This window comes from Limanda limanda, chromosome 4, assembly GCF_963576545.1.
Source record: "Limanda limanda chromosome 4, fLimLim1.1, whole genome shotgun sequence".
In the NCBI taxonomy this organism is placed as follows: Eukaryota; Metazoa; Chordata; class Actinopteri; order Pleuronectiformes; family Pleuronectidae; genus Limanda; species Limanda limanda.
The window spans coordinates 25,087,213-25,158,915 of NC_083639.1; the positions used below are offsets into that span (position 1 = coordinate 25,087,213).

The 71,703-nt window shown below is 41.4% G+C and overlaps 2 protein-coding genes across 4 annotated transcripts; one reads left to right on the forward strand and one right to left on the reverse strand.

The window, feature by feature from the left end:
- Positions 1-9,820: 9,820 nt before the first annotated feature.
- On the forward strand, positions 9,821-12,960 carry nmur3 (neuromedin U receptor 3). Its single transcript, XM_061070528.1, has 2 exons — positions 9,821-10,715; positions 12,530-12,960. Exons 1-2 carry the CDS (start codon positions 9,869-9,871, stop codon positions 12,958-12,960), a joined length of 1,278 nt encoding a protein of 425 aa, XP_060926511.1. The 5' UTR covers positions 9,821-9,868.
- A 2,783-nt stretch (positions 12,961-15,743) lies between these two features.
- lactbl1b (lactamase, beta-like 1b) lies at positions 15,744-27,763 on the reverse strand. Of its 3 annotated transcripts, none has more exons than XM_061070636.1 (7): positions 27,710-27,763; positions 24,571-24,748; positions 23,171-23,277; positions 21,630-21,787; positions 18,927-19,174; positions 17,431-17,536; positions 15,744-16,722 (listed from the first exon to the last, which is right to left on the reverse strand). In XM_061070636.1, the coding sequence occupies exons 1-7, from the start codon at positions 27,761-27,763 to the stop codon at positions 15,744-15,746; spliced, it is 1,830 nt and encodes a 609-aa protein (XP_060926619.1). The 3 variants fall into 3 exon arrangements, with proteins under 3 accessions (XP_060926619.1, XP_060926618.1, XP_060926620.1); XM_061070635.1 differs by having other exon boundaries at positions 27,704-27,763; XM_061070637.1 differs by lacking the exon at positions 27,710-27,763 and having other exon boundaries at positions 23,171-23,258; positions 24,567-24,676.
- Positions 27,764-71,703: the final 43,940 nt, after the last annotated feature.

Here is a 71,703-nt window from a genome sequence, read left to right on the forward strand (position 1 = left end):
GTCTGCTTCTTGTGGCGCATTCGGGCCCGTCATCATGTGTGAATGTAAATGTATATAACTTACCGGTGCTTCTGAATCCGAATCCATTGCTTTGGTAAACAAAAACTCACGTGCGTGCGCGGAGGCAGTAGGTTGTAAGTCTGCTTGTAAATAAAGTTTCTTCAAAAAACACAGCGGATGGGAACGAGGGGGTGGGGCATTGGAGGAAGGCGGGATGATTTGAATGTGCTGTAATTCTCAAATGCAACAAAGGTAAGAGTCCCTTTAAACTAACATCTGCCCAGACAGTTTAAGCCTCTTACTGTGACCGTGGTTTCGTGGGGTGCGTGCGCGTTCCGCGCGGATATCCCGGAAGTCCATTGAATAGCTCGTCGTCTCTTAGGCGAGCTCCTGCTGTTCCGCCTGGAGCAGCGGGCGTCGCGCAGGGCTGAAGAGGAGCGGATTTTCTCGTGCTGCCTTGACGGGATGACGTCGTCCTTCTTCTTCAGGGATGTGCGGCTGCGTGGAGCCGGTTGAAGATCGTGTGGGAGAAAGAAAGTCTCTGGAAAGTGCCGGAGTCCGTCCCGCGGGTGCACTTTCCTGTTTGGTCTTTTCAAGGTAAAACAGCGAAAGTGTCCTTTCAAAATAAAACTTCGACTGAGATAACAGAATAAAGGAAATGAAATGAATAAAACAAACGTCTTATCTTCTCCATTAGATTGCTGGGTTAATTAGGAAGACCCCCGGGGGGGGGGTCTAGTACAACGTCAGCATCGGAGTAGAAGAGAAAGATTTCTGTGAGTTCAGCACCTTTTGTACCTTCTCAAAGAGTACCGGCCCCCTGGAGGAGGGGTCAAGGGTCAGTGTGGCCCTCGGCCAATTGAAAGGTCAGAAGTCAAGTCTCAGGGAGCGGCTTACAGTGGGGTCCTTCGAAGGATCCAGGAAGTGATTTGCTTCCACATGGAGATAAGATCTCCATGCTGGAATTTTATGTGAGGGGTTACCCGAGGCTGGTCTCAAGCTTTATGACCCATTGTCTGATGGTCAGCACACTGGGAGTCTCCCCCAACACTAGGGTTGCAAAATTCCGGTAATATTCAAAGTTGGAAACTTTCCATGGTAATTAACGGGAATTAACGGGAATATACCGGAATTAACGGGAATAAACTAGAAATTTTGTGGATAATTTATACTAACTGTATTTACCTTGTCATATACAGACATAAATATAAACATTTTGTTGTGTCATAGGCTGATTTGAGCCCTGAGGAAACTTTGGGCACTTGTCTATATGCTTCTGCATCGCGGTGTCATTCTTTACATAGGTGTTTGCACAGTATTTGCAAATGTATACGGCCTTTCCTTCTACATTGGATGGGGTGAAATGTCTCCACACATGAGATAGTGCATGTGGCATTGTTCTGTAGAATAAGATGAGAAAAAAGTTTGTAAAAAAACACTAATGCAATGCCAGAGATATAAATAGTTAGCCAAACAATTGGAATCGTCTGTGAAAATATTTTACAATTGATGGATAAATGAATGCGAGCCTGGTAAACCTCCCGGGGAATCCTGATGTCTCTTTTTGACCTGAAAGGAGCAGCGCCTCCTCTTAGAGCTCCCTTCACATGTCCAAACTCCTCACCTCAGCCATTTATACCCACAGCCTCATTATTTCAGCGCTCATGACATTTGTAGATTGATCGGTAAAGTTAATGAGTTTCAGCTGAGCTCCCTTTTCACCACAACAGCCTGGTACAAAGCCGTTACTGCTGAGGCTGCACTGATCCACCTGTCCATCACCGGCTCCATTTCCACATCACTTGTCTGACATACTGAAAATCCTCTTGGAGAAGCAATGCAAATCTGGAGAGAGTGATTTGTGTGATCTTTATGAGAAGCCAATGTGAAGAACATAGGAAGGATGGATGAAGATCAGAGTGTTTTATTCACTTTGCTGGAATCTGCGGGCATGCAAATGAAAAGAGATATCGGGAGAGCTTCAAAAACTTTGAGGCTTACATGTGAATCATTAAACAAATATATATTTTTATGACACCAGATCAGGATATAAATTCCTTGGCTACGATCAAGTATTATTCATTAAGGTGTGTCAGGCCTGTGTCAACTCAACATGACAACACCCATTAGTTTGTTGTTTTGAAAACTCACGTTTGACATTGTGAGACCACAAATAACCATATTTGGAGAAATGGGGTGGAGCCTGATGGAGTGCGAGTACACGCCCACCTACACATGCTCCCACTGGACGGTATAGCTGTCAATCATATGCATACACATACCGAGCTTTATCGTCTATTTTACTCTGAATGGGACCATGATTTACCAAATGAAGTATGAAAGTGTTTAGAAATAAATCAAGTCAGAACTCTGTCATTCATAGACTTCTCTAGAAATGTTGAGTCTAGTAGAGTCTCCCTCTGCTGGCCATTTGACAGAATACAGGTTTCAGGTGCTCCTGCTTTGGCCTCACTTTCGGGACCTGGAGTCTACTTAAAAAACAATTTATACGTTCTATTATATCATCAATTTTAGTCTATACACAGCATAGACACACACACTTTGACATCCTCCTCCACTCTTCTGGGATTTGCTTTCATTCAAGACAAAGAAGCATTAACGGGGTCAGCCACGGATGATGAGAGGTGATGAGGGTTCGCGTCCTGGTGGGCGTTTCGTCCCGTCTCCAACATGATGGATGGGGTTGAGGGTCAAAGCTCTGTGCGGCCCAGTCAAGTGGCTCCACATCAAACTGGGAGACTCTTTTCTTCATGAACCTCACATGCAGGTTCATGAAGTCGTTACTATTAATGTGTGAGCCAAAAAAAACAAATCCTATGCTGTGCAAGAAGCCACGAGAGGGCAACTCAACTAGCGTGTTAGCAAGCAGATGCCATTAAGGTCCACGGCGACATTAGCATTCATTAAGAGTCATGTTTGTGCCCAACAATCAATACAAGTCCAACATATTCACTCCTTCAGTTCTGTTCTCTCCCCACTGACTCCTGAGGGAATGACCAATCTCTTAAGCTGCTAAATGCTCGGCTGTATTCAGCAGCTAGAGGCTGTGTCCTGCTGCTGCTGCTCGGTAGAGGAGATTTATTTAAGCTTTTAGCTGAAACACCTGCTGCTGCTGGTGGAGAGCGACACAAACCAGAAAACCAAAAGTTAGGAGTTTAAATAGTTGCTGACGGTTTCTGGAGCAGGAGAGTTGTGTGATAATCTCCAGGACTTCATCACTGCAGACAAGTCCTCATACAAATATGCAATATTTCCTCCATCTATCAATCTCTTTTCATCCATTTCTCTCTCACCGTCTACCAAAGAGAAACATGTGTATGTATATACATTATTATCTCAGTTGATGCTTACTAACACTACCTTGAACTGATGCTTTATCAACACAATGTTACAAACTGAACTGACTGCGCCCCCTGCTGGCAGGGGCAGCATGTGGTAAGAAAACCTGCTGCAGTTGTGTGTGTGTGTGTGTGTGTCTGTGTGTGTGTGTGTGTGTGTGTGTGTGTGTGTGTGTGTGAGTGAGCTGGAGCCTTTAGCTTTGAGACAAAGAGGAGAAACAGCCTGATTTCAATGAAGGAAATTAAGGTTCAGTGGTGGAGAGTTTATGAAACAAGAGTTTGTTAATATCTTTTTACTAAGCTGAAAAACATGTCTCCAGTTTGTACAGAGTTAAAGGAAATGATGTGACTGAACAAGAAGGGCTGTGTCTTTTCACATGTCTTTAGATGATGTTTGAGTTTAGAGCAAAACTTTTCAGCTCAACACAAAACCAGCAGTGACTCAGGGGGTTTATCAGGTGGAAAGTGACTAACTCTCGTCTTTTGTTTTGTCATTTATCTTGTTATCGGTTTGCCCTTTGCTTCCTGTGTGCAGAAGATGAACGCTGTTTTCACCCCGGTCTGAGTGTGTGTGTCTGAGCGTATGTGTCTGAGTGTGTGTGTCTGAGTGTGTGTGTGTTCACCATATTTTGAAGGACTGTTATTTTGGAGGGAGCTGATTGGTCAAGGTCGAACAGAAAAGCACATTTTCCACCACATCTCTGCAAATAACTGGAGAACAGAGACAAGGTCTTACATTGCAAGAAAATGATTCCACACTAAATGATATATGGTAAATGACGTCGCCAAGGTAAAAGACAAAGTCACAGCCTAGATCCTCTCAAGATACCGAATAGTATTTCTTATTTATTTAAAGTTTTTATTGATAAATGATTGTCGGTTCCTCTTCCTGTGTGATAAGCAGCTGCCATTAAATGAAGATTATCAGTGGAACGATAACTCAGCTTTAATAAGTTCCTGGTATCTTGAGAGTTGTGTATAATTCTTGCTATGAGCATTGGACTATTTGTCGTTCTCAGATCACAGGGTGACGACCTTGGCTCGTTCATGCAGGTTCATCCTGTATCACTGGACCTCAGTGTGTGTGTTTGGTGATCTCTCATGTTTCCCTCAGGAGTTAACAGAGAAAAACGACTGTATGAATTGGATCATTAAATATAAGGATGTTTAAGTTTGTCATGTTCTTAAATTGAATTCTATGTCTTCTCCTTTCTTTCCCTGTTTGTTTTAAATGTAATTTTAACATGTTCTAACGTTTGTCTTTTATCTGTTCTCTTTTTTTTTAATTACGTTATGCCATATTTTGATTTGTCCCTATATTACATGAAAAGCACTTTGAGCTGCATTTTCTTACATTTCTTGAAATAAAGATAATTCTATGATAATTCTATTCTAATAATTCTCTGTATTTTCTTTTGCATTTTTATGCCAGGAAAGTGTTTTTCTGCTCAATGGAAATATACTGTATAGAAAAGGTTCACAACATAGATTTTATAAAAAGATGGACGAGATGACTTAATTGCCCCCTGGTGGTCGGCTGGAGTATAGGTTATAAACCCAGTCTCCTCCATGTTAGTGGATGGGAAGTGGAGCAAACTAAAAAGACAAAATATGACTTAAATACATGATCAAGGATGCTTTCTTTCACATTAGATAGTTCTTACCACACCGATGTTCAACTGTAAAGTTTTCTGATAAGTTTGGCTTTTGTTAGTTATTTGATGTTATGAAAACAAGGCGAAGCATCACGACTGACAGCTGAGACCGACCCACCTTTGGTCAAACTCGTGCTTCAGAAGGACCTTGATACGGCGGCGCCACTGTACGGTCACTGCTCCGAATTTCATCAGACGCACAAGACTGCAGCGTCCGTGTCTGGAATAGTTTTTTACACGACGGGAGAAAGTAGAGCTGCATGGTCAATATTCATCTTCAGTCTGATGTCAATCATCATTTGATTTGATTGTGTCAATGAAATGTAATCATGTATTCTGACGTTCAGCGCGAGTCGATGGGAGCATCTGCCCTAATACACCATTAATATAATTTGGCATTTCCTCCTACTCCCATATATACATTTCCAATCAGGATTATGGATTATTTATGGCTTATCCAGCAACTGACACACAATACATGCTGCTTATATTTTCCTTTCTATTAAGTAGGTTTAAAGGGACCATAGAATAAAATATACCACGTGGAGACACACATTAAATTAAATCTATAAGAAGACAAATTTCCTCGAGTGAGTTTTCTGACAGCAACGAAACCAATTAATAAAAATGCAGCGCAGGGGTAAGGATCAGAAATAAAACAAAGTCAAGCATTTTTAATGGGGTGCACTCTGAGAAACGTAGAGTGAAATGGGGAAAGGCCAAGCAGCAGTGAATACCAATGAGACTCAAATCTCTGTGGGTATCACTAAGTCTTCTTGGAGAGATTGGATGTGAAGGATCTAATCAGGCCACTCGCTCTTCAGTGGTGCTGAATGAATCATCACGCCCCTACTTCTGTACTTTGTCTTTTTTTTATTAAATAGATGATAAAATGTTCTCTTAAATGAGAACATATTAATGATGAGATTCTGCTTTTGTAATGTGTTCTGATTTGCCGTTCTAGTTTGAACGACCATGGAAGGAAGTGTCTCAGCCGCCTGTTGAGGCCAGAAGGTCAAATCCAGGTCATCCATACTGTGAATATACGGCATCATACTGTGCTTTGAATTTCCCAAAAATAAATTAGCTTTATGTATTCTTAACAATAGCAATTAATATTAGTTTTCTTCCACTAACGCAGCTTTGTAGATATATTTACAAGATGTGTGCTGCATATTTGCTTTTTCTGACCTTAAAACACCAAATTATATTCAATGCAATCATCAGAAGATACTCACTGTTACACTTGGAGCAGGTGGGGACCCAGATGGAGACTTAACCCGACGAAAGACCCAGGAAATGATCTTCAGATTCAAAGTTTCGTAGCACGGAAAGGCAAAGGTATCAGAAATGCAAAAGTTAAAAGCGTAAACTTATAAGAGCTAACAGGAGGAAAATGCTGACTGGGAAACTGACTACGAGGGAAACACAGGGATTGGATACACAGACACAGGTGAAAGTAACCATGGGGGGTCGGGGGGTGTAAGCAATCTTCAGGGGGCGGGGACAACAGTCACAATGGCAGGAAATTAAGTGCTCTGAAAAAAGAAACACAGGTAAGTGTAAAATAAAACAGGAAGTAATAAATACAAAACACAAAGGCTGAAGTCGATAGAAACACACAAAGTTCACAAAACTTTTTTATGTATTATGAAGCTAAATACACATGGATTCTCCACGGAGAGACAACAAAAAGACGAACCTGGATTGATCTGTCCAAAAATCCAAGAGGATTCTCCCTACCCTGTCTAGTGCCCTTGAGCAAGGCACCTTACTCCCCAGGTGCCGTACAGAGCCACTGCTCTGTGTGTCCTGCACCAGATGGGTTAAAAGCAGAGGTTAAATTTCCCTCCTTGTATGCTTGTGCATGTCTGTGCATGTGGGACAAATAAATGTATCTCAATCTTAATCTTAATCTTAAATACAAGTTTTAACTGGCCTCTATAGGCTGGCTGGATTGGGAATAATAACCGTGGGGGGAGCTGGAGTGAGGTGAGGGCAGGGGACACCAGTGAATCACCAACAAACCATTTACACCCTCAGTCAGGTTGGAATCTCCAGTTAACAAACAAACCTAACTTTGGACTGTGGGAGGAAGCAAATGTATAACCGTTCCATGATACCCAACGAATTATTTAACTTCCTGACAAATTGTGTCTTTCCACTTTTGATATTGAGTTGTTAATGAAGTGATATTTTATAAAGTGAATCATACAACTGCTCAGCTAGCTGCAGCCTCTCATGTGTGTAACGTGATGATTGTATATATTCTTTTTACAGTGTATGAAAGCTCCTGCACGCTGCCCTACATAAAGAAAGCAAGTGTTGGTCTCGTGGGCCCCTCCTCCCTCTGTCTCTGCCTCTCTCTCTCTCTCTCTCTTTTTCTCCTTCTCTCTCTCTCTCACCCCTCTTTCTCTCTCATGCTTCTCTCTCTTTCTTTTTTCTCTCTTTCTCTCTCTGTCTCTCTTTCACTCCACTCTCTCATGCCTCTCTCTCCCTCTTTCATGTCTCTCTCCGACTAATCCCTCTCTCTCTCTTCCTCTCTCATGTCTCTTTCTCATGTCTATATCTCTCTCTCTTGCCTCTCTCTCTCACCCCTCTCTCTCATGTCTCTCTCTCTCTCATGTCTATATCTCTCTATTGCCTCTCTCTCTCACCCCTCTCTCTCTCTGCATCTCTTTCTCCCTCTCTCATTCCTCTCGCTCTCTCCCTCTCTCGTGTCTCTCTCTTGCCTCTCTCTCCCTCTCTCGCTCTCCCTCTCTCGTGTCTCTCTCTTGCCTCTCTCTCTCACCCCTCTCTCTCGTGTCTCTCTCTCATGTCTATATATCTCTCTCTTGCCTCTCTCTCTCACCCCTCTCTCTCTCTCCCTCTCTCTTGCCTCTCTCCCCCTATCTCTCTTGCCTCTCTCTCATGTCTCTCTCTCTCATGTCTATATCTCTCTCTCTTGCCTCTCTCTCACCCCTCTCTCTCTCTGCATCTCTCTCTCCCTCTCTCATCCCTCTTTCTCTCTCCCTCTTTTGTGTCTCTCTCTTGCCTCTCTCTCCCTCTCTCATCCCTCTCTCTCTCTCCCTCTCTCGTGTCTCTCTCTTGCCTTTCTCTCCCTCTCTCATCCCTCTCGCTCTCCCTCTCTCGTGTCTCTCTCTTGCCTCTCTCTCCCTCTCTCTCCTTTGCATCTCACCCTTTAAGTAGCAGTGGGAACTGGACGTGGCTGTAACGCGCCTCCTCCTCTGCTTCCTCCATCTGCTTCCTCTCCTCTTGTTCATTAACTTTTGTCCAATCTACAGCCTCATCCCATCTTCATGTTCTAGTTGACCTTATTCTCGCGTGGGGGGGTAGGAATCGGCTGCAGCATCAAGGTGAGGATTTAAATTCTATTTAATTACATTTGCCTGTGATTAGTTACTTTCGTTTTATGAAGATGAAGAGGTTTTTTCTTTCTTTCTGACTGGTGCGTGTAAGTGTGTGGAGAAGCCAAACTGAACAGAAGCCGTCATTTCTGAAATAAATACAAAGAAAGTACAATTTCCTTTGACCAAATTGGACTAAGAGCTCAATCCCCAGTCTCACTGCCATCAGGTGTCACTGTTAGATAACTCTTATTAAGCAGCATCTCTCTCATACTTTCTATTATGCGCATAACCTTGGATGTGCAGCGTGACGCACGAGATTTACCAAAACAATTGACCTTCTCAGCGAAGTGGCCAAGCTTCCAGCGGTGCAGTGTGATGACAATTATCCACAGGTCGCTGAGAGAGAGAAAGAGAGAGAGAGAGAGTGTGTGTGTGTGTGTGTGTGTGTTGGTGAGAAATGACCTGAACCACAACAGTCCCTCAACCCGCTGACACAATCAGACCATTCCAGGGCGAGACAAATTACTTTGGAATTGTTTCTTAAACAGCCATGAAAATATGTTGTCCCCATGAGTCACTGGTGATCTGGAGCATAATAATGTGAACAGCAGGTTTTTTCCTTATTGCTGAGCTATACATGTGGAAACTGCAGATTTTAATCACAAGCAGTAGCTAGGTTTTTAAATACAGACAAGTACAAATTATGTATCTCCTCCTACATAAAGATGCGGATGAATAAATGCACACAGGGTGAACACAGCACCTGAGTGTTGTTTGATTGTTTGGAGTGATGCATTCTGCACCAGGTGGTTCCGATGTTATCTGGATAATATGATTTTGCTGTAAAAAAAATTGTTTGGCTTTGTGTTCTGCCTGCAGGTGATTATTCTTCCGAAAAAATTGTTGTTGTTTGAAATGGTTCTCCACAAAGTGGTTTCATGGATTAGTAAGTAAACCGCCCACTGGTCCAGTGTTCCCATAATCATTTTTATTTTACAACGTTTCCCATTTGAGCAGCTTCTTAATAGTGAGGATTTGCTGGTTTTCTGAGTCGTATGTGATTTTAAATTTAAAAAACAGTTTGTTTCTACCTGTGTCAGTTAAAACACAGCATTTGAAAATGTCCAATTTTTAAAACTGCTAGCCTTCAATTTTTATGTGAGTCATTTTTGGCTCATAACATCTTCAGAATGTCGCACTTCAAATCAATTACCTTTTTGCTGTCCTTGCCAATTTATCTCTTTGTTCAAAACACCTGAAACTGAAAATAATGTTTGTAAAGATTCTCCTTGAACTATGCAAATGCCTGAGTTCCAGTTGAAAGAGATTTTATAACAAAAAGAAATTGTTGAACTGAATTTTGCCCCCCAGTAGGAGGTGGAATTCGTCTAATCCTCTCCTGATGGTATTTTGTTTCTCGCAGGTCCCTGGTGTTGCGTGAACCTTCACATCTGCACAGGATGCGCTGACGTCTCCCGTTGATTCTCCAGCTCTCTTCTCTGAAATGGAGATCTTTCTGCAGGGCTTCGCTTCAAACCTTTCCAAAACTCTCCTCAACACCAGCATGCCACTCAATGGAACTGGGAACTACACCAACGACCAGTTCACAGACATCAACCTCCTGGAGATCCTGGGTCCGAAACGATCCCCCTTCTTTCTGCAGGTGACCAGCGTTTACCTCCTCATCTTCCTCACGGGCCTGTCTGGAAACCTGCTCACGTGTGTGGTGATAGCCAAGCACAAGAAGATGCGTAACCCCACCAACCTGTACCTGGTGAGCCTGGCCATGTCCGACCTGCTGGTGCTGCTGTTCGGGATGCCCCTGGAGATCTACGACCTGTGGCAGAACTACCCGTTCCCCTTTGGCGAGGGCGGCTGCTACTTCAAGACCTTCCTGTTCGAGACGGTCTGCTTCGCCTCGGTCCTCAACGTGACGGCGCTGAGCGTGGAGCGCTACATCGCCGTGGTGCATCCCCTGAAAACCCGGTACCTGTCGACGAATCAGCACGCCAAGCAGGTCATCACCGCGGTGTGGGCGGCGTCAATGACCTGCGCCATCCCCAACACCTCACTGCACGGCATCTTCTACCTGCCGGAGAGAAGGGAGGAGTCGGCCATCTGCACCGTGCTGAAGCCCCTGTGGATCTACAACATGGTCATGCAGATCACCACCGTGTGCTTCTACTTCGTGCCCATGATGGTGATCAGCATCCTGTACCTGGTGATGGGCCTGCACCTGGGCAAAGAGACGCGGCAGCCCTGCGGCAGCCTGGGGAAGAACTGCAGCAGCAGCACCCGGAGGCAGATCAGCGCCGAGGGCAGCCGCAGGAGACAGGTCATCAAGATGCTCTGTGAGTGTTTTCTCATTCCTTCCTCCTGCAGGAAACATGACAGGTGACATGACAAGCTGTGATTCCAGAGCAGATCCTCCCTTAATCTGCGTTGTCAGTGCCAAGACATGTTCCAGAGACAGAAGCTGAGCTAAACACACAGTGTGGAAAGAGAGAGGCTTTCCTGTAAGGAGGATTTGTATTCTGAAGGGGCCTCTACCGTCATATCACACATCCGCTGAGCTCTGGAGCTCGATGAGATTTAGTGAGCAGTGTTAGTATAGTTCTTACACTCGACAGTGCATCATACAAACAGTGTAAAGCCTCCACCATTGTACACACAACACTTTTACGACAGGGAAGAAAATGCCTGAGAGGGAATTCTGGTCGTATCCGTCCAAAGGCCGAGTTTTCTTAACAATGTTTTCACTGATTGAAACCAACATGAAAACAATGTAATCTTCCGAAGGTAGAAATGATCCATTCCTCCCTCCGTGCTCCTCTCTCTGCTCCTCTCACTAGTTTGAAGTGGGCAGCGTTCTGTTGAGAGTTAAAAAAACACATGTGAGGAGAATAATGAATTTGAAAAATAGGATTAGATTCTGATGACGGGAAAACCACAGTTTTTTGCTCACATGTTTGGTGCTGTTGATCCTGATGAAACTCGATTTTGAGGTAATGAGGTTTCAACTATGATAAAATAACTATAATATAATGTTATTCTAAGGACTTACTGACTTTTGGTCGCTTTCATAACTTATAAAGTTGATATGGTGACTATACAGACGTTTTTTCAGACATGAATTCGGAGAATGGCCTCAAATTCAGCAGGCAGAGTTAAGATTTGACATATTAATTCCACTGCGGAGATCACATATTGTTTTTTAAATAATACATCGACACTGGCGTCAGCTCTTATCACCAAAAACTCTCTTATCATATTTGTCAGTGTCACTTTTTCCTCCAGTGAATTGTTTTATTTTTATTTTTTCACATCTGTGTGAATTCTGCAGAAGATCAGTGTTCTCACTTCGGCTCCTTGCAGACTTTTCATTAGTCTGCAGTTAGTGCCCCTCTGGAGAATGTTAATTTGCATTCAATTACTCTAAAAACACTTAATATAAAGTTAGTTAATTTTAGTGGTTCCCAGCTCAGCAGTTATGCCCTTTTAAAGAGTGAGATGATAAGTCTATTGGGTTATGATATGGTTAATTGTGTGGAGGAGAAGTCTTCAGATGAGGTTCATCTATATTCCATGTTCGCACGTTGTCTGCCTGGGTTTCCTCTGAGCACTCTGGTTTCCTCCAACAGTCCAAGGTTAGGTTAATTGGAGACGCTAATTATACAATAGGTGTGAGCGGATGTTTGTCTTTGTCATTGAATGTTATCGCCCAATGTCAGCCGGGATTTTCTCCAAGCTGTCAGAAAAAACTAATGAATAAATTGACCTTTTTCCAGCCTCCAAGAGTAATTAAACCTACAATTTCTGTGGCAAAATCTCCAAAAGGATTGGTAACTACTGATTTAATCTTTAACATATATTCAACAAGCTTAACCTGACATGTAAGTACAGCTTTGAGATAAATGTAGTAAAAAGAAACACATAAAAATGCACTAAGCCTTCAATCCCTGGATCGTCATGTATCCTGTCCTGTTTTTTTTATAGCATGTTAAGCCTTCTCCTTTCATGTGAAGAACTTTTCTAACTCTGTCTCATTTAATTAAAGGGAAAATGTCATCGAAAGTACATCGTATTAATAAATAACATTAAAAAAGAGCGGTGAGAAAGAAAATCTATGAATCTGTAACAGCCTGTTTTCTCTCTCCTCCTCCAGCCATCGTGGTGGCTGTGTTCGGAGTGTGCTGGGCGCCCTTTCACATCGAGCGGCTCCTGTGGAGCTCCATCAGCCAGTGGACCGACTTGATGCACAACATTTATCAGTACGTCCACATCCTGTCGGGCGTCCTCTTCTACCTCAGCTCCGCGGTCAATCCCATCATCTACAGCCTGCTCTCCACGCGCTTCAGGGAGAGTTTCCGAGAGCTGGTGTGCTCCCAGACGGAAGACAACAGCTCCGTCAGAGACTCGCCGCCATTCCCCAAAATCCTCCTGGGTCCCCCCGTCTCAGGCTCCAGAGCTCAGGCGAAGGCTAATGACTCGAACGGTTTTATCCCCCTGATGTCGCCCAACATGACGCTGAGCATGGACACCGCCATCCTCACGTGTGCATGCAAAGAGATAACCTGCCAGACCTCTGTGTTCTAACTGAGATTTAGATTTGAATAAACTAACGAACAACTCAACCACTTAAAAAGACATTTGGGGAAATTAGCTTGTTTAGTTTCTTGCTGAGAGTTCGATGAGCAGATGGATTCTAAGTTAGTTTGAAGCTAGAAGCTGCAGCTTGGTTTAGCAGAGAGACGTATTAAGACTGGAAGGAAAAGCTGGCCTAGCTCTGTTGAGACATCAAAATGTTCACTAATTTATTTGTTATTGTGTATTTAATTTGTAAAAAACTCAAAATGTCCAGCAACTAACCCTCAAAACTGCAACTTTATGTTTCTACAGGTATTTATGTACATTTTTATGCATTAACCTTATTATACATTAATGCAACCTGCTCTTGATGATATTTACTTGGATGCCGCAAAGACTCACCTGCTAATAATCATCTATTTCTCGCTGACTTTCCCTATACAGAGATATTCAGAAGTAAAAAGTCAGGGATGACTAAAGGTTTTCAAAAATGAAGAAACATCCTTTGTAAAAGGCAAATCTCGAGAGAGTCTCCTGGCCTTTTCCATCTCCTGATACGGAAAACCTGACAGAGAAACAGACAGAATCAGTTCACAGGGACGTCCCACTTGTCTGTTACTGTTGGGAATGTAAAGTCTGACTTTTTTAATGAAAGGAAAAATAAAAAGGTTGAAAATGTTCCTGGCAAAAAAAAAAAAAAAACCCCAATTGAGATCTTCAATAATGTAACAATGAACAATACTTGTTTTTGTTGTCGTCAATGTGTTTATGTTAATGTTTGATGAATCTATTGTGATATATGTTGTTCACCATGGTGACAGGTCGCCACAGTATCACCGATCCAACATGTAACATTCACACCTAAGGACATTGTAGATTCTCCAACCAGCCTTATCTGCGTGTCTCTGGACTGTGGGAGGAAACCCACGCAGACACATTGAGAACATGAAGCCATGGCCCCCCCGCTGTCCTCCAGCGTCCTTGCCACCAACTCAGTTTTAAACTTTTAAAGTTTGTTGCCCTGTTTTCTGCTCACGGACAGAGCCTGGCCACATGTGTCCCCTGGATTCCAGTCTTAAAACCTTTAATCTTACTGTGTGTCATGGCGAAGCTTGTACGTAAACTTTGGTTTGGTTTCTTTGTCGGACTTGGGACACTGTGGTCCTCGCACCCCCCCCCCCCGTCACTGCACGACATACAACGCACAACGAGGCTGAAATTCGGACACAAAATCAACTCGCACAGTGAACTACCGGATTGACCACGGATGCTCTCGTTGAGCAGTGCCACATTCCACCTGCTGTCTAATACCATAACTGCTGTTTGCCTTATAGGACGCTGTGATATCTGACCTGAATCGTAATGTTGTACTTGAATCATCCCGTCTTTATTCTTTTGGAACATTGATGTTGTGTTGCTAGGCAGCGAAAAACAGGTCATATCATTGTGTGTGTCAAACAACCAAATGAATGTAATTCTTTATCGTGGGCTCCTGTTGTGGTTTTGTCTCTTGAAAGACTGGTAAGCTCTTGTACACCGTGATTGCAAAAATGAAAAGTGATTATGGCTATTGTGCAGTGCCTAATGTGAAAAGCTTCACAATAAATGTCTCCGCTATCCACATATGGCTGTTTTTTTTCCCTTTCACTTCTGCTAATGCCTGTTTTCCTACGATGTTCCGAGAGTGGAGGGGGTAATTTTTGCAGTTTTGTTGAATACTGCATGAGCCAAGTGGTTGTTTTCCTTCCCGATATTAATCAGAACAAGCTTCATTCTGCTGGCCGTGGATTGCACAGCAGAGTAGTTCACACAGAGTCGGTTAAATGGACACAACACATTTATTTTTAAAATATTTTTTCTAGGCATTCACATTTCCTCGATTCCGCTCGTTTCCACCTGATGCTGTAGCACGAAGCAACATTTTCAATCTCTGCTTCAATCACATCCCCAGACAGTCAATCAATCACAGGGGATCAGCTTCTGCCTTGTGTGCAGCGTTTTCTTTTGTCCACTTGAATCTGTCATCCAGCAGCAGCCGCAGCCAGGGCAGTGTATTATTCATACTGGTGCGAGAGGTCAGGATGAATCAGGACTCCATTTTCAGGGATTAAGAAGGAAAGTATCACACAGGCAACCGAAAGCCTCTCTATCCTCAATCACTGCTATTTTGGGAGCCAAAATATTTTGCATTCATTCGCATCTAAGTGCATGATTGTCGACATAAAATCCGCAGCTCACAATTTTGTTAAAACACATTTGTCACGAACATTTTCCAATTTTACCCGCCACAGAAACAGCACCACAGAGAGAAATGTAATCGGTCTGTTTCTCACCATAGATGGAAGATAAACATGTATGAGACCATGATTTTTGTTCAGCTGCAAATATGGTCCCAAGAATGAAGAGTGAAATGTCGGTAGATAAATGTGCAAATTAGACAAATGCTGCAAGTCCGTTCACACTCGTGAAAACTTAAGGACGGCGGGCGACTAATAGCAGTTTGAACAAAGGCAGGAAAAGCACGAGCACTGTATCACCATCATGTTCAATCAGGAGACATTATGAAGGACAAAGAACAGTCACATAACACATCATTCAAAAGAGAAATCCACTCATTTTCTCTGTGCGACATTAGAGAGCAGGGGTTATGCAAATCTATTCCCGTTTGCACTCTGGATATCATAAGCTCACTCCTTCCGCTGACCGCCCACATTTTATTTTGTTCTCTCAAGTTTCACAGACCTCACACAGTGTCAGTCCCTTTGTCTTTAGACCACAGCCGTTGCAGCAGTTCAGCTTGAGAAAGACGGCTTTCGGGCTATTCTGACCACATTATACGTATTCAGTCCCGGAGCGTCGAAACCAGTGGAAAGACCACTCTTGTCAAACGTGTAGAAGTTAAATAATTGACCGTCCTGGGCTTCCAGGGACACCGAGGCCGAGCCGACCTGCAGAACACAAGGGTACTCTTTCTCAAACACCACTCTGAAGACCCGGTCCACCAGGTAGTTGAGCTTTATTGTCCGGAACTTTTCAGGGATCAGCTCTTCGATCTGAGGCCCAAACTGCTGCATGATGAGGACTCCGTCCGACCCTACTTTAATTTCGTAGAAGGTGATGTTGCCGTAGGTGAAGAAGCCGATGTAAGGGTCTGGGTTTGGCGGAGCATAGAGAATCTTCTTTGCCTCCCTGAAGGCTTTTTCTATGGCTGGGATGATGTGGCTGTAGGCTTTGGTGACCACATCCTGGTTCTGAGACCTGCCGCCAGCCATGAGCACCACGAGACCCAGCTTCAGCCTGGGAACCAGAGAGAAGGTGGCAGAGTACCCGTCCAGATCGCCATCTTTCCGCACCATCTCGTAGCCCATCAGCTCGTTCACCTCCCACGGCGTTCCGGTGCGGTTGGCGAAGTAGTCCTTATCGCACCTGAGGAGCGGCATCAACATGATCTTCAGAGAGTCTGGCTCCAGCAGCTTGCGGTGATACGCGCCCAGCAGCATCATGGCAAGTTTGGCCAAGTCCGCCGCCGTGGAGAACATCTGACCCGAAGGCCGGTACCAGCCCAGGTCGTAGAGCGGCGCCGGCTTCCCGTTGGTGTACACGCCTACAGCCATTTGACCCTGCAGCCCGGGGGTGATGTCGAAGCCGGTGTCCTCCATTCCCAGCCGGTCCAGGATGTTGTCTGTGATCCAGCGCTGGTAGTCAACGCCGGCCACCCGCTCGGCCATCACGTGAGCCAGCAGAGAGAAGGCGAGGTTGCTGTAGTGACATCTAGGTGGAAGAAGGATATGGAAATGAAGAAAATGTAATGTGCCTCAGTTAGAACACTTAAAAAACAGTGAGCATTCAGTTAGCTTAGCACAAGAATGGAGGAGTCCAAATGTAACTAAATATTTTTCCAACACCTCTTCAAAGCGTGAAAAACAAGTTAGGAATTTACACGTCAGACTTTTTTGATCATCAATTTGGTAATTTCTGAGTAAAATCACAGGATTTTGATCATGATTGAAATAAAAGTGAGTTTGGGTCTGTGTCATCAGAGTAATGCAGTGAAAAGAACATTAAGATTTAAAGCCTTTGAACCTGAGGATGTTTTTATTGTGTGGTTCATTTTTTAATCTGTATCAAGTCAAAGCAAACTTTCACAAAAAGTGCTGGAATTTCAATGAACAATATTGCAGCCCTTTATTTTTATGGTCAATTTTTCCAAGGTTTCGCTTTCGACGAAGAAGAAGAACTTCCTCCTCTATCCACTCTGGAATAAAGTCTATTTTGTCTTCAAAAGGATAAGACGTAGTCTCAAAAATAACCATAAAAGTCTTAAAAGAGTCAAATAAGAGTAAAATCCCAAGAGTTGTGCTGTTTGTCTGATTTTGGTTAAGAGGTTGAATGAACTTGGGGAAGAAACTGTCTGTGAATGTGTTGGTTTGAGTTTTCAGTGAAGTGCTGTATATCCTAATGAAGTGGAAGGACTCTCACTTGGTGCCTGGGTCTGCAACGAGCACATCGTCTTGCAGCAGATTGATTGCAGATTGTGTTTTTCCTTTCCAAAGCAGATTTGTTGCCCGGAGTCTCCTGGGCAGACCTGGATCAGCCCGGGGTAAAAAGGAACAACAACAGAAAACAGTTAAACATTATTTATTAAAAACGAAGAATTATACATGAAAACAACACAAACAAAGCAGACATTTCCTCTCAGCTTCTTATTTCAGTCTGAATATTTTTTGGAAATTGTGAAAAGAAATTATTGGTACGTGAAGGATTCAGAATTCTCCAGACTTGATTGATGACCCGATACCTCAATGATAACCTGAGACAGGGAGGATCCGTCAAAGATTTATGATTCTTCGTCTCTCAGGAATCTCTTTCATCTTTCATTTGAATTCTTTACACATAGTACAAAGTATTACACATTCAACTCTTCTGTTGAGCGGATCATATAGACGCAGCTGCTGAAAAGCAAATGTGACGGCAGGAATCTAAAGTGTTCAGTGTCTCTACTGCAGGTATGTCTGTAATCTTCTTAATACAGGACTAGAATATTAATTTTTCATTTTTATAGTCTACTTTGTTTTTATCAGTCTTTCGGAACAATTTATATATACATATATTTACCCTTTAATGACAATAAACATGTTTGAGAAATATATGTTTTTATGTCTGTGAATTTAAATGGCAGAAAAGAGGGAAGTAAACCAAACTAAGTGAACTAACTAAAATCTATTCTGTTCATTGTAGTTTCCTGAGACCAAGTTCTCTTTTGATCTGATGAACAGCAAAACTAAAACTATAGATTGTACAATGAAATCAGCCGTGACATGTAATGTGATTTAGGACAATCATATAACATGGAGGAGGCTAGGTTTAATACCTTTTCTACAGCCAACCACCAGGGGGTGATCAAGACGATTTGGCTTCACTTTAAGGAAACTATCATGTCACCCATCTTTGTGTGAAGACTATGGATTAGGTTGTGCATTCATAAGGATTTGCAATGATCAGAAAATGTAGTTCCTAACAATAAAATACACGTAAACGTTGCCTCCAAACATCAAGATGGTAACAATTTTAGGGCATGAATTGAAGAGTTACTGACGTCAGAACATAAAAACCCATTAAGATAATTTTACAACCAGCTATAAGTTGAAATTGTGACTGAAATTGTTCAATACTTTTGTCACTAACATGTCTTACAACAGTTTATATCCAATACAGAAGTTTTTATGATTAACATATTTGTCTGTCACTTGTGATCGATTTTCTTTCTTCTTCATTATCGTGTAAATTTTGGAACGAGCTGTAAAGATGTTGTTAAAACGCTGTAAACTCGTATTTACACATTTTGTTTAAATTGTGCGTTTTTTTTATCCTCCAAGAATCAGAATAAGCTTCATTTGTCGTCCATGGGTTCCCACACTCGGACTGGAGTTTGGTAAAATTCACTTAGTTCGTTGTAACCCATTGTGTGTCAGTACCTGAGAGCTGGCTGGCCATCCTGCGCAGGGTCACGGAGGACGAGCGGATCTGAACCTCTCCACTGTCCAGAAATATCAGACCATCTGTCACATATTTCAGCTCCGAGTCGCGTGACTTCCCCAGAGGGTTCTTGATGGTGAAGTTCTCCACGTACTTCTCCAGGGGGTCATCGAGGGAGGCGATCTTCCCGTCCTCCCACAGTTTGTACAGCATCAGCGTCGGGAAGATTTTGGATAAGCTGGCAATTCTGAAAGACGGATAAAGGAGCAATGGGATTGTTTTTTTATTTCTTTATCTGACAACAACAGCAACAAAAAAACACCTTCAAGAGAATCTTTGTGTTTCCACTGATGCAGTGTTTATTAAAGCATCTTCTCACATTTGCACCTTGACTTTTTCTTTATTTGCTTTTTTGTTTCTTTCCATCAGTTCCCCACTCAAAGCTCTTCTGTGCATTCTGTCTATATTTGTGCACTTCTTCTCAAAATTACAGATATAGACAAAATGGTGCAGTTCCACTGGAAATCACAGGGGGCAGTGTGGCTGATAGTCCAAGCGAGACAACCATGGGAAATTAGGAAGAAACTCGATAATGTCTAAATTTTCTTTCAAGAAAGACTTCACAATGTGGGTTCTTTTGTTTCTTTCTTAAGTGGCACATTGTCACAACCTCTATTACTGCCATGTTTGTTGTTGACAAATAAACGGTGCTGCCCTCTAGTGGATGTATTGCTGAACAACCAACACATGGAAGGATGACGCAGAGACAGTTACGTCAATGGAAGCATATAAAGTGAGGTCAGGGTTTGTGACCTGAATGCTGCCACTGAGAGAAGAATGACAAAGAACACTGAAAGTTTCTATTCGTGGATGATGTGTTTTCACTCTTTTCACTTTGACAGCCGTGATGAACGAGTCGAGCAGATGGCTCTTTCGCTCACCTGCCAAATGTGGCTTCAACGCGCTCACACTTTCAACATGGTTTCAAATAGAGCCTTCACAGATGGTTCTGTGTAACAAGCAGTCTGCTGCGTCCGGATGCAATCAGGTTAAACCAAACCAAACAAGGTCAAGACATCTTCTTTTTCCTGGGCGAGTGGGATATTTATTTTTGAGACACAACTCTTTTTATCTGTGAAGTTTGTGATTTGGTGGGAAATGTATTTTCACATCAATACACACGGCAGCAGTTACAATCAGGCATAGGCCGTGTATGAAGATGGATGACAAACTATTTTCACCCTGATTTTATAGCATCCAATAACTGCTTAAAGTAAAACATACCAGAAAAATTAATATTCACATGTATTTTGACTTTTTAGTTTTACCCATGTCCTTTCCACAAACAGGAAGGAGGTGTGTTTCATGACCTATACTGCAGCCAGCCACCAGGAGGCGATCAAGACACCTTGGCTTTACTTCTGTGGAGCTGTCTAAACACAGACTGGTCCGATATGGAAACAGTGCTGAAGCCATGTAGATATCACAAAGGCTGTTTTCTACATATAAAGCAAAGCAAAACAATCTTTAATAAAATTTGAAACTACTCATATCCATCTAAGAACATGTGAAAAAAATTATTACATTCAATATCAGCCGTGAAAAAACGACATAGATAAACAAAATCCCACTTCTCAGAGATGAGTGGCAGCCAAACAAATATGAGCAGGAGTGAGTGCAGTGAGTACATCGTAAGATAAATATAAATATATACAATTGTGGAAAATTGACTTCAATGGAACATGAACACTTTCAGGAGCAGCTGCTATTATGTCAGAGAACATTTCGAAGAATTCAATCTACTGAGTAATTGGAGCAATTTACTGCCAAGGCTGGTACCTCAACGTGTATGTCTCGTCAAATAATGTGAGACAAACAACTGCTGGAATATTGGAAAAACAGCTCACAAATGACTGATGTAACCATCAAGCGTAGAAGAGGCATTTCACCGAATTTCACACATGAACAACACAGACTGAGTTGTAGGCTCTGTCTCAGCCTATTAACATGGCTGCCCCATGTTTCCTGTTGCTATGGCGAAGCCTCATTAAGTCATCGCTCAGAAAGCTCACATCGTCACATCATCACATCATTATCGCCGTAAACCAAACGCGAAGAAACTCAAAATCGACTTTTTGTAAATCTTTACTTTGGCTTCCCCTATTTCTGTCATTTTATTCAACGGCAATTTATGAACTTAAAAATCTGTCCCTGCCGTAAATGACTTCAACTGCGAATTTCCGTTTTTATGTAGCTTGCTTTTCCCTGCAGAGACACATCGAGCAGATTCTTTGCATCTTTATCGTTGTCACGAGCAACGGCATTGTCATCACAAAGCATCAATTACACAATAGAGTCGGGAGCCAACACGTAGACGTGCAGCGGTGGAATCGCCTTTGTTCCCATTAGACGGAATCTTAATGATATAAAAATTCTCATCTCAGAACAAAACACTTTCCCTCTAGCATAGCAACCAGTGGGTTTCATCTGGCTGATTGCCGCCACAAAATCAGCAGAGCAACAACCGGTGAGAGAGAATGAGGATGAACACCGAGGATGAAAGTTATATCTGGTGCCTCTGCAGGTCTAGAAAGAGTTTCTAGTTTGATAAGAGTCCTGAGGTCCTCTCTTGTCGAGGAGGTTTGTGATGGTTAAAAGGGAATTAACTGGGGTTGTGATGTGGGCTGTGGTCCAGCTCTCACCTGTAGATGGTGTACTCATTGGGGGAACCTGAGTGAGGGTCGCTGCTGTTCCTCTTGCCGAAGTTGCCGGTCCATAAAACGGTGTCGTTTAAAACCACAATGGCCGACAGAGCGGGAAGGCTGACGGGGTTGACAGTCTGCCGAAGCAAAGCGTCCACCTGGAAAGAGACGGAGCAGGAAGTGAGGGGTTAACAATGAAATGCCTCTTGTGTCCCTGTACCATTCGTCAAGCTAAGCTAACAGGCTGCTGGGCTATGGAGCCGCTTGTGGAATAAAAGTGGTAAAAAAACTTTATTTAAGCTGTGTTGTGTCGTTTCTTATGACATTATTAGATGTTATTGCTGATGTTCATGCATCAATCCATGAGCATCATATTGACGTATGATTGACAAGGAAATCCCAGTGGCTCTGTGGTGAGCATTAACGTAACACTGAACCATCCGACAGTAGCCAACATGACTTTTGCGGTTGTGGTAAACATTTCCATGGTAACGGCATCGTGGATAAAACCCATTTTTATTAAAACCCAGTAGATGGATAAGGACATAAGGAGCATATATCCCTACCTCGGATGGTAAAAATATATTGGCTGATGATTCAAATCTGTATACAGCCCTTTTTTACCCCAGGAACCACACTATTTACAGCCATTGGTTTATTAATATGAGCAACCCAACTCAAATATATCTACACAATATTTTTTCCCTTATTAAACGGCAACATGAAATCCCAGAGAAGTAACTTTGAAGTCCCTCTCTCCCGACGACATTCATTTAATGAGAACAGTCTGTTTTTATATTGGGAGGAGCTGTGGCCTTTTGTTTTTCCAAAGGATTCTCTCCAGGTAAAACAACATCACTCTTCAAATTAAATTGAAAAAAGTTTTAATTTGATTTCAAGTTGCGCACAAACCTTTTCACTTTAATGAACATCAAACAGTTCGTGTATTTGATTTTCATTATTTCTCTGGTTTCAAGTGTTAAGGTCACTGCTCCGATGAAAGGTTCGCAAACACAAAATAAACTGGCTCCAATAATGAAATTTCTACGCTGATATTCATCTTCTTTTTATTTATTTAAATGTCATTGACCATGTGGGACCACTGCTGCTCCCAGTGCACAGAGAAAATGAGTTTTAGACATGAACTCCAGAAAGATGAGGAGAATTGGGTCCGAACTTTCTCTGGACTTTCTCTGGACTTTGCCTTTCACACGTGAACAACCCAGCACGAGATTCTTCACTCAATCTGCAGACACAGCACCAGACTGGCTGGAGAAACTCCGTGGAAAGTCCGGAAGCTCTCAGTCAGACATTTGCGTTCACACGTGCAGCCCCTCCGGAGAATGTCTGGATCTCCGGAGTCGAGCGCAGATCTGAGAGCAGCTAAACACAAACCCCCTTTCCTCAGACACTTTTTCATCCACTGTATCTTTTAATCTCCTTCTGTCGACTGCAGCGGCTTTAGGTGTGAAGGATTACAGCACGGACAGCCTGTACATTTGTGTTTTAGATCAGCGGCTCGATGGGTCGACTTCTCTCACCTTTTCCAGGGCCTCTTTCAGACTGGGGAGGGGATGCTCCAGCGGGAGGGGCTCCGGGAAGCGAGGACATATCATCTCTGCCTTGGCGCTGCGACCCATCCCCTCGTCTGGAAAGAAAATGAGAAAAGAGACAGAAAAGGAGGGGAAATTAAAGGGAGTACAAAGAGGGGACACGGGCATTGTAATTCTCAATCCGTATTGCATAGAAGAATGCCTCAATGGCACAAAAGTAATGTGGTGTAATATAATTGGCTGGCTGGGGGCTTCATTAGTTCTCCCTGCTGGCTGATGAACCCTGTTGATCATACAGGAGAGCAATCTGATAGGACGGTTTACAAGCCGCTGATCAAAAGAGACGCGGCCCAGCTCCCATTGTGAACTCCAGATGATATTACAATATGTTTCACTGCAGCTTCAGGCCATGATCTGCATTTTCCATTCTAAAGGACGGCCATACATGAAGAAATTAGTTTTTCGGAATATAAAAAGATGCATTAGTGCTTATAGGGATTTATGAATCAGAGCCTGCAGGGGGCTGCTGCTTCCCCCCCAGGAATGATATCACCTGATGTCCCCGTGAAGGACACTCACACAGAGTCGAGACCTGGACATGAAGTTGTGTGTGTGCTGTGTTTGAAGACAAATCAGATGTCAAGGGCGGCAAAGAGCCTCATTTGTACAGATTGAGGGATGACGCAACAACACTGATTTTACCACGACTGAAAACAATTCACATGTCTAATATGAATGTTGCCTTTAATGATTCGATTTTAAGAATTAAAATGATCAACCTCCTGCCGTGTTCTGATTGTTAACTCAGTTTCTAATCAGCGCTGCCTTAATTAGATCTCAATGCGGCCAATTACAAACCCTCAGCCATCACAACACCTGCCGGCTGATGTACTGTCAAGTTAGGACTCCACCTTATCATTACAGGATAAAAGATGCACAATTAGGATCTGTATCTTTTAATAGGGGAAAACGTGAGGTGGTGATTATCAGTAGAGACGCTGGTTGTGGAGTTGTTGTTGCAGAGAGACAAGCAGCATCCAGAGTTTTAGCTTGAAGCTATGTCTCAATGTTAAGTGTAATAAATAAAGACGAACCTGAAATAGGCTTCATGGAAAGAACCTTTCAGACATTTTGCTGACTTTCTTCTTTCAAGACTCAAGAAACGGGAAATATTCAGGCAGTCAAATCTTAAATAAGGCGAATAAATCGCTGAGTTGTTTGCAGATTTCATGTTTCACTGATGTGGAGAATGTGGCCTGAGCTGTTTAGCATACAGCTCCTGTTAGCTTCCAGGCATTGTTCACCAGACAGCAACAATATGTGTGAGTGAATCTCATCCCATGCTACATGATGCATCACCTGTTGTGAGAAAGTGAGCTGGTACTCACCCTGCAGGACCTTGGGCAGCTGGTACTGCCAGAAGAAGCATCCGGTCATCACCAGGGACAGGACGAGGAAGAAGACCAACCCCAGCTGGCTCCACTTCACCTTCATCCTGCTGCTTTTTGTGAGTCCCTCAAACTTAACGGTGGCAGCAGGAGCAGCCGCAGCAGCAGCAGGAGGCGTCTTAAATAACAGACACACACACAGCACCTACTAGGTTAGCACTGAACGTGTAGAGCCGATTCCTCTCCATGATCTCCCACACGTTATCTGTGGACTCCGGCCGCGAGAGAAGAAATCCCTGTCACCTTGTTCACTATACAAGTGATCTCTGCTGCACTTAGCCGGACTCACCACTTGATGCTTCACAGGCCCGAGCAGGGCGGATTACCAGTGACACAGAAAGCCTCTTATCACTCAATCAACATCCCAGACATTTACTCAGAGTTGGTTCTGCTGTGTAAGTGACTCCTACGCCCTGAAGGCCGAGTGTGGTTTCCCAGGGAGGTTTCCCTGAGCAGGAGAAAGGCACAGACATGGACTCCCAGCTTCAATTTCACATTGACTCTGCTGTAATTTGGGCCATCGGCGCTGCCGTCTCTCACAATTCAATTTCCTCTCCGGCAGCCACAGGCTGTTGACATCATAATCCCCCAGATTTACTCCAACAGAGCGGCCTGGGGAAATCTTAATCCTTAATCCCAGTGAATCAATTCACTTCAGTCCAGCTTCGCCTTGTGGAGGCCAGCGCCGAGCCGCACAAGCCGACAAAGATGGAACCCACTCAGCCAAAACCAATTGGGATGGGGGGGATAGGGTGGGCCTTTTGGGGAGCAGAGCTTGAGCGTGAGCTGCAAAATACAAAGACGTGCACTGAATTGCTATCAACTCTCTGACCACTGCCGGCTGACATACAGACACAGCCTCAATCCCACTGGGTTCTTCTGGACACCACAAATATCTAACAGTTTCAAGAATCATGTAATAACACGTCCATCAATCGATCTTTTTATCAAATATTAACATACAAGATTAACTGGATTAACACTCAGAACGCCAAAAGGGCCCAGGCAGCAGGCTCCTCATGCAACCAAATTTAAATTCACCATATAGATTCTGATTTGTATTTGGATCATGCACCAAATTACTCACACTCATACAGATCAGTCCACTAAACATCAAGATCCACTTCATTAGGGCCCGATCAGTTAAAGAGCCTTGACCCTTTTGGAATTGCATTGATTATTCTTCTTTTATGTATTTGCATTTAGAGTCTATTCTTGATCAATTGATGAAAAATCCATAAACCAGTGAAATTTACCCGTTAAATAAATGATAATCTTCTCTGTATTTTGTGTTGAATAATGATGTCTGCGGCTGCTAAGCCTGCTCATCTTATCTTCTTAACCAGAAGTGGACGGTAGGTTTGGATGATATGATGATGATAATGATGGTGATACCATGAGATGATGAGATTTACGGTTTATACCAAAGTGTTTATCCTTCAGCACCGGTCATTCCAGGAATTTAATTTGGTGGAGCAGTACTTGTACCATGTAGTATCATAGTACTGCTGTGTTTCAAAAGTACAACTCCTGTTTGCAAGATGAGTCTTGAGTCCAAAAATATGAGATTTACTGACTAATATGATATCTTCTTACTTATGACGATATTTACAATGATTATAACTCAGAGAATATGCAAAATGGAAATTCAAAGGTGATCATTTGGGTGATGTTGGAAGATGATATGTTAAAGTGTGACAATGCTACTGGTGAGAGAATGAAACAATGGGAGTTGATTGAACTATTCTATTAATAACCCCAACTATGTCATTGATAGCAGAATTGAATGAGTGCTGCTGTGCTGTGGATCTTCTCGGCTGCAGCTCAGACCAGGACTCTCCATGATTTAGAAGTTGATTCTTGGTTTTATTTCAATAACGTGTGAGTGTTTTAAGCCATTTTTCAGACATGTCCTGCAAAGGATTTCTGCAGGATTGGGTCCAGCGCAGCGGGAGCTTCACAACAGCGACAAATCCTCTGTATTACTGAGATGAGCAGTGGAGCAGCCGGGTGCAGCAGACAGAGACAGGAAGTGACGTAACATCAGCTCTCATCACCACAAACTCTCTTGACTTCTTCGTCGGTGTTAGAAGAGTCATCAACCCCCCCCTCTCATCGCTGTGAATCCAGCAGTGAACCTCCTGCTGTGTTATCTCACTGGATTCTACAGATTTTCTGCAGATAATCAGGCTCTCACTCCGAGATTTGCGTTCGCACATGCACCCCCCTACGGAGAAAGTGCATTGATCTCAGGAGTTCAATGCATGTCTGAAAGCAGCTTCTATTGCATATTGGACCCAACTTGATAAACCCAGATACAAGATGAGCATAAAGAAACTCTTTGAGGAGTTATCGGATTTACCAGAAGAAGTGCTGCAGATGATCTGGTGCTCGCCAAGCTGAAAAACTCTTCGAGGTCTTTGATTGCAAAACAGGTTGTTAATATCTGGAGGTGTCCCACAAAGGGCCGACCTTCCTTCTCCGGTGAACCTTTCCCAGGATTCACTGCGTGCAGGCGACTTAATGTTTTTCAAAGAGATAATAGCGGCTGAAAGTGACAAGACCGAAACTTCTGATGCGGACACAGCATCCTGCTTCACTTCCACCAAACTGTTTTTTAGTTTCAGTCTTTCTTGCAATTAAAGAAAGAAATTTGATCAATCTATTTCTAGTGGGTGGCTTATGAATATAGAAATACACTCTAAATATAATTTCTTCCCCGAGAACATCCAGTGACCATCTCTCCTTCAGCTGAATCAGATATAAATGGTTTGTCCAAAGCTCACTGATGTGTTTGCATGATTATAGATACGATGATGATGCTGCAGGATGTGGGAATGTGTGAAAGCAAGCTGCTTCTGATCCTGGTTACGTAACCTGTGGCTGCAGAGCACAGCAGCAGCTGGCCAGGGCACACACTGACACGTTGTTTAGCTTAATACACCTTTGCTTCTATCTGTACCGGCTCTATTCCTGCATGTGTTGAGTTTGTACTTGTGCAGGAAGGAGTTTGTACAGCTTGTGTGTGTGTCTGTGTGTTGTGTGTGTTTGTGTGTGTGAGGGCTGCATTTACCGGCGCTTGCACCCCGTCCACAGGCGTCTCCCTCGGGACTTTACTCCCCGCCTTGCCCATGGCTCCACTTCACCAGCTGCTACAAGGAAAAAACAACAAGTCAGTTGTGGCTTCCGCAGGAAAGTGGTCGTCCTAACTTTTCTTTTTCACACTGTATAATGGAATGTTTTAAATAGAAATAATGAGACTGGAATGACAATGCATTCCCTGTGCACATAAAATCCACAGATATTGAATCAGAGTACTTGGAGGCGAGAGCAGGCGAGAACACTTCTACCGGCAATTTACTTATCACTCTAACAAATGGCGACATTATAGACAACCAGGCAGTGAATGACTCATAATGATTAAGAAGAAGAAAGTGCTCTCCCCTTTCCCAGTAAATTAAAGGCACCGGGCCTGATGGAGAGCTGCTCTCTACTTGACCATCAACAGCTGCAGCAGGAGCACTTCAAAGCAAAGCGACGACAAAGCAAACGTTGGTCAGACAGTGGTCAGTTTCAGGAAATAGAAAGGTCAGAAGCAGCTGCCGGCTGCGACTGGAAAGCCAGTTATATAATATTTAAATGTAAAAGCCAAGACTCATCAACACCTTCAGTCGACTCTTTGATTGATTCTGATTCTGTCGCCCAGCAAGTATTAGCACGTTAGCATGCTATCATGAGAAACTAAGACTTTTAACATCTAAATGTTAGCGTAGTCACTAGAGCGTATTAGCATCCTGATGCAATGACTGCTAATAAAGATGGACGACATATCAACCCCCCTAAAGTGAACCAACCAGACCATTTAATGAAGTTTGTTCAAGTGTTCATTTGTTTTCATTTAGTTAATTGACTCCTGATTGGTCGGGGACGACAACACAGACTCTGATTCTAAATGAAAACAAAAGTGCAAGATGGAGTCCCACTTGTCTACGTGTTGCATGCTGCTGTCAAAAGATATTTAGTTTGTCCAGTCTGGGCTACTGTAAACAACATGGCGGCCTCCGTAGAGAGGACCTGCTCCTGATGTCAATATAAAGTATTTAAATATAAAGGGACCATTTTAGGGCAATTACACAACAATTTGTTAAATTTAGACGAAACACACGAGTGAAAACATCACTATAAAATCAGGTCAGTCATAAAATAATGAAATAAAAACACTTGGTTTATGTCTTGTATTCTCGTCTAATCCAGGCATCAGCTGATAATTGAGCCAATTAGAAAGAACATGCATCACTTAGATTTTTGAAATTAAGACTCATGAAAAACAAAATTTTTCATGTTTAAAACAGTAAAAATTGTCAAACCGGATTATGCATGTTCATCTTTAATCCTTATACAAGAGGCGGAATATAAAAAAACAAGTCTGACCTACATTTCTTTGCTTCCAAACCAATTAAAAGTCCATCAGATATTCGGCATCAAGCTAAAACCTGACCTGGCATTTTAGCCCCTACTCTTACTGAGCACATCCACAGTGTGCTGACTCAGCTGCATCCTTTCGTCAATGTCATTAGCTCGTGGTTGGAAGCGATGGTCGTGCGGCTGTGTTTTCAGATACACGAGTTTATATGGAAGTCTGACATCAAGTTCATTCACTGCCTGCAGGGAGATGTGACGCTGTTTCCATGCACTGCTGCGCTTTGAGCTAAATGTTTACACCAGTGCAACATGTTAAAATGAAGATAGATAGATATAATGTTAATCATGTTCAGCGCCTTATTTTAGCAAAATAATTAAGTCCGATGAGACTTTCCTTACGTTATTAATTTGGTCGTAAACTCAAGGTTCAGATAACAACACAAGTTGAAAATAAGAGGATCGGCAGGTTAATAGTTTTATATTTATCACACCAATAGGCCCATCATGTTGTTTTTGATTGATTCATTACATTGATTATTCTCAGGCACTTGCTTATTAGTTTATTCATTCATCTGTCTGCCGCTGCAATGACCCAATGTTTAGTAATTATCATTTCATCGATCAGTGTAAGATTATTATATCCACAGCTGCTCTAACTGTCGTCATATTTATAATAAAAATACATTTCTCATATTGTGTCAAAACAGGCGTGACCTTCATCCCATGAGGGTAAAACGCTGGAGCCTAATGATAAAACCTGTCTTCTGTTAAGAATTAATGACGGTTATAATATCAGCTGTCATGCGACTTAATGGTGAGGATTTTAATTTCACGATCTATAGAATTGTGCACGGCCTGATTTGCAGTGGAAGATAAACATTCACACTTCAAACTATACATGAGATGATCATAAAAACAGATCCTTTTCTGCGCAGGTTGGAATAAATACAGAGTAAAACTAACACCAACTGAGAGCAAGAGCTTTAAAACAAATCCCCTGATTAGTTCATCACCTCAAATAACCTCCTATCAATTAGAGTTCATTCTAAATACAAGGAAACTTTTTAGTAAAATGATTCACATGCTGATATACACAAAGCAGTGACAGGTATATATTAAAATTCTGCCTAATTGTAGCTGTCAGATCCATTTATATATAATATATTTGTTGTATCCATGACAATAAGCATCAACACCAAACTGCTGTCGTAGTAACAAAAGCTTTTTTTCTTATTGATTCAACTTTTGAAAAATGCAGAGCAGTTGTAAATAAAGCGATGCGTCACACGCACCGAGCATCGAGAACCAGACTGTGTGGGGGGGGAAAAAACATGTTACATAAGTTGTAATGAATCGTCTCTCGTCCGGGGAAACGTTCTTCGTTGATTAATTCCTGGTACACTTACCTCAGGTTATGAATCTATTAACCGCCTTTCTCCTCTTCTCTATCAAGATGCTGAGACAAAAACATTCCGCTTTTGTTTTTCCCGTGTGGGTTCGGGAGCTCAGGACGGGATCCTGACAGATGTTAGTATCATGGTTATGGCTAAATCCTGCTTGTAGAGAACCCAGCGTTCTGGATTAACTAATACAGCCAATGGCCACATCTGCCACAGCACAAAAATGGATTCCTATTCGTTGTGTGTCTGTGTGTGTGTGTGTGTGTGTGTCTATTTGTGATTTCTTTTTCTTTTTTTGCTTTGCATAGCCTTTGGATTTTGAAGGACAAGGTCATTCAATTGAGCAAAGAGCCAAAAAAGCCATTGGTGCTTTTCCCTGGGCTGAATTTGTTTTTTTCCCCTACAGATGGGAAAAGATTACATAGTTTAGATGTTATTAGTTTTATATAGAGAACATCCTCTCATAGAGAAGTGAGTAAAGTTTAACCCTAAAGCACTTTAAAGCTGCGCAAAGTGCTGTGAAAAAAGGACGTTGTAATATTCGCAAGTGAGTCAAGAGAAGCATAACGAAAAAAACAAGGGACAAACACACAGTTATCTGACAACAGATTGAAAGATTAGTGAGTCAAAAAGGCCAGTGGATAGAAAAAACATGTCCCCAGACCAGATTTAGAGACAGAGATGGAGGGAGCACATCGGATCCGTGCAGACACCTTTCAGAATAATATATGATAGAAATAAAAACCTCCCTTTTCCAGTCATGTCGGGGGGGGGGGGGGGGGGGTGTTTTGCAGCCAAGCAAGTTCATCACATCCTTGCTGAGAGCCGTATTGTTGGCACACACAAAGAAGCACTTTCCTTCGCCTCATGATGTTTCTTGGAACCAAACAGAAAACCAGCAGGCGGACGCCGAGAATCTAAAGACGTCCAAACTCCTTCCCCTGCCACCGGTTCGAGTTTTTTATTTTGGGATCTATAGATGACGCCTGACCTGATTATCCCCAATGTTCTCGTTTCACGTTGAGTAGGAACATGAAGGGGGTTGGATGGGGGTCAGATGCATTTTAATACAACCTGATGATCTCAGATAAGGGCTGAGACCGGGCCCTGTCGTCCCTAACAACAACAGGGAGGATGGGTGACACGCTGTAACGTCGGCTGCACAGTTTGTCTCTTCCTGCCTGTGAGCATGAGGGAGACTGACACTTTGGATTTCAAAAAAAATAAAAACATATGCAGGCAGCTCTCATTTAGTGCACGTAGTTTATTGCATGGAGTTGCAGGCGTGTTGCTGCGTCCACTTTGATTCTGCGTCACAATCACTGGTAATATGAGAGAGAGGCTGCTGTGATGCATGTTCACTGCAGGATGAGTGTTAATCAAACCGCTCCCCACAGGCCTGGAGGAAATTATAGAAATTATAGGTATTGAACAAACCACGGGAGAGTCCTATTTGATGGAGTGTGTCTTAATGTGTTTTTTGCACATTTTGAGCTCTTACATTTTAAAAGCAAGCTATGTGGGAATCGCTAACAGGCTCGGGAAAACACAATTTGCTTGTGTTCCCGAGCAACATCTTCGATATTAATATTAATGTATATACACACACAGTCGATATACGGATGCAATAATAGAGACATTCACCATTTTGACCTTTTTATCACGATAAATTCTCGCATTTGAATAAAATGTAAAAATCCAGTCTTATCCTCTTGGCAAGTGTATCTGTCTCTGATCTCCACTCCATTTAATTACTTCTACATTCATTATATTCAGAGGTATGATGTGTGATTACCATCCGTCGTTAGCGAGGCTGACATCAGTAATCCTCAGACTTCTGCATTTACAGAAATGGAAAATTACAATCCTTTGTTTTTCATCACTAATCAGAGACAGTGCTTGTGTGCATTAGTGAAATGATTCATTTGTCGGTTTTTCGAGCCGTAAACTAGAATAGAACAACTTCTTTAATTCAATTTACAGTTTCATTATAACACAAAAGGTTTCAGTTTAAAGTCTTTGAAAATGTTGGCGGCATTTTTTAAAATTCTTGTTCACATAATGGATTTTGAGATAAAAACAGGATTACGTGAATTCACTGTACAATCAGCACGGAGGAAAAATGACGATTGTGTTAAACCTGCCACGACTTTATTGGTTTGTAGTTTTGGTGAATAGTTGCACGGTGTGTGAACAAGGTGACAGTTGTTTTACTGTCACAATTGCAAAATATACAATAATACATTCTCTATATTTAACGTGCATAGATTGTTTAAGCAGTTTTAAAACTGAAAATGTTAATATTGATGCCTCTTTATCTCCTACAACAGCAAATGAGACAATCAGGGTATGAATGACTCTTAACGTCTGTGGTGGGGACGGGTTTAGGATTGGTAGAGAGCAGAATGTCTGTGTCACTCTTTGAGTTTGTGGAAGAACTAGAGTTAGAGTTTAAGAAAGCAGATGAAGAGACTTTACCTGAGCAGCAGGAAAGTCCCCGGACAATAAGAGATGAAGTGAGAAAGCAGAGAAGGGAGCTAAGAGGCTATTTCCCACAAAATGAGGCCGGGTGATGGAGGATGATTGTGACACGTTAGAGCAGCTGCAGACAAACCCGGGAGCAGGGAAATCAGACCAAAGCCAGGAAGTACAATAAAACCGACATACAAGGGCAAACACTTTCAGAGTAAAACAGGAAATAATGAACTTAAAGTGACACGTGAGATGTGAATACCAAACGCAAGGAAACCAACAAGGCCAGAGTCTGTGAAACTGAAAATAAAAATTTGACATAAGGAAGTTTCCGTGAAATAAATAAAAAGTCCACAAGGTCCTTCACAGTCTCATTAAAAGTTCTCCACGGGAGCAGAGTGATGACGCCTGCACACATTTCACATTAAGTGTTCGGGGGAAATCAAAATTAGATTCTGTTGCTATGACTCTGCTTCAAGTTGCTGTTTGAGGTTGTGATGAACTGAAACCAGGCTATTTATTATTTTAATGAACATTGTAAATCAACTGTTCCACCAGAGAAAGTGGATGTGATGTATTTCACTGTTTCCCTCTGACTATTTTAAATACCTCCACCAAGGAGATTATGTTTTTTTCTTTTTTAAATGTGGTTTAAATGTGTGTTTGTTTCTGAGCAGGATTACACAAAATCTAGTGGACAGATTTACATGAAACTCAGTGGTGGGGGGGCGGAACATGGGCCAAGAAAGAACCCATTAAACGTTTGTATCTGGTCAAAAGGGGCCGATCCAGGATTTTCACTTTTTATGACATTTTCAATGATTTCCAAGGAAATAACTCAAGGATCTTGAATAAGAAGAAGAAGAAATAACTTAACTTTTAATTAATTTGTTGTGTTTCTGGTGTTTCCAACATGTTACTACTGCCTATAACTAACTATATCACAGCTCAGTTCTTAGATTTCAACCTGTATCAGATGTGTATTTAAGCCCCTTCACAGCTTTGCACCTACAAACACATTCATGGCTGAAGTTTATTAGAATGATGGATGTGAAAGAGAACGAATGTTTCCAGGATCAACAGATTAGTTCAGACCACATTGAATAGGTTGTAGCGGCCTCTAGTGGTTAATGTGTGTTAATGTGTGTGGTATAGTTGAAGCTCAGGATTTGAGTCTGAAATATCAACAACAGCATCATCTGATAATTTAATTTCCTTCCTAAAAGGTGAGAAAAACGATGTGAGGACGCTTTGAAAAGGAAATAACTCATGGATCTTGAATAAGAAGAAGAAGAAGAAATAACTTAACTTTTAATTAATTTGTTGTGTTTCTGGTGTTTCCAACATAAAACAACTGCCTATAACTAACTATATCACAGCTCAGTTCTTAGATTTCAACCTGTATCAGATGTGTATTTAAGTCCCTTCACAGCTTTGCACCAACAAACACATTCAGGACTAAAGTTTATTAGAATTATGGAAGTGAAAGAGAACGAATGTTTCCAGGATCAACAGATTAGTTCAGACTGCATTGAATAGGTTATAGCGGCCTCTAGTGGTTAATGTGTGTTAATGTGTGTGGTATAGTTGTATCCCATGATTTGAGTCTAAAATATCAACAACATCATCTAATATTTTAATTTCCTTTTTCCTTAAAGGTGAGAAAAGACACTTTGATGTCCCTGTGGCGACTTCAAAGCTAAAGTCCCAGTGACAGTGAATCTGTTTGGAAGCTGATTGGCTTCTGCACGCCCTCTCTTTTTGTCTTTGAGGTCTGTGGACTCCAGCTGAGCTTTGGAATGAAGTAAACAAATTCAAATCTTAGACACAAGGTCATTTGTGGGGTTCAGTGAAAACTGGATATGATTTAATTATTGAATTGAACAGTTTTAGCAAATATCCATGTTGTGATTGCTGAGCAGGTGGATGCTCCTGTCTCGTTTCTGCACTGGGAGTTTTCTGTTCAATCATCACAAGAATGGAAATGTAATCAGTAAATGTTGGACAGTTGGTTCAGACCAGTGGTTAATGACGCGTTTATCAGGCTGAATCACAAGAATCCCATTTGAAAATGTGAATGAAATAAAATCAAATTCTTTAATTTCCACTGGGTGATGAAACAGGTTAAAATGAACACATGAGAAAGACGGTTTATTCAGTTCGTAAAACAAAAAGGAGAAATACAGATGAGTGCAATAGAATCAGGATTAGACATTTGAGATAAAATAGATTAAATATTAACACCTCATAGAAATAAACATAATTTCTCTGCTGTGGCGAACCTGACATCATCTTTTTCAAATTCATCTAAAAGAAGGTGAAGATTCACCCAATATACATGTTTTCAATTCAGTAATAAATACTAATACTTCTTAGTTATGCTTTCAGGTTTTCAGAGGTTTTATAATCTTGGTCAAATCAGTTCAAGGTCATCATCATCATCATCATCACCATCATCATCATCACCCACACAGTTGTGTAAGATGAGCGGCAGATGACTGACATGTTTTGACACACGCAGATGTTGTTAAATGTAATGAGAGCTGACATCAAAAAGCCACCCGGTTGCCCGCGGCAACGGCAGCAAGACCCGGAGGAAAGCAGATGTGTAAACACTTTAATTAATAATGGTGGAATTACCTTTAGCTGCTTCAGCTCTGTGGTCTATTTGATCTTTTTTGATATCTAAACACATCAAAACCTTTATTTCACAACTTAGCTTTACAAATATATTCTGCCTCTGTCAAGGAAGTTTTGTTTTCACCCCTGAACAGAATTCAACAGAGAGAGAGAGAGAGAGAGAGAGAGAGAGAGAGAGAGAGAGAGAGAGAGACAGAGAGAGAGGCAAGAGAGAGATATATAGACATGAGAGAGAGACATGAGAGAGAGGGGTGAGAGAGAGAGGCAAGAGAGAGACACAAAAGAGGGAGAGAGAGAGAGGGAGAGAGAGGCAAGAGAGAGAGGGGTGAGAGAGAGAGGAATGAGAGAGGGAGAGAAAGATGCAGAGAGAGAGAGGGGTGAGAGAGAGAGGCAAGAGAGAGACAATAGAGAGGGAGAGAGAGAGAGGAATGAGGGAGGGAGAGAAAGATGCAGAGAGAGAGAGGGGTGAGAGAGAGAGGCAAGAGAGAGAGACATAGACATTAGAGAGAGAGGGGTGACAGAGAGGGGTGAGAGAGAGAGGCAAGAGAGAGATAGATATAGACATGAGACAGAGACATGAGAGAGGAAGAGAAAGAAAGGGATGAGTTAGAGAAAAAGAGAGAGATGCAGAAAGAGTGACAAATGCAGAGAGAGAGGGGATGAGAGAGAGAGACATGAAAGAGGGAGAGAGAGGCATGAGAGAGTGGAGAGAGAGAGAGAGAGAGAGAGAGAGAGAGAGAGAGAGAGAGAGAGAGGCATGAGAGAGTGGAGAAAGTGGAGTGAAAGAGAGACAGAGGGAAAGAGAACCACTTCATGAATGAAAAACTCAAGTGTAGTGGCATATCCTCACCACTAGAGGCCGCTCAAGCTCCACTAAAGGTTTTAAAAAAATGACCCCTCGGCTGAAGCACAGATCACATGTGAAGATTCCTGAGTGACCACAGACCTTGAAGGTCACGACCTTATACAACAAAACCCTGTGCGGCAGAATAACTCATCAACACACAGCTGAACTCCCATAGTTCCCAGTTAGCCTCCGTGTGGGTTCCAGCACAGAGGAGAAGTGTAACTGCAGTGCAGAGCAGCAGTGGCTTGTGTTGCCTCTTGGCCTCCCACCCTGCTCCCACCCTGCTCTTTTATTGGACGTCTGTGTGCCAGGCAGTGGTGTATAAAGTACTTGAAAGCCATACTTGAGTAAAAGTACAGATATCTTACCTGAAAGTGACTTCGGTAAAAGTGAAAGTCACCCGTCAGAAAATGACTTGAGTAAAAGTCTTAAAGTAGCTCATATTAAAAGTACTTAAGTATCAAAAGTATCTGGTGTTGAAATGTACTTAAGTATCAAAAGTAAAAGTACAAGTACCAAAATTAAAAATGCAAAGTGCTTTTTATAGTAGTCCTATACAGACACAAAACAACCCAAAATGTTTCTCGTCAAGATTTATCTCAACTGACTGAAAAATTATAACAACAATATGAATATAATGTAGGTCATGTATAATTTTACAAATTTTGAACCCTAGATGAGAGAGAGGGAGAGAGAGAGAGAGAGAGAGAGAGAGAGAGAGAGAGAGGTGCGCCGTGCTCCGCTGCTCAGGTAACGAGCCAGTTTGAGAATGTAAGAAGTAGAAAGTACAGATATTTTTGTTCAAATGTAACAAGTAAAAGTAAAAAGTCGTCAGGAAAATAAATACTCAAGTAAAGTACAGATTAGTGAAAAATCTACTTAAATACAGTAACGAAGTATTTCTACTTCGTAACTTCCCACCACTGGTGCCAGGTCTCTGCAGCTCCTGCCAACAGTTTGCCACCAACTCACAGAAAAACCCACAGGACTTTTCCAATGCCTGATTGAAAAATTGCAATCAAGTCGAGTCAGGTCCACGGGGGGAAGAAAGTTTGGGGTTGTCGTGTTTGCGATGTTGTGATGTTGTGTTGTGAGGTCTCGGTGCAGCCGGCTGCCAGTCAGCCATGTCGAGCCTGGGAGCTTTAAGAGAGGAGGGTGGTGGGTGGGCTGGGGTGGGGTGGGGTGGGGGGGGGGGAGTGGAAAATTAACCGGTACCAATTGCCAGAGCGATCACGTGACGGCGGCTCATGGGAGAAGTGGTGAGCACGGTATTGGATTAGGAACATTCCAGCTAATGCACCAACATGTGACACTCAATTACACTATCACACAGATCCCCAGTGTGTTCCTCCAGCTTCATTCTGGAGCAGCACCAGCTCCGAGAGCATCCACCCACCGCACTGAAGGTCAAGATCATCATTCAGGAAATTACAGGGAGGACTTTTTATTAAAAGTGTGTGGAGGGGGGGAAAAGTCCCCGATCTGTTATTTAGAAAGCTCCTCTTCCTTCTAAAGAATTTCTTCTGACGAACAAAGAGCAGACGGAGAGAAATCCACTAAAATGAGTCAAATAGAAGCAATTATAATAAGAGAGGAGCAACTGGACCAAAAGGAAGCTGAGTGGATCCCCTACCCCCCCCCCCCTGCTATCTTCTTCTTTCCATCCTCTCACTTTTTAACGTCACTTTTTCCGCTTACTCTCACAAACAAGCTCCAGGAAGAACAGTGCAACCACAGATTACTTGTGAACTGTCACTATTATTATTTCAACTAATTAAAGGAGAGAACTAGAATGTTCCTTTAAATCCAATCAAGCTGCAGCGAATGTCACGAATGTCGCCGGATTTCTTTCATCAAGATCCATCAATCACTCCCCTGGAAAATGTTAAGAATGTTGAAATCGCCCTGATGTTACAGAAAGTGAAAGAAGAAAATCACAAAATTAACGGATTCATTCTTCGTTCTACATCCTTCCACCAAGTTTCGGGAAAATCCGTTTCGTCGTTAGGAGCAAATCAACAAACAAACAGGGTATGACTGTTGTTGTTGTTGTTATTATTATTATTATTATTATTATTATTATTATTATTATTATTATTATTATTATTATTATTATTATTATTACTATACTCCTTGGGGGAGGTGATAAATTAAAACCAAACCAAAATTATTGAAGCCAGGTAAAGTTGTAAAGCTGGGTCAGACAAGTTGAACTGAATCGGCCTGAAAGTTTCATTCTTTCATGACGTCCATATTAAGCCCACTACTGTATAATGTTAATCAAAGGAGTGAAAACTCAACACTATCACAATATTTTACAAAACAATCACTTATTTTGGGGTTGTTTTTTTAAACCTGTGGCTAATCAGCATCATATTTGTTGAGCTTCAGGCTACAACAAATGAAACTCATTCAATTCTGGTTTGACTGTAGCCCAAATCGTCTGGATCGCCCCCTGGTGGCTGGGTGTGGTACATATCATAAACTAGAATGTTCCTTTAAATCCAAGTTCCTCACCAACCTCGCTGGGCCTGATTTCTGATATGCTACGTTAGAGAAAGTGAAAAAAGAAAATCCTCAAATGTATGGATTCATTCTTCTTTCTACATCCTTCCACCAAGTTTCATGAAAATCAGTTTCGTGATTTTATTCTCGCAATCTTGCTTAGGAACAAACCAACAGGCTATTATTGTTGTTGTTATTATTATTATTATCAATCAATCAATCAATCAATCAATCAATCAATCAATCAATCAATCAATCAATCAATCAATCAATCAATCTATCAATCAATTATTATTGTTATTTTTATTAAAATCTCCTTGGTTAAGGTGATAAATTAAACCAAACCAAAATTAGAGGAACTAGATAAAGTTGTGATCAGTCGGGCCAGGTGAAGTGAATCTGCCTGAAAGTTTCATTCTGTCTAATGTTAATCAATGCTGGTTTGGCTGAAGCAAAGATAGTCTGGATTGCCCCCTGGTGGCTGGGTGTGGTACATGTCATAAACCCCGCCTCCTCCACACTGGCAGATATGAAACATGGTCCAAATTAGTCAAAGTAGAACTTTATTTACAGTCGATGAGTTTTGTATAGAATTGGCAGAAAATACATTGTTAGTTTTCAGAATGAAGGGATGCATTGTGTTTTAACCACCAGGCCATCGCACCTTTAAATGATCCACAACTGAATTACTAAGAATATTTCTGAGCCTCACTGACACACTCACACACACACACACACTCACACACACACACACATGCACACAGACACACACACACACAGGTTCACGCTTGTGGTGTCTGTTGTGTGCGTCCAGACGAGCCGATCCTTCTGCAAACACGACACAAACAAGCATCCGAGGCTTAGTGTTCTCGTCCCTGCTGCACATGACGTGTGATCGTGTGCTCGTTCTCCTCGTTCTCCGGTTTTTCCTCCTGACCTCTGACCTCTGACCTCTTTCCACTCCAGAACAGAGAACAGGGCATCTGGACGCCGCGTTCCCCGTGCGAGCCACACAAACGCCGCGCTCTATGTAGGTCAGCGGATGGCCCTCAGTGTCACTTGCAAACCATAAACAGATCAAGAATGCACGACTGTGTGCGTGTGTGTGCTTGTTTGTGAGTGTGTGTGTGAGTGTGAGTGTGAGTGTGTGCGTGTTTGTGAGTGTGTGTGTGAGTGTGCGTGTTTGTGAGTGTGCAGCCAACTAATTGCAGGGTTGATGTGCATTTCACAGGACGACACTGCACTGGGGGAAAAGTCCATCTGTTGCCAATGATTCTTTATGCTTCACGCTTGTTCAGCCGTTGGTGTGGTTTGCATGATGAAACGTTTGTAACATGCATTTCATGACATTCATTATTACATTTAACTGCTTAAAATCCTTCACAAAGAACACAAAACAAACTCCACACAACAAATTGTACACACACATCACTGCTGGATGTTAAACAATTTTACATTTCAAGCAGAAATCATGGGCAAGAAAAGAAAATCCCCTGTTCTCTCCACGTGTTGGTCAGAGTTCAGCTTTGATTTAATCCTTCAGCTCTTGAGAGAATTATCACATCTCCTCCCGTCATCTGACATTTCACACTGAATAAAACCAGCGTGTGTGAAGCAGTCATTTCTCAGTGTCACTGTAGGTGATAAGAACTCCTTCTTCATAACTGGAAATCATTTCATTTAGAGTAAGTATCTAAATAAACCGCCTGAAACTAAGGATTATAAGAAAAAGGTCATTCCACATACGTATTAATGCCTTTTGCCGCCACATCTGACGCTGTAGTTCCACCGACTCTGTCACTTGTCATTTACACCGCTCGATAACCATGGGCGGCCCATTGATCCGGCTCCACCAACACAGGCCAGCAGCCGAGCTCTCTGATGGTTATTTGCGGTGCAGAGGAGATGTATCGGGTTCATGTAGTTTGACACAGATTTGGCGGGCAGCCGAGCCTCCAGGGGCATCGATGCTTCCATGCTCCAGCTCACATCCCAGGGTTCATGGAAGCAAACTCCCGGTGACCCCAGCGTGACACTCCTGATCCCAGCCAGCGAGAGGCTTATGGTGAAGCTCGAAGCCGAGGAAGGATGAGCACTCTGCCTCGTAGCCTCTCTCACACACACACACACACACACACACACACACACACACACACACACACACACACACACACACACACACACACACAATTACTGCAATTCTTATAAACAGCTATATTTCTCAGTTATATAAAAACAACAGCAATAATAACTATGTTTACTGAAGTTGTTTGAATTTTTTATTTCTACATCCTACAGGGATTTTTAATACAAACCAATGCAACAGCTAAAAAATGTATTTAATTAATTTAACGTTAAAAATACACGTATGAATGTCGAAAGTACCCTATAAATATAATAACTTCTATCTACTTTCAAATACATTTTGAAAAATGATGATTAATATGATAAGGAGAGGAGGAGAGAGCAAGAAAGCGAAAAAGAGCTAAAATCCTCATATTATTCTCTTCCCATGTCAAATTAAATTATGAGGAAATTCCTTCAGTATAAGAAGAAGTCTAACACAGTTAAATCACATTAGCAATTTTAAAGGTGTTCAAACCTATCACACCTGCAGCTTTACAAAGGTCAAGGATCCCATGAGCCCTTGAACCAGCTGTGAAGTCACATCAGGAAACACCTGAGACTGGGAAGTGACACGTTAGTGCATGAAAACCTGCACTGAGCCCCCCCCCCTCCAGTCCTCTCCGGCCCACCAGGGACACGTGTCCTCGTCGGCAGATCCTTCACACCACCCGGCCATCAATGTCCCTCGTGGCATCGGGAGTGGCAGCGTGTTGACAGCGATCGATTTTCACGTCAGCAGCTTCACGGCCTCCTCCTGAGGAAGGAGAAGACATCGTTGGTGGAGAGTCATCGACTGACGAAGCACTTAGTCACGACAGAGGAGGGCTGGAAGGCACATGGTGACACAGGGCCGTTCAAGAGACTCTGTGGCGTCGTTATCAGGGAAGATATCAGAGATCGAGCTGGTCAGTATTAACGCTGTTAGGAAGATATTGATTAAGAAATATAAGTAAGGGTAATGAGGCACGCTGGAGGCCAGTCAGAGATGGGCTGCGGAGAGAAAGTTGAAATAATGACACTGTATTAAATGTAGCGTCAATTAAAGTGGTCAACAACATTTTACACCACAACAGACAAGAAACCACATTTTCATATTCAGCTGTAGTTCACACAGACGTTACGCAGAACCCGACCTGCATCATGTTCTGATTAAATGCATCAAAATAAGCAAAATGTTCTAAAAGTGGAATCAAACATTACATAACATGCTGCTATGCTACTCTAGAAAATGCAATTATAAGTCTTTTACCTTGCAGTTACACCCCTGACCAGTAGGGGATGCTGCAGCCCCAGCAGTACCCGTTCTTCTAGCATCATGGAATGTGATTGATTTTTGTATTTGAGTTTTATCTGATTTATTAAATTAAACTACAAAGACAAAATATGAATAAAATCAATTTGCTAACCCCCATTTCTGTGCTTGTGCTAAAAGTCACTTGTTTTATTTCCAGCTGATTCTTCTCGAAAAGGCTCTTGAATTCACGTGAGTGCTCCGTAAATAAATATAAATAATAACTGGTAAATTCCCAAAGACGACAATTAAAGCTCCATGTTCAAGACAAAAAGAAAAGTAGGCCTATTGTATTATAGATCATCCTTTTATTTTCATATTCTAAAACTTTATACTTTGCTTTTAAGGTAAAAGGGAACCAGATTAAGTAAAGAACATGTTGAGCCGAACCCTGTTAGACGGACATCTTGTTGCCACAGTGTGGAAGGTCCAGTGCTGAGCTAGTTTGTTCCAGCCTGAGCCGTAACCTCTCTTTCCTCAGTGAAACTCAGCTTCGTCTGCAAAGATCTACTGGAGAACGTCAGGAACAGTTTCAGGAACATGGAGAGGAAATCGACAAAGAGTCCCTTGGATTTGGTGGTAAGTCCAATCCAACCTGCAGGAAGCAATGTAAATAAAATGCCTTAAATATAAATAGATATAAAATATATGCATTGTGACAAAGCAGCATTGAAAAATGCAGAATTCAGAGTAACAGTGTAAGAAAAGAGTAAGTATTTGATTTGATAAAAGGCTGTGGTCTTCAGCATCGATTTAAAAGTAATGAAGTTACTGCAGGTTCTGATCTTAAAGGATCCGATTCCACGGGAACCTCCAGAGTCTGTGCAGAGGCCGAGCCTGGATCGATTCTGGAGACACGTAGGGGAGAGTATAGGTTTTAGTGTTGTGTCCGATGTGAGTTTACTTGTGTATCCGAGCCTGGTATTGTGTTACAGCACATCTCGTCTCTGAACAACACGTCAACATGCTCCCTGGCTGTGTTCTGAGAGCTGTTCCTCTCAATAATACATGGCTCTGACTGCAGCAAAAACAGATGATGCCTCAGGTTTTTCATCCCACTTCAGTGCAATGGGAACAGTGTGAACCTCCCAGTGTTACCTGACCCCCCCCCCCCATCACTGACCCCATGTGACTGCTGAGCCTCCGCCTGTGACTCGCTGCTCCTGGAAGTCTAAACGTTTCTCTGCTGAGTGAAATGACTCAGGAGTGATTTTGTCACTTCACACATGAAGAACATGAACATGCTCGTCTGCCTCAGGTCTTTATCTCCATCTGCTGACTTTGTGTTTACAAGGAAAACTTTAGCGTGAATGAAATCTCTGTCACAGTCATGGTAGATTACAGATCAGCTGCATGACAGATGGATGGGTGGATGGGAGAATAGATAGATAGATAGATAGATAGATAGATAGATAGATAGATAGATAGATAGATAGATAGATAGATAGATAGATAGATGGATGGATGGATGGATGGATGGATGGATGGATGGATGGATGGATGGATGGATGGATGGATGGATGGATGGATGGATGGATAGATAGATAGATAGATAGATAGATAGATAGATAGATAGATAGATAGATAGATAGATAGATAGATAGATAGATAGATAGATAGATAGATAGATAGATAGATAGATAGATAGACAGACAGACAGATAGACGAACAGATGGATAGATAGAAAGATAGATAGATAGATAGATAGATAGATAGATAGATAGATAGATAGATAGATAGATAGATAGATAGATAGATAGATAGATAGATAGATAGATAGATAGATAGATAGATAGATAGATAGATAGATAGATAGATAGATAGATAGATAGATAGATGGATAGATAGATAGGATCTAAAGTTTGTGAAGCACATTGTAAACTTGTTTTTGAAAAGTGCTATATGAATAAAGTTTTATTATTTATAGCTAGATAGATGAATCGATAGATATAAATAGATATAGATAGATTAGTGCAGTTGATGTCATCTTTTGATCTTTGTTTGTTTTACTGCTCTTATTTGTATTTATTTGTTTTTATTGTCTTCTTGTTTTTACTGCTCCTATTCTTCATATTTGTATTTACTGACTTTTAGGTGATACCATCCTCGTATTGCTTTTATATATTAATTATCTGTATTAGTGTAGATGCATTTTGTCGACCCCATTTTTAAATGTACTACAAACATCAAGTTATTATTATCATTAGAGCAATTTATTAAACTTGATAAAAGTAACTGTTAATAGATAAACATCCAAGTTTTTAAATGAGTCAGAATGTTAAAAATAGAAAATCACTCACTTTTTTTCGGAGCTGATTTTATTTCTGTGAGCGGGAAACAGCCTCAGGTGTTTTCATAACACTGATAACATTCCATTCACATGCAGCAGTTCCAGCGATGGAGGAGAGGAGCTTCAGGATCATCAATGTGATCAGCTGCTCATGTTTCTCAAATCAAACATGTCTGCCTCCACTCAGCGCTTCCCAGCATCGTAGCTTCTTCCACTTTCACTCTGGGAACTTTCCTCTAAAACTTGTTTTCAGTCGAACAGTAACAGAAGCTCAGAGGAGTCTCTCTCTCTCTCTCTCTCTCTCTCTCTCTCTCTCTCTCTCTCTCTCTCTCTCTCTCTCTCTCTCTCTCATAGCTGCCACGTTGCAGCGCTTTCCCGTGAAACCATGGATCCGAGGTATTTTATGAACTCGACACTGGATCCAGTTCATAAAACCCGGTGCCCGTCCGCTGCAGTGAAAGCTGCTCACCCAGCACATCCAGGAATCCATCCATGAGCGGAAGGCGAAGCAAGATGGTTTCACGCTGGCAAGAAGAAAACATTTATTTTCCCTGCTCAGTGAGGAGACCTATTGAAAACTTGGCATGTTTACTGCGTCTTCACTGCTTTTTCATTGTTGCTGGTCGAAAAAAAAAACTATTCAAATAAAGTTGAATGCTTTTAAATGTCAGGGGATTCATAGTCTGAGTACAATGAATGTCGGAGGCTGCAGAAACAAAAGTATCGGGGCAGATTGTCAACAATTCTTTCAAATATTTCTTTCAGTTTTGAAAGGTCCCTTCCAACAGGAGGCTAGCAGACTGGTTCCCAGGCACAGAACCAGATTTATTGAAGGTAGCAGTCGTACTTCATCCCTTGAGCAGCCCCGGAGGAGAGTTGCTGTACGGCATTAACTACTCATTGGTTTGCCCTTTCGCCTTTTCTCTCCCTCCTTCTTCCCAGATCACTGTCTATATCCGGGCCAGCATCCGGAGTGGAGTGCGCTCTCCTGTTCCAGATATTAAATTACTCATAAAATATTTGCTTGGCCTCCAGGCTCTGCTCCGAAAACCTCCACTTAGCCCCTGAAACGTCTCCAAGTGCAGGCTTGTGTCACCTCTCCGCAGGAAGGTCAATTTTTCCAATTTAGAAACCAGGCATTAGAGGCCATTTCAGATTGCATTAGCGTCACCGTTCGGCTCTTGTCACCTTTTTCCTCCTCTGTGCCGTCACATACCTCTTTCCTGCGTTCAGGTGGGGAGGAGCTCAGTCCCAAAAACAAGCAGTCTGAGAGGTTGAACATGGCATGATTCAGTAACGAGCTGAGGTCCGGGTGCAGTTGACTGGACCAGAAAGTTCCATCAAGCTCAGTGAACTTTGAAGACATTTTAAAGATTCAGCCGCAGAGTTCAGAAGGGCAGCGTGGGAGCTGGGAACTGTCTAGACGGATGTGTTATGACCGAGCCTGATGGCTCCTGGGCATTCCACATCATCCTAGGTTTTATGTTATGTTTTAAACTAGAAAATAATTAAACAAAATTTCAAAAGATTGACAACAATTGTGACAGAAAGATAAACCATTTTCATGGAAGCAGGTTTATCTGGATTTAATCAATAAATCAAGTTTGAATTTTGAAAATATGTAAGAATATTTATATACAATTTAAAGAGTGAGTTAGTGAAAAGAACACAGATTTTCCACTGGAGCTGAACATTTGGAACATAGCCTACTTTTAAAATAATAATATCATATGATATATTTGAAGACTTTAAAATGTCTGTAGATGGAGTTTAAATATTTCAAATCTCTGTTTCTGAAACAGTGTGATTGAGAAATTACCATAATTCCATTTAAAACGACTTTTAAATGGGAAAATCGTTTTTGAGGACACCATGTAGTACATCTGAATAGTCACTCGTCATTTAATAAAATATATTCAAACTAGATACACAGAATATCCTCCAAATGAAAAAGGACTGGAGTGTAAGAGAGTTTGACGATAAAGACAACGAGACAGTTCGGTTGCTTTGGTTTTTTTCCTCTGTGCAGACTGGGCGGTGTGCAGAGTTATTCTTGTGTAGGCAGATGTCAACACTGGTGAAGATCCTGGCTTCAAAGAAAGAGCGAGTCCGTGTCTGCAGGGGAGGCAGTGCACGGTTTGCATGATGCATCATGTGCAGGCGCCAACACTGCAGAGAATCAAGGGATGATGGGTTTAATTCTGCATAAAATGATTATCCACCAAGTACACTGAAGTACTTCTAAAATATTCCATTTAAAACGTCACTTATATTTTACTGCATCACATTTTCTGTTGCATGTGAAATATTTTGCCTCGAGAAAAGAAAAAGATTAAATTCAAATGAGGGAATTTTTTGCTCCACACTGTAGTAATATTAATTAACACCTGCAAATACTTTTCTCACATATTTCAAGATGTGTAAAATTACAAGCATTAACATGTTGTCTCACCATTTAAAAGCTTATTCTCTCACAATATGTAACGTCTTCTTAATCCCAACAGCTTCGATAAGACACATTCCCTTTTTGTTTTTAAATAGCCGTAGCAATCCTCCCTGATACAATCTGTTATTTCTTTGACTTGGAAGCGAACGCGAAGCAGATAAAGCGATGAAAAGCAGATGTGAGATTCCTCTGGCTTCAGACCTCAAGCATCCACATATGGCTCCGAAGGGCCCGACAAGTGTAGCTGCCCTCTCTCTTATAGATCCCAGCGAAAAAAGGTGAGAATCCAGTCACCCGTGATTATTACCAGCTCACTCATGAAATTGCCAACCACGGGGCAGTGATGGAGCAAGGAGCGGGCGTCAGAGATCAGGCCGAGGCTGAACCCGTACGCACACGCTGCTCTGCTTAGCTCATCTGACACACACCAGGAGAGAAAAAATATATATATTTTCATTGTCCACAGTTTGAAAAGAAAATATGCCAAGCAGTCATCCACAGCCCAATACTGTCTTAATTTAAATTCACACACATGAAATATTTATACTCTGGCCGAGAAGCTTTTCTTTCCATTTCCTGCAGCGCTGTGGTTATTACATCCAGATTAGATTCAGGGTTTGTATCAGCACAACAAAGCTGAATCAGGAGTATTTGTGAGAGTTGCACATTTAGGTGAAAAAGGAATCCTCTCGCAGCCACGCCTGCAGAAAATGAATGTCTTCCCATATACAAATCAAACTTTTATTAATGCATAAGTGAGTGTTAAGAATTTAGAGGATCCAGACCATGAAGCTGACTTGACTTAAATATGATTTAACAGCTCTCTGAACCTCAGAAAGTAGGAGTTTGCATTAAGCTTCCACTTTGCAGTATCTGGAAACCCTTAACCAAAGTCACATAAAACTCGAAGGCCCCTCTGAGGCTGGCTAGCCGCACTATACTCCAATACTCCAGAAACATGGCGTATAAATCATTCAAATCATATCTGTGTTTCTGCCGCATGGCCGCCGGCTCCGAGTCTCACATCCTGGATAGAGTGCTTCCCCGAGTGTTTCGCACTGATGACTCTGTGTGAGGTTGGATTTATCAAGTTACATCTCGAGACGCTCGGTACGGACACAGGTCGATTTCTTTTTAAGATGTCAAAAAATATATTTTTTCACTAAAGAGCCAGATAAAACACACACACATAACCCTAATACTTAACATATGAGGAGAATCCTTCAACCCTAATGTTGTGTTTGGGCTCCTGGAGACACAGGATCCTCTTTAACAGCTTGATATCTGATAACTGATTTCATAAGAATGGCTCATAAAGCTGAGTTTGAACTGAAGACGTGTTTATAAGTCTAGGACAATAAATTAGATATTATCTTATGTCTCAGGTCTTAAACACTCCAGCTGTAACACAGGTGTAAATAATAATTGAGAATTCTTATATTACTCAGCACTATCCTCCAAAATCTCAATCAGATTTCTGTTATTATTTTATATATCTATACACTTTAATACATTTTTTATTCTATTCATTTTAAACAAGTAGTTCATTAGTGAATTAAGAAGTAGTGAGATTTCCCTGGTGTCTAATGGACTCCAAAGATATTGTGAGTTATATCCATATATGGATAATATACTGTATGAACCATTTCTGTTTATAACTACAGTTCTTTATGATAACTTCTGTGTTTTTTCACCTACGCATGTTGATATATTAGCTATACACAATCAAATATGTAAAATATTGAATGAAAAAGGGTACAAATTGCAGTTATTATATATATATATAATTATTTCCACATACAACAGGTGGATCTAAGGACCCTGAACAATGAGCCAATGTTAAGACAATACAAAAAAAATTCTTAACTATACTGGAATCTAGATTTAGGGTAAAGAATTAGAGTAAAAACTCATATACATTGTTTTTATAACTGTAATATGATTCAGAAGTGAAATAATTAAAATATATATGTGATAAAATTTACATAACTGTTAAAGAGATTTAACTATGGAGAAAATATGAAAATGCCCCGATTAGAGAAAATGAGGTGAGTCATGTTTGTAATTTGAACATATACAGTGCACAGGATTAATTTCAACCCTCAAATCTTCATAATGGTGCTTTAATACTCAGCAGGATATCACTCGCCCCTGAACTACTCTAGTTCTCCACCTATAGACACAACATGAATGTGTTGACATATACGTTTAATAGGTCAGTTCATCATGTTACCATAAACACGGCCATTATCCTACAGTTGAGGCGAACGCCGAGATAAGCCGCGGTGTAAACCAGCTTTCCAGTATAATTTATGACCCACAAGTCAAGCCAGATTAGGCCTGATTGGATCGCTGGTGCCATATGTGACCTACAATCTGTGCTCCGCTTGTCCTGCGGGGCGGGGGCGGGGGTGGGGGCGGGGGGGGTCAGCGATCTCCTTGGGCAAAGGTTGCCATGGGAACGACCTCTGGATGCTCCACTCTGCTCTTTGCGCTCCTCGCACATCTCAGGGCAGAATTATCCAGGATTTTCTTTATGTCAGGCCCTGATTCTTCTGCTCTATTTCCTCACTCTCTTTTGAAACAGTTCCAGCCCTTTCCCTCTGTTTCCTCTCTGCACACACAGACGTTTACAGGCAGTGGCATTTGGACACTCGCATGCATGCTGACACATACATGTGTATGCATAGCCGCAAACACCCCCCCCCCACACCCCCGCGACGCACACATATACTCTTTAAACGCACACACAGGCATGCATCAGTCTTTGCACGCATGTTCCTTCTTGATCAAACCAGGATGTTTCAGCCGAAGGACATTCTTATATCTTTTCATGCTGTTTGAGATTTTCTCTATAACCATATGTAATTTCTAACACGTTCTGGCGAGTCCTCTCAAGCTGAGCGTCATCTGAAGATCTTTAAGCCTCCAGACAAACTCTGGTCAGTGCTGACAAATTTGTGCTCGCCAGCAAAGAGAGAAAAGCTCTCGCCACAAGCTCTCGGCCTTGGAAAGTTACCAGGTCTGCTCGTGACGTCACGGCGGGAGTCAGCGTTATCCTCGATTTACAGGGAAATGTATACGTCTCTGAATTTTAACTTGTACCAGGCAAACATTTAATACACAGCAGCCAATTGTTCCAATGTGGCTTTGAGTTAAGTGCGATGATTCAGCTACAGACTTGAGGAAAGTACTTCTTGGTCTTTTATATTGTTCATTAGGGTGAAAATGAGAGATGGTCGCAGGATAAGAAATATCGAGGTCAGGTAAGGGCGCCTTAAGATAAATAAGTTCTCTTAATAAGTCTATTGAGATAAAATCTGTAGGAAAAAAAGAAACTCCGAGAGCAGAGAGAGGTCTTGTTGCAAAGTCATTATAGTGCAGTGAACACGGGAGAAAGTATAATTGAATCCCCCTGGAGATCTCCAATTCCTCTCCCTCTTCCTCTCGGGTTTGAGGTTAAATACAAAGGAAATACAATAAAGAGGTAATATCCCTCAGTGCAGCCACCACGTTAAATTAACCATTTTTTATTCTTTCCTACAGTGAAAGGTATCTACATCGAGATCCCGTGAAGTCTACAGGGTTTTTATTGGATCTTTACTGAACTGTGCAAGTGTGAAATGCCTTCACAGTAGTTTGTACCTGTAAAAGCCAGCTCTTGTATAAATTACCTGCGTAATACGGCTTGAAAAATACAGACAAAAACACACATCAGTTAACACAGGACTATCAGAGAACCTTAATTATTGCTCATAAACCTCACAATTACACAGGAAATCATGGTGGATGATTTACTAAGTAAATAGACAAAAATGTAGTAGAGCTTTTATACTTCAGTAAAAGTAAGTACTTGCTTTTAAATGATACATTATTACCACAGCTCAGTTGCTGTATGCAATTTTTTTTTAGATTACATAAAGGTTTAAGTAGTTTTACACTATGGGCGGGTGAGGGTGAAGGAGTGCAGGGGGGGGGGTCGATCAGTGCAGCCGATTCCTGTTGGCTAATCCCTGGCCTGTTTAAAGTTGCAGCATTGCAGAAGAAGACAGAAGATACATCAGCTGTTCTCAGAAAGCGCACTACACTCCAGATAATCTCCTGGAATTATCCAGAGCTCTGGCCGTATGTGGGAACACAAACGTTCGAGTCACTTGCTCGGAAAAAAACAAAACAGACAGAAAGAAAAATAGTGTCTCAAGAGGAAAAAAGAGTAGTCAAGCAAAATGTCAACTTGGAAAGATGATGAGATTCAAGAGCTTTTGGTGATGAAGGCCGATGTCGGTGTCGATGCGCTGTAAACAAAAACCTGGGATTTCTGCGGTGGAATTTAAAAGCCGAGTCCTGCCTCCCGCGGCTCTGCCCAGACGCCACCTGAACGCTCCACATAGTTCTCTGTGTTAGAGAACATGTCGGACCCAGACAATCTCCTGCTGCGTTCTGCCTTCCTGAAAATGTCCGGACCCCAATTGTCCTGACATTTTCAGAAGTTCACGTCTAAAAAACAGCTCAAAAGACGCACAACTCCTGACACAACCACGACAACATATTACAACCCACATCAAATCAAACCCCTTTAAACATACGATTGAAAATTATGCTGGTCGTGACTTTAACGTCAAGATCAATAAGAATGTGATGTATGTTTGCATGAAGTATGTCAACCTGAGTCTTTCAATAAAGTTTATTATGTCTCCTGCACACAGAGAATGAACCAGACTTGCAAACTTTTCTGTGTCGTGTATCCTCCGTCATGTAAACGGCTTCACCTGGGTTTGTATGAGGGGAGAAAAACTGTTCGTATTTCAGCCTCGGAATGAGGACACACACGAGTAGAAGGATCGACACACGCTTTGTGCGGCCGCCAGCGAGCGAAGCACTTCTCTGAAAGGCGTTGGCACAACAAAGTACACGGAGGGAATCAAGCTGCTGCCCTGAGCCTCTTTGGCTTTCTCTGAAAACCTTGAATTACCAAGGTCTGAGGATTCTACAGTATGAAAGGGAAAGTCCTCGACAACTGGAGCTGGAGTTATTACTAAACTTCATTGAGTCAAAGCTCGATATTTTTATATTCAAGACACCAACTCGTAAAAAAGCAGAAGGTGAGTTTGGATAAAAACAGTGGAGCACAGATGTAGCTCCACCAAGGCCCAGCGGTTTCCTTAATTCAATCAGGTTGTACATTATTTCTGATTTTTTTTCATCCCTGAACGGGAAAACGGTGAAAATAAAATACGTAGATTCTTCCCTGAGTCACACGTCATCCTTCCAACGCGTCCGATAGTTTTGCTTAATCTCTTGCATAACAAACCAACACACAGATGGGAGTGAAAACATAACCTCTTTAGTGAAAGAGACTACTCACTCTTCTTACAACCTCTTAACTTCATTATTACTAACCCATGCAACTGCTCTAGCTCCGATTACCACACACGTTCAGATTTTCAGAATCTTTAGATTTTGGAGCATTATCCGTCAAACAGATTCACTACGTCTCTGATTTGTTGTGTAACAAACTTGCAGTTGATTGTTATGTTGTGTTATCACTAGGGTTGCAAAGGGGCGGAAACTTTCTGGTAAATTTCCGGAAACTTTCCATGGGAAGTTAAGCTTGGGAATTTTGGGAATTTTGAAAAAAATAATAATACGCAAATTAAATGCTGAGCAATAAAAGCATCATTCAAAACACTATTTTAAAGATGTATGGAATGCAGCACACACTGCAGGTTGAGTTTCAACCCTCCACTGTGCATTCTTCCATCACATGCACAGATAACTCCCAGCATCCTTCACTCTACAGCAGGGCTATTGAGGCCTGCTGTAGTGTGCAGGACTAGTCAGGTAAGTTTCCATGATATTACTGGTGAAAATATATTAGCATGCTGATTGAGGATTGTTCATCTGTTCATCTAGCCTACTTCCATTCATTTATCCATCAATTGTAAAATATGTTTACAGACGATTCCAATTGTTTGGCTAACTATTTATATCTCTGGCATTGCATTAGTGTTTTTTTACAAACTTTTTTCTTATCTTATTCTACAGAACAATGCCACGTGCACTCTCTCATATGTGGAGACATTTCACCTCATCCAATGTAGAAGGAAAGGCTGTGTACATTTGCAAATACTGTGCAAAGACCTATGTTAAGAATGACACAACGATGCAGAAGCATATAGTCAAGTGCCCAAAGTTTCCTCAGGGCTCAAATCAGCCTATGACAAAACAAAATGTTTATATTTATGTCTGTATATGACAAGGTAAATACAGTTAGTATAAATTACCCACAATATTTCCAGTTTATTCCCGTTAATTCCCGTATATTCCCTTTAATTCCCTTTAATTCCCGTGGAAAGTTTCCAACTTTGAATATTCCCGGAATTTTGCAACCCTAGTTATCACAGTATCTGCAGTGTTGTGAGAAGTTGCATGTGTTGGAAAACACCTCTCATCTCTGGATATGACAAGATGTGTGTATCAGAAAACAAAAAATGCTGAATATGTTGTAATAACGACACAGCACTCGTCAAATTTGCACTTGAATTATAGCTTTATTTCAGATTCAGGTCTGTAAAAAAATTACATAAATCAAGAATGGTACTCAGTGGAGAACAGACATCAGCAGTCCCCTTAAATTCAATCAGGCTGTACCAACACACACTCATTGATATCAGTTTTACCAAATGAACACAAAGTGCCATATATCCCTAATGTTAAGGAAAGACATATGTCCAAGAAACCAGAAAAGTGTTGGAATGCTATCAATGCTAACATAAGAAAGTAGCATTTATCAGATTAGCATTATAATTATTTAGCTTTATTGGAGACACAAAGGTCCATATCAGTATAAAAATGAAACAACATAAAGTTATTTGTATGTAACAGAATATCTACTGTGGTTTTATCATCATTTAATCCCTGGTAATAGAACCCTAGCGGCTTCCTGCCGGTACCGAGCACACACGGCCTCCTCTGAGAGAGAACTACAGGTGAGTGAACCTGACACCGAGCTGGCACATACCTCAGACTTCTGAGCGAAAGGTCAGAGTTCAGAGACTCACTACGTTACGAGGACTTTCCGAATCCCACCTGGTTGCTCAAGTTAATGTTATTTACAGCTGACTTGTGATCAGGGATCTCCGAGTGCCAAGCAGGCCAGCGTGGGCAGGGGGGGGGGCTTCAGAGGGGCTTAACCCACAACCCGACACCAGTTCCAGGAAGCCAGTCGAGCTGGTTCACGATGAAAGAGTCTGTCTCCACATAAAACCAAAAGAAAAGTCCAGAGTCACGGGCAAGGAAAGAGGAATCCTCTTAGTGGTCATATCCTGGTGTGCACTTCCATCTGTTGCTCTGTGATCGTCTACATGGGGGGGGAGGGAAATAGATAGGGAGGAGCAACATGAACAGAAATATCAGTTTCCTTGAAAGAGATGAATTCATAACATTCAAAACCAGTTAAACGTCTCCTGTGTGTCTGGAGATGTGGCTTTTTTTTTAGTTAGATTAAAGTAAAGCTCATATTTGTGCTGATAAACAATATGAAGTTTATTAAACTAAAGTATGAATTATTAAATCATGGCAGCAGCGAATCGATGTGTCTATGAAATGCATTATCATCAAAAATACCCAGCAGCGAGGGAAACATGTACCGAGTGGTTTCAGCAACAGTCTGAAATCCAATAGCGTTCAGTTTGCTGTAGAGGACAAAGAGAAAAACTGAGGTTCACACTTGACAGACGGGAAAATGCCCAAATTAGACAAATTAATTATAAAAAAATGTTGTAGATTGAGTTCATGTTGATTGAGATGAGTTGATTTACCACTTGACATTTCAGCTCTAAGATTGATCATTTTGCAGGGAAGAAAAAAAAAGAGAATCAGAATCATTGGTCAAAGAGGCTGAAGCATACAAATAAATCTGCTGACAAAATATGTGACTGTTATTTGCTCCATGTATCTCAATGGGATGAATACGAAATTAAAAAATAAAATCCCATATTAAAGGACATATAAGGAATCCATTCATACTTCTCCTGTTACAAGAGCAGCAGGAAGATTAATTAAGCTGCAAATCATTAGTCAAGATGTTCTAATTATTTTTTAATTTGACGACGAGATCTTAGACGTGAGGAAACTTCACAAATGTAATCTAATGTTTTACTAAAATAGAAGAGAAATAGTTTAAGTTGCCGCTTCGTTCTGTCTAAAGTCATTTTAAAAACTGCTGAGTATCATTTCAAAGTGTTTGAACTTATCTAACACCAGAGTCATTATAGCCCTGGTGACATCAGTGGAAGTTTATAAGGGGAAATCAGTGTATTAACAAAACCAAACTATCCACAACACAGGAGACTGACTGAGTCCACGGCTTGGTTTGCGTTATGGAGAAAAAGTATCTGTGGTTCTGAAATGCAAACCGCAGCGACAACAGCACATCAACACACGGCCGCTGATTTATGTGAATGGTTCATATCAATTAGCAGAGAGCTGCGAGGGGGATGTTAGCATCCAAAACCAAAGGCTTGATTGATGACTGCCATTTTTATCAAGGCATTCATTTCATCATGACTGTCAGCCCAGTCACTCTTTTACTGGGCCCATGTTTTATGGCAGCAGTGCTCAGATTTATTATGATGATAAAAAAGTGGTGTCTGCCTCGTGACAGGCGAAAAACACCATAAACACATTCGGTTTTTTAACTCCCCGGGAAAGGTGGCGACCCGACGTAAACTGAAGAAGACACATTTGTCTGAGAAAACTTTAATTAGTTTGTGGAAACTCTTTGGCTTTATTCTGAAGAGGGGAAAGAGAAGGTGTCCTCTCAGATCTTAGCAGTGCACTGGTGAAAGTTGCGTAAAGAAAGTTCACTTTAACGAGAACGTCGATGAAATCCTGCCAAGGCTTTTGGTCGATTTAATTAAAGCTGGGACAACTTAGTGGGATTGAATTAAATATTTTTGGCAGGAGTAAACCTATACGTTGGGAAGGTGGTGGTGGCTGGGTGGAGTGCGGAGGGGTGGGGTGGACTATTCGTGAAAGATAAGCAGTGAGACCATCTTTTCTTTTCTCAGCTCTATTGGAGAAATATTTTCTTTTCAAAAACAATGAGGGAAGGGTCATGTGAGGAAGTGGCACTTAATTTAGAGGAAGAAAAAGGAGGAATAGGGACAAGATTGGCCGGATCTGTTTAAAACAAATACAACTTTTTGAAACCTGGATTATCTAAATTGGGCTCAGCTCGTCTCCTTGTCAGAATTCATTTGGCCGACTCTCCTCCGCATGCCTGTGAGAAAACGTGGTCTCGGCTGAGGTTAATCCACGTGCAAAAGGTCCCTCTAGATTAGAGGAGTCCATCGCTCTTTCACAGCCGAGGGTCAGGGATCACGCCGCAACTTTCGCTGAGGGCAGGTCGTTTTATTTCCCTGGCTCTTTATCCAGCTGCTGATGCCCACCGTGTGCAATACTCCACCGTAAGCCCTCAGAGGCTCGAGGTGAAATTGACTCCAGGCCGTGAGTGGCCGTTTTGAATGGGCTTAATATTCCAGAGGATAAGTGATAGCTTATGAACTGCAGGAACTCATTCTCACCCTCGTCAACTTCGTTTCATCCTCCTTGACAAATAATAGCACGTCTTAAAAGATAATGGGCTGGGGTCAATTGTTTTTGTGTTAGATAAGTTTAAATCCATTTAAGCAAAAAGTTGCTGGAATACAGAGATGCTGTATTAATATTATTTATGTCTCATAGGACACCTAAACTACATAATTACTATTGATTTAAATGTGCCAATAACTATTCACGTATATATATATAAATTACTCTTTTTATTTGTTACCTTTATATAGCGTTATCATAAAGCCTAATTACAAAAGTAATGAACTACTTTTTACTTAATTTAAACCAAGATTATGAATAGATTACAAAAATACTCTTAGTAATAAAAAGTCAATCAGTAGTTTATTTTTCTAGCACCTCACAAGAGCAGATGAATCACAATTTGCTTCACAGAAGACATAAAAAAAGATGTTATAATACACGATAATAAATATTATTTTTAATTTATAATTATTTATTTTAAAATGCATTTGTAATTCTTTAAAGGGGCTTTTTTGGGTTTTCAAAGTATTCAGTCATTTTCAAAATGTTATATCCAACTCTCATTTCTTGATCTTTTTCCATTTGAAGCATAAAAATACTGAACTTGTAATTGAGTGTTGATAAAAAAAACTAAAATGTGAGCTGCTGTGAATCTTTGTAGAAACATTTCAGTGTCTTCAATAGTCAAATACCTGTGACTGTTCATCTGTTAAACTCTGGGGGGCAGTGTTGATGCAATGACTCAGTACACAGCTCATGAAGAAAATCCACCTCTGATACAAACATCTAAGTACTTTGAATATGTTTCTGTTTTACTTGTGGAAATTTACATCACTTATTAAGCTAAATTAATTAATTCTTTTCCAAATATGATACATTTTAACAATTATTATTTGTATTTTATTATTCTGCACAGAGGATTTGCTTTAACTGTGTTTAAGGAATATCAGACTTCAAATAGTAAATCCATGTCTAAACAAGACCTAGGTCTAAACATTTCCATAATCTTTACTATAAACATGGCTATCCATATAAATATTTGTATTGATCATCAATAAATAGTTTATATTTGTTTATTTCCATTATTTGTTTGGATTGGATTTTGAGTTAAAAAACATATTTCTGGTAAGCCGATTAATTCAATCATTGCCAAAACATAATACATAATTAAAAACATGAAGAACCGGAACTGTTTTTCAGCTGCAAGTTTGAGATGCTTGTAAAAAAAAAACACATGAGAGGGACTAGAAATTGTAAATAATATAAAATGTAGTAATAATAATAATTTGGATGCTATGGAGATCATTGAGTATTTTTAAATTAAAGTTTTGAAGATATCTATAACATTTAAATAAATTATGTTTATTTATACATATATACAAATATAACAAATATATTGCACTATTTTAGAAAAATCATATTTACTTTGTGTCTGATTATATCAAAATAAAATGCATTTATTTTGCTGCAAGTTTGTAGTGAATAATAAACTATATATTCAAATAAGGAGGAATACATTTTCAATATGGTTTTGAATTAATGCTGTAAATTCAATAACAAGTATTTCCTATAAATATGTTAAACTATTTCTCTTTCTAACATTTATGGTGATGTGTTATGTAAAAATATAATTGAAAGAAACAAACACAAATGATGTGGTAATTGTAAAGATGAAACATGCTGAATAATTACAAACCCACACGCAGCTCCGTGTTGCTGCTGTTACGTGGCTCTGCCTCTCAGCAGGCAGCTGGACGGGCTAACGGGTGATTATCTGAGAAGCTGAATGCTGAAATACTTCAAGCACGTGTGGAGAAAAACTAATTTCTCCTTGCTGCACCTTGTGTGGAATAGTAGGAAGTAACCTAACAAGTAATTTGTTGGGTGTAATCTGAGCTACTCTGTGTTTATAATAGATTACTGCAGCCTGTAAAACTCTGGGGATTGGAGTCTGCTCTTACAGAACGTACAGTACTGTACTTTTTATGGATCACGGAGTCACAGGAGAACATTGGAAGATTTATGCCACATTCAGACATCTCTGCTTCGCATTACGTATATTTTATTACCGTGCGGCCATTATGAGATTGCGTGACTGAGCGATCTCTGTGGGCAATATTAGAGGAGGAGTATTAATATCAGTTCTTCGACATCTTTCACGTCTCTTCTGGCTCGAGTCAATATTGGGCTTGTGTATGGAACTCATTATAGCGAGCTGCTTTCTCGGTGCCTGGCTGTTTTGTTCCATCTGTGTTGTAGTCACCTGCACATGATCTGAACTCAGCCAGTCAAGTGACCTAGAATAAATACAGTCAAACTCAGTGGAGGCAAATAAATCAGCCTGGCTCATTTAACCCGTAGGAGTCCTGCTGCCGAGCCACGGCCGTGCAGCGTCTAATAAGAACGACATGTTTGATGACAAATAACTAAATTCTTCTTTTTCCAGTGACTCGACAACATGAAGTGTCACTCCCCGTGTTTACTTCTTCGAGAACCAAGTCCCCATGAGCACACCTTCGAGCCAGAACATTCTTTGTCTGTACTTTGACATCCATCACTTTCTTTGTACCAAAAGCAATATGACATGTTTATGTTTATTGGAAATGTTTTATCCTCCGCGGGTATCTTTCCTTGCATGTCATCCCTTTGTATTTGAAACAATGGAGTAAAGTTTTGGTATATCTATAATTCGAATGGCATCTGTCTTTGTCGTCATGTAATATAAAAACCAGCCTGTGTTTTATTCTTTACCCAAAGACACTGGAATTTTACTCCCAGCCTCTTGTGTGGGAAATACTACTCTAAACTAATTTTAAAAATATGTTGTCAGCTCGCAAGATGCACGATGATGCATTTGTCGTTTTATGGTAATTAATACTGTCAACTTGGACCTGGATGAGAGTAATCTCATTAAGGAAGCAGAAAACTCATAAAAGTTAAATGTCTTATGATTATTAATATGCACACTTATTTTACGGGAAGCCTTTTAATTGTTTGTTGGGATTTTATTGCCAATAAAGTTACTGCCAGACACCGCCGTGTCATCTTAAATCTGCTTAGTGCAAACACAAGTCAATGTTCAAAACTTAATTGTGACGTGTTTTGAAGTTAAGATGAACCGTGAGTCAGACTCAAATCAGCCGGTTATGGTTTTGTGATGATTCATGAACAGGAGGGAACGTTTTTGGCCTCCTGGAGAAAGTTAGATTTCTCTCTGGGTTTGGTTGTTTGGCTCCGTTATTGGAAAATAACTCCTGTTATAGGTCCATCTATCTGTTCAACCACATGACGTCTCGCGTGTGATGCACGTCGGCCTCATACAGCAAACTGAATATATCAAGTTAACCGAATTGATTTCTGAAATACAATCCTGCTTTACTGGTCCAGCTAATGTGACAGTCATCATGTAGATGTCTGATATGACACCATTGTTTATTGCACAAAAAAGAACCAGTACAGTCAATACTTAGATTCAGTTTTTTATATTATGAAATGACCCTCACATCACAATGCTGTTGAAAAACTAACTGAATGTTAACTCAGCAAACAAGCAGATTTTAATATTTTATTAAAATGAATTGCAACTGCTTCTCATATTTGAAGACATTTTGGATTTGCCTGTGAAAAGTGATCCATAGTTTGTCATAATAAGCTGAAGTTTCCTACTCATACTCTCTCTATGGGACCAGGACACAAGTTGAGCTCTGAGTTGATCATTAGTGGAAAAAGGGGGGAAATAATAATTCATAGATAAAAGCTATAAATTCAAATCAAATATAACTTTTGCCTTAAATCTATTATCATTTGACATTTATGTTTTTTCCATCTGTGTAAATACACAGAGATGACAGGAAAAAAAATGGTTTTATTCAGAACTACACATGAAATCATAGCCAACAAAGTGATTCTGTAACAGGATACACACACACACACACAGACACAAGGAACACTCTGCTAATTCTCAAGAACTTAACTTATGGTAGAAACTAAAACACAAACATATATTGAATGAATATACACACAATGTTAAATTATGTTGTGCTAATGTAAACAAAATTGCAATATGTATTGTAAAAAGAAAAGGAGATACATAAATAGATTATATAATACAGAATTAATGCTTTTGTTAGAATGTGTGTTACAGAGGGAACATGTGTTGACCACAAGAATATTAATAATAAAACATGTGAATCTGTTAATTTAGAATCTTTAATATAATCAACATAACAACAGCAGTGTTCTATCAGATAGAGTTTATACCATCTTACTTACTAAGATATGATATTTACCATCGTTTTAGTACAGTCATCTTTTTTATATATATTTAAATAGATGGACATAAAACAAACAAACAACAACAACAACAACAACAACAACAACAGAAGCAGGGCAGGTGAGAAGAAGAAGTAGAGTTTCATCAAACTTCATGAGACCCGAGTGAAACTCACTTTGTTTCCCCGGTGCTCGTCACCTGTTACCGGGGCTGAGGCTCCTCTCTGCCCGGGGACAGCTCCACGGAGGAGCCGGCACTCTCCGGTCCGAGTCCCGGCCACAGAAGAACCGACATGTCCGAGTGGAAGCGTCCAGGCGGCGGGGACAAGTGTCTCCATCTTTTTAAAAACAAGTCCCTCACGGTCCTCATGACACTTCTTCTTCTTCGCTGGGTGAGGACAGTGCGGACTCCTCTGATTGACAGCCGGGCGAGTGGAAGTGGCGGGGGACGGGGGTGTCGGCTCCTGTGTGTTCGCGGATACGTTGACAAATCTCATATTTTACACCTTCTAATCTAACTCACAACAACAAACACACATTGTGTTATTTGTCTTTAACAACACGGTGGGATCAACCCATCGCTGCGACGCGGGGCTGACTCCCCCCGCCGCGCCGCGCTCCCCTCCGTCTGAGCCTGAGTTGGTCTCGCCCGGACTCGGTTGAGATTTGAGTTGCCTCGGCTCTCCGGCGTCGCTGCGCTGGAGGTGAAGGAGCCGGTCCGCCTCCGCTGTGCATGGCTCTCCGGACCTACTTTATGTGAATGCGCCTCAAACTGACCCATAATGGATATTCTGTGGATATTATGGAGCTTACCGGCGGTCCTCGCAGTGGAAGGTAAGCGACCCCCGGTCCTCCCGGCGGCGGCGAGAGTTGTGAGACAAAGCGCGTTGAATGGTGGTGAAATAAAAAAATAATAATTAAAAAAAACCCGCTAACGGATCTAAAATAAATGAAGTGTTCCGCTGCTTTCGGTTATTTCTGCGTGTTATTTCAGAGCCAGGCAGGTGATGGGGACGTTAAAGCAGAAAAAAAAAAACAAAAAAAAAAAACGTGCTCCCGCATCCGCCCCGCATCATCCCGCAGGTGAACGGATGCGGTTAACGGCGCTAATTAATTTGCGGGGGAGGTTTTGCGTGTCATGTGAGCTAGCTCCAGCAGGTCCATCAGGTGCGTGCAGGTGGTCGTGGCTGTCAAACACTGGAGGGGGGGGGGGGTTACACTTGTAAAGGTTGCCACGTTTTTTAATTGCACTAGTTTCAAGAGGCTGAAAATGATAACACGTCCTGTAAGTTTAACTTGATGTGTTTGTGTTGTTGTGTTGTGTTGTGTTGTGTTACAAGGACGTGACGCTTTTTCTAAGCTGTGTGGCTCAGCACAATGAAACATGGTGGGGTTAATCTCTATGGTTTTGCTAGGGACACTCACAAAATAGCAGGGTTGTGTTCCAAACGTACTATTTGCTAGGATGTGAGACACTTTCATTGTGTTGTTTGACCTTCAATCCTCTAAAAAATAGTATTTTCTTGAGTACATAACCCAAATTTCATTGTCCCTTTTTATTTCAGAGTGGATCACTCTTTAGTTAATAGTCCAACATGTGAAGAAATTGGAGGAGAACTTGTGTCCAAAATATTATGGTGTGAAGAATCCAGGTCCAGGCTCTCAAAGGGGTTTTGAAAAATGAAAACAGCTTTTATTTCAATGGGCTTGAATCTGTAAAACACACCAACGCGTATCGGCTTGTGCCCTCGTCTCGTGGTCTATGTACAATATGGGAGTTTGTGTAGCTGGACTGGAGTGTTTCCCTGTGACAAGAGGCTCTGGCCCGGCGGAGGATGGAAAGTGTCAACCCAGTCATCCCGGGTCATCATTCAGGTTATTTTGAGGATGCTGTCAGAAAGCAAAACGTGTCCTCTTCCTCTGGTCAGTTTGACTAAACCTCATAATTACAGGCCCAGCTGAGAAACTACAGGAAAGACTCAAGCGAGTGCAGCCACAGCATGAAACGTCAACAACAACAGAAAGAAACACAGGAATAAATACTTAGTTGCGTTGTGTTTTTAAAGTTGAACAATTTTTTTTAGTCTACGTGTATACAAATGTCCCAAATTTGTATGGAGACGTTGGAGGACCTGTCGGTTTCATGTGGGTCTGGCTCAGACTTTGACAAATGTTGTGTATTTCAGCAGACAAGCACCGACTGCTTCTGTTTAGGGTTCGAATGTAGTTACACAACTTAAGTCGACATTACATTACTCATGGAAGCTTAAAACTTCACAACTTTTACATTTGCGTCAAAGCTTCGTAATATTATTTAAGGATTGATCACTTGATGTTGTCTTAACAATAATAATTGGAGGGAACATTTACATGAAGTCCAGTCTTGGAAATAAAACAACACAATACAAATACGTTGTACACATTTCACAAATTGTACTTTTTAAGTTGCATAAATTAGGATGTATATTTTTTACGATATATTTTTAAAATTAATAGAATTTGCAATGATGTCTAAAAATGGATTAGGTGTGTTTTAAATCTATAATCATCTCATAATGTCATGTTCTGTGTCCTCATATATGTAAATTATATATTTAATATCAACATTAGACTGAATTTACATTTGATTTTTATGAAAATGTGTCCTGCAAAAATCTGCCTTGTCACATATGTGTTCTCAATTTTCAACATGATTTGTTATCTTTAATTACTCAAACCGTGATTTCTTATGATTATTTATTCTACACTTTTTATCCTTCATGACCGGGAGGAAGCGAAAAACACAGGATGGGAAAATGGCCAAAAATAATAACGCTTCACAGTTTTCTTCTTCCCCGTGTTGTCTTGTTCTCTCTTATAATGCAAACATGGGGACAGTTTGTCTGCATGTACTGGGAAGTGTATCTGTAAGCTGAGAGCGCACAGGGCCTCAAACGCCACTCGCTACGGCGCCTCAGTTATTTTAATGTGTTGAAATACACCTAGCGCTTGATGGATAAAGGTCGTGTTGATGTGTAATGTTACTTAAGGAAACAACAGGATACACGTTGCCATACATTTCGAGCCCGTACTGCTAGTGCCCCCCTCCATTTTACCCAGTGAATCACTGAAGCCGCCCGTCCAATGAAGTTTCAGGGATGGCTTACGTATGAAAAATAAAGGGTTGAAAAAGAGGTCACTGCGGATCTAATCCAGAAAAAAAAAAAGCACTTCCCAGAATGCAACAGAAAATGTCCCTTCGGTGGATCGTTTTGACACGTTTAGTGCCGGGACACTACATTTCTCCTATTGTTGCATTTGTTTGACGTAGAGCGACGCCTTCGATTTCTTCTGTTTCTATCCCACGGACGTTATTCACTAAATGTGCACTAACTAACATCGTGCTGTTGAATTTTAATTTGTCATTGATCGCAGTAGAACTCTGTGTACCGTGACAATTATACCATATAAATCGAGTAGAGTATTCGTGAAATCACAACTCCCACATTCCTGCAGGTTCCTGGAACTGTTTTCTGGAGAGCAAACCTATGAAAGGGCTTCTTGTTATACAAATAATCAATGAACCAGGCATGGACCACACTGGAACGGATTAGGGGATTAAAACAGGAGCCAAATTTAAGAAAATCTTGGCTGTGCCCGAGTGACCATTTTGAAAATAGTAAGTCAACAATCCCAAACCACGTTAAGTCTGACGTACTGTCAATTAGCCCAATGCTAATGTTTGAGTTTGAGCTTGTGACCTTTTCCCTCCGCATCGTATCTCATTTTAGTCTATTCCACTATATTCCCTCTGTCTAGTCTGAATTGCCGTGTTAGATAAATATGAATGGAATCCATTCAGTCGTTAGAGGCATTCAACTTGTTTCTCAGAGGCATTTAATTCACCCTGTGGAATGTGAAACAACTCTAAATTGTTGATTAGCGGTAATGTAAGCTGCCATTGATGCCATGTCCTATTGGTTCGGTTAACAGGAAGAGACGGGCTCTTTTAGAAAATTAATGGAGGTAGAGCTGCCAAGGAAATTAGCCTAGCCATGTCAAACATATCTATGAAAACACACTGTGGATTTATCTCTTCATTAGCTCGCCCATTAATTGTCGCCCGCCATACCAACAACAGCACTCATATAATTTTGTTGAGTGGAAGTTTTCAGATTCATCCCCGGCTGTAAAACTGCAGCAGCCTCCATTGTTCTGAGGAGATGGATTTTTACAAGACGTATCATTTGGCTTTTCTGTGTTGTACCAACCCCCTTCTGTTGTGGTATTACAGTTTGTACTGTGCAAACACAGAAAACAAACGCTTTCCGGGTGGATTGGTGTTGCTATGATGCAACGACAACAACCACCTCCAGACTAGTATGCAAGTTTTTGTTGGGGGGTTAACAGGATGATAGATCACTTTGATACGACATTTCTTCTTTCTTTTTGCTTTGAAGGGAACATAATGGGACAGAAACCACAGCAGAAGATGCTGAAGTGGGTTAGAATGAGATCACAGCATGGAGTCTTTCAAAAAATGTCTCGCAGATTTGATTGCATTTCAATATGTGCTGCATTCCTTCAGAGCTCCGTCAAGCACTGGAGCGTTTGAAAGTTGGCAAACACTGACCAAGCTGATGTTTGGACATTTTTTCATTTAAAATAAATTTGAATTCATTCTCCAAATTACATATATTACATTTGTGTTCTGCTTAACCCCTTACAGTATCCGTCATGCACAAAGCAGAGCAGCCGGATACTAACGGTACGATTGGTAATGCTTTGAAAATCCTGACAAGTTTGGTAAAGATGCTTTCATATGCAAAACCGGTAACTGTTTTTTAACCGGAATTGTTTAGTGAGGCACAGGCATGTGAGTGTAACATGGAAGCATTGTGTTTAGTGGAAGGGGAACAAAAGACGGCACAGAGGCGGGCTCAGAAATGGGATTAGATAAAAGGTAAAATGAGTGACCGTATACAATCCAGTGTTTTCTCAGTCCACCCAATGAGCAGATGCAGGGAGCTCGCCTGCACGCCAACCGCCACAGTGGGCTTTCACAAAGAATCTGTCTCTATTCAAGCCCTAATCCATGCTGCCGAGCGCCTGGGCATTGTCACTTTGCATGCAAAATTTCAATTAGTGCTGGTACCAGTTGTTTCACTTGAAGGGGAGTGTCACATTTCAGAGACTTCTGTGTCTACCTTTGGGTGAGATTGGGGCAGAAGTATCACTGCTCTGCTTAAGAACATGTAGCGCTCTCTGCCAGGCGTAGGGTTACTGCCATTGGTACCAGGCTGCTTTTCTTCATTGTTGCTATTGTACAGTACAGTACAGTATGAGCCCCTGACCTCAATCACAGAGTTATAATGTAAAAGTTAAAGTTATGACATCAATTATTAAGGCATATTTCCCTTGTTAAAACCTTTACACACTATTTTGAAATTGAATGTTTTTCACCCAGCTGGCTCTACATGCAGAATAGTTGCGTATGTTTCTCCTGGCTGCAGTCGGTTCGACCAGTTTAACTCCGGACTTGTTTCAGGACATGATGGTCTGTTTGACACTGTTTCCATACTTCAGCTGTTTGACTCTGCTGCGGTTCACTGACACCAGCCAGCTCCTCAGACTCTCCTTCCTCTAAACGCTCCAACCCAAACATATTTGCCCTTCTACACTAAAAAGGCATTTTAGCTAGTGGAACATATTTGATGAAAGAAATCAAGAAATTAAATTTGTGGATTCAAAACAGTACTTAAGCCATATTAATATGGCGTCAGGATATCACTTGTGTTGACCTGGAAAGGCTTGTGACATAGTAGAACATCACTAAATGGGCCATGTTGTAACCTGACAGCGTAACACAGTGAAACTGAGTAAGGTGCGAGTAATGACATATTTGACTAAAATGGAAATCTTGTGGGGAATCTTATGAGTGGTACTGTAAATGAATGGATGGCAGCCTGAGTGTGACAGATGTTTGGCGCCACTACCGCTAACGATTTTGGTAACATTTTCCGAAATTGATTCTGTTCTCACTGTTTAGACATTGCTGTGGGTTGTTAGTCCATTTGAGTTGAAGATGATAGGTTGTACTCAAGGTTTTTTTCTAACACGTCACATTCCCAGGGACTAAAAATATGCATGTAACACACGGGATATATCACAGAGACCATTCGTACAGCACCCTAAATATTTTTTTTTGCCTTATGTTCTGTAAAAAACATGTGCATGTTGGTCAAGATATACAAGATATGTCTGATAAGATGAGATTGGCCAATAAAAATCGTCTAGCGTTATATTGGTCATGCTCTAACGGCATTGCTTGGTAGACTCACACAACACACTCACGTCCCGGTGTCTGCGTGGAAAGTGCACACATCCACTCGGCACATGACTTTGGTTGTGGCTGTAGCTGTAGCTCTACTCCCACAGATCTACCAGCTTGTATAATGAATCACATTTTAAGTGAAATTTTGCTTGCGTTCACTACATACCGCAGACTTAGGAGAGGAAACGACTCGGGATCAGCTTACCGGAGTTCTGGATTTAACTACCACACTGGGTAGCACATTGTACATACATTGTAAATTAAAATCACAATATAACCTGCTGAATTACAACTTTAGAGGCCAAACTCTGAATGCAACTAAATCACAATGCACAACCTTCACACACTGAACACACTGAGGTTTCTTTTGTGCACTATTGTCAGTGACTTTTCACTGGTTCTGTATATTTATTTTGTCTCCTTCAGCTGTAATCAGACCTTTTTGATGTTTGGTCAGATATGGCCGTTACTTGATACTTTTAGAAAATGAAAATAGTTTTAAGTCGACAGGTGTTCCAAGTCCTTCGTTATGCAGTGTAATGCTGACACTGTTTAACTGCCTCCAGCGACTGAATAGAGTTGGCTCCTTTCAAAAAAATAAATACGACGTGCATTAGTCTCCCTAGGTGCTTTTTAAGCTTTAAAAAATTGGCACAAAAAAGCAACTACATCACTTTGTTCAGCCGGTGCAATTCCTGATGTATTCCATGTATCACCCTTGTCAGACGCCCGGCTCTGATTTAAAGCACACTCAGTCTTAAATTACCACTGATTATTTTGCCGTGAAGCTTTTTGCTTTCATGCAGTATGTGCTGTAAAAGGTGCCTTATTATGATTAGATTTTGCGCTGCGACTGCGAGTTATTAGCTTTTGGAAATATGTGATAGATTAATGCAAAGGACCAAAGGGAGGAGAGGAATCGCACTGTACTTAGAAACCAAAAGGGTGTGTGTATGTGTGTGTTATTTATCTGTTTCAGTCACCAGTTAATCAAACAGAAGCCTTTACCTCATCAATTAATTACATCAGGTACTACATATTATGACGGGAAATTACCATGTACTTTAGAAATGTTGCTGATTTTGTTCACATCTGTTGATTTCTTAAAGAACTGAGACATTTGACTGCTGCAGTTTCTACTTGCATGGGCACAGGGATGATCTTGGATTTGGGTTCCATACAATTCGGAAATCACAAGTGCACACATGTTTGAGTTGGCGAGGGAAGTCTGAAAGGATTTCTTAATCCTCAGTGTCATCGTATCTTAAACACATAAAGATACAAAGCTGTACCCACCCACTTTCACCTAGGGTTGTTATGGCCAGTTCATGTGTTGGTTCATTAATAGTTTCACTTAACTCTTTGGATTTGAGGCATCCTTCTTAAAATGTCTAACTTTGACTTCTTAAGGTAATTGCCAGTAAATACACAAGTTAAATCTTGAATACTTTGTCTGGACTTTCCCTTCATTTTGAGGTTTTTATATCAATGGCTAACATTCATCACGTTCTTTATTCAGTGAGGATCCGGTGTTTTATGGGTCTACAGTTTTGTTTTTCTTGCCGTGCTTTGAGGATTTGGATACAAGGGCCACGACAACGCAAGATGTAGCGCCCTGCAGCTCTTCTTAGAATTTTAAGAAACCTCTCATGTCCCCTAACAAGTTTGCAGACAGATGCTATGAATTAATTCAGGCAGCTTCACTCTGCAACTCAATTAAAGTTTGTGTCCGTCAGGCCTGCCTCAACCCGGGTGGAACAAAGTTCGATTCAATAAAGTTTGAATGTGATGTTCTCTTGCTACTGAAAGAGATCAGATGGGATGAATGCTTAGTTACGGAATAAACTTGCTTTACCTCCGTGTAACCTCTGGTATTTCACACAGGAATCTAGATCAAGGATGTTCTTATATCCTGCTATCTTAATTAGCACATGTTAATTGGCAATGTGCAGTCTCTTGTTAAGTCGTATTTCTTAAAGGAGATCCTGATTCATCCTAACCCGTCGGGAATAGAAATCATTATGGGGCAGTGAAATGTATTTCCAGACATTATTCATAACAGGAAAACGTGTAACACTCACAATCAAAATGGCCCCGACAACATCTCGGCTCGATTTGCAGTGTGAATTCTTTATGCAGCTCCTTAATTTGTCTGAAGTCTCGGCCATTATGTGGAATCAATGTTTTTTTTTTACGTCTTTGTCAGTGTTTATTTCCGCTCTTTCATCCAGGCCGTAAAACTGTTTATTCATTATCCTCAAAACGATAATTGAGTTTGCTTGCAGAGCGGAGACGGACTGATCAATGTGGACCCCCACCCCCTCGCTCCTGTCACATCCTTCATGTGAATGTTGAGTCATTCACATTAACAATATGGCGCTTGTGATATTCAACGCAGCAAAGTCAGCTATAGAGCTAGGACGCAGTGAGACAGAGGGAGGAGGAGGAGGAGGAGGAGGAAGAGGAGGAGGAGGAGGAAGAGGAGGAGGGAGAGTGTACCCTGAGAGAGGTCAGACCTCGTTTCAGAGCGCCACAACCACACACACACACCCCAGGTACTGTGACACGGGCTTTATGAGTGCGCCCGGAGAACACAAACCCACGGGATTAGTGTCTGGCTCTCAATGTCCCCGGGAGCAGCGCCCGTCGGCCGAGACAAAGCAGCGGCTGATTGCGTCGTCATCTGCATCACAAAGGGAAGCCTTCTCTACCTGAACCGCCACGCTGCACATCACATCTATCAGCGACTCTGGACCCACGTGACATCTGCCTTTTTTTTTTTTTTTTGTCCATCTCTGTCTCTCCCCCCCTCTCCTATTTGGTCTCACGCCGTCTGTCCACCGCGGCTCATCGACAGCACAAACCCCTCCCCCTCCCTGGAAACTACCTTCTTAGTCTGCAGCAGCACTGGCTGTTTTTCATGTTTGTGCCGGTGGATGTGTGCTCAGTGCTGTGTGCATCATCTCCTCTACGCTACAAAGAGCCACTAACACATTCGCTGTCTTTCCTCTCTCCCCACCCCCCCCCCCCTCTGGCTCTGGCGGGATCGCTGTGTCCCGGCTCGGCCAACATCCAGACACATCAGACAAAAAAGCTGCGTCTCTCCCGCTGTCAGACCCTAACAGGTCTATCGCTCTCTCTCTCTCTCTCTCTCGCACAGAGAGGACGACCGAGCGGAGGTGCTGCCAGCCAGCAGACCCGTTTCATCTGATTAGTGGGACACGCAGGCAGCCTCTGCTCTTGTATAACCGATGACTGTTATCTTGTGTTGGTGACCCAGCCAGTTCCAGCAGCCATAACAGAGATGGATCAAGCTCCCGTCTTCGGATTATCATCTTATGCTGATGTACAGACGAGTTTAGGATAAGCCTTACGTTGGCTTTTATGTTTTTGCAGAGCTTTATCATCATCGTCAAACACAAGTTCCCCTCTTACTTTCATATTTGTGACCTGAATGTGCTCATACAATTATAAAATTTCATTTTTCGAGGGGGAACAAAGATGGTGGGGCTATCTCAGGAACGATAAGTGAAGCTGAACTGTACACATTTTTTTTTTTAATCTTCCATGAACGAAGCTTTATGATTAGATTCAATAGATTAACGTCGATATGAAAAGCAAAGGGAGAGGGATGGAAAGGGAGAAAATTACTTTCTGTTTCTGTTGGCAAGTGATTGCATTAGCTTAGAGAATTGGGAGTCATCACAAAGCAATTAAGTGATTTGGCCTTTGACTGTGATTTTTAGAGAGCTGGAGCGTGTGTTGTCACAGTCGAAGCTAGAAATCACATTCGATTAGATGTAAAAGCTAATTAACCTTACATTGGGAGAACATGATCTACATGCAGAGCAGAAAACAAGCACTGCTGCGTGGTTCATTCTGAAGAAGCCATAATAAATCTAATGAAAACTAGGAAGAGTGCATACCCCGGCTAAGGCCTAATCAGTCTCGCAATGTTAGAGAAAGTCCAAAACATATATCTGGATCATTCTTTCAAGTTTTCGTCGTAATCCTGCATAAACAAATGCAGCTGAAAACATAATGTCCTATGCAGAGGAAGAAATGTATGGAGCAGGGTTCAGAGGTGTGGAATCCCAAAGGGGGGGGAGGGTCATTGCAAGAGCAAAGTTTAATGCATTTCTTAGTGCTTAATCACCTGTAGTCAATTATTGAAGAGTGTAAGGCCACGTCAGCTAATTGTCAACATTAAGCGTGTAATTTCATTTCAGCTTTCAGGGAGAGAACTACTGGGAACTGATGGAGACACTATCTGACTACAGATTGTTCTTCTTCATGTGAACTAAACAGCGTGTTGAAAAAGGAACATACGGTCACAAAAAGCCACGTGCTTTGACAAACAATTGATATAAGTGCTTGGCATCGACGAGTGGGCTCAATATTCTTATTTTTTACGATGGTTAAAATGCTTATGTGGAATCAAGGAGATTGTG

Bases quoted from the DNA above. Each gene is read 5' to 3' on its own strand.
- nmur3 (XM_061070528.1), top strand. From the start codon at position 9,869: ATGGAGATCTTTCTGCAGGGCTTCGCTTCAAACCTTTCCAAAACTCTC. The intron at 10,716-12,529 runs GTGAGTGTTTTC...CTCCTCCTCCAG, and splicing joins ACAGGTCATCAAGATGCTCT to CCATCGTGGTGGCTGTGTTC.
- lactbl1b (XM_061070635.1), bottom strand. From the start codon at position 27,763: ATGGGCAAGGCGGGGAGTAAAGTCCCGAGGGAGACGCCTGTGGACGGG. The intron at 19,175-21,629 runs GTGAGAGCTGGA...TCCGTCTTTCAG, and splicing joins AATGAGTACACCATCTACAG to AATTGCCAGCTTATCCAAAA. The intron at 16,723-17,430 runs GTGAGAGTCCTT...TCTTCCACCTAG, and splicing joins GTTGCAGACCCAGGCACCAA to ATGTCACTACAGCAACCTCG.